The sequence below is a fragment of the Lampris incognitus genome, chromosome 1 (genome assembly GCF_029633865.1).
Source record: "Lampris incognitus isolate fLamInc1 chromosome 1, fLamInc1.hap2, whole genome shotgun sequence".
Lineage (NCBI taxonomy): Eukaryota > Metazoa > Chordata > Actinopteri > Lampriformes > Lampridae > Lampris > Lampris incognitus.
In genome coordinates this window covers 119,183,050-119,255,138 of record NC_079211.1, presented here as the reverse complement: position 1 = coordinate 119,255,138, position 72,089 = coordinate 119,183,050, and the positions used below count along the sequence as shown (strand labels likewise).

At 43.8% G+C, this 72,089-nt stretch overlaps 1 protein-coding gene across 1 annotated transcript; it reads left to right on the top strand.

The window, feature by feature from the left end:
* The first annotated feature begins 12,253 nt into the window (after positions 1-12,253).
* On the top strand, positions 12,254-53,386 carry LOC130111897 (melanopsin-A-like). Its single transcript, XM_056279199.1, has 9 exons — positions 12,254-12,414; positions 17,474-17,607; positions 33,730-33,933; positions 35,001-35,172; positions 42,579-42,740; positions 46,830-46,937; positions 47,209-47,386; positions 50,528-50,674; positions 53,018-53,386. The coding sequence occupies exons 1-9, from the start codon at positions 12,254-12,256 to the stop codon at positions 53,384-53,386; spliced, it is 1,635 nt and encodes a 544-aa protein (XP_056135174.1).
* The last annotated feature ends 18,703 nt before the right edge of the window (positions 53,387-72,089 follow it).

Sequence of the window (72,089 nt, the reverse complement as noted above, 5' to 3'; positions counted from 1 at the left end):
CACCAGCACACTAAATCGCCCCTCGAACCGTTTCCGATCCCGGCCAGACGTTTCGACCACGTGCATGTGGACCTGGTGGGCCCTCTACCTTCTTCACAGGGGTTTACGCACCTGCTCACAATGGTAGATCGGACCACCAGGTGGCCAGAGGCTGTCCCTCTGTCCTCCACAACATCCTCGGATGTTGCACGCGCTTTTCTGTCCTCCTGGGTCGCCCGTTTTGGCACTCCGTCAGATATCACCTCAGACAGGGGCCCCCAGTTCGTGTCAGAGCTCTGGTCGGCACTTGCGCGATCCTTTGGTGTGCAGGTACACCGCACTACCGCGTATCACCCTCAGGCTAACGGCTTGTGTGAACGTTTTCACTGGTCGCTCAAGGCAGCGCTGCGTGCTGCGCTCTCGGATGGTAACTGGGTGGATTGTTTACCTTGGGTTATGCTCGGGTTGCGTTCGGCTCCTAAGGAGAACCTCGACGCTTCGCCCGCTGAGCTGGTGCTCAGTCAGCTGCTCCGTGTCCCTGGGGAATTTTTGCCTGGGAGTTCCGCTCCTCGACCCCGTGCGGCCATTTATACTTTTTTGTCCAACAGCACTCGGGTTCCAGGCCCGGTTCACCACTGTTTTCCGCGGTAGTTCGTGCCTGCGGAGCTCATGTCGGCTCATTTTGTTTTTGTACGGCATGATGCTCACCGCTCGCCCCTCCAACCCCCATACGATGGCCCATTTCGGGTTCTTGAGACGGGTCCTAAGGGTTTTGTGCTGGATATGGGTGGGCGTAGGGAGCGTGTCACGCTTGATACGCTTAAACTGGCGCACAGGGTGGAAGGCGAAGTTGTGTTTCCGGCCCAGGTTCCCCGTTGGGGTCGTCCTCCTTCCAGGACGCCGGCTGTGTCTTCACGGGTTCAGCATTCTGCTTCTCAGCCGGCTTTGGACTGTGTTTCACCTACTGTTTCGGCTGCGGGACGGCGCAGCCGTTATGGCAGGCTGCTTAAGCCTCCAGTGAGACACTAATTTTCTTTCCAGGAGTCCCTTCTGGGTGTTCGGGGGGGGGGCTGTGTGGCAGACACTAGGGGCTATGCCTCTCACCCAGCAGGACTGTGAGCTGGGGGCGTGGTTTAGGTTCTCGGGCTCGCCGGCGCAGGGTTGTTCCTGCTGCAGTTGGTTTTTGGAGTTGAGGAATAAACATCAAACTCGCCTTCGTCTGCTGTGTTTTTCCTCATCCTGCCACATATCATATTATATTATAGTATGATACGTGAAACCATGCACTGAAACAGTGTTTGATTAGCTAATCATCAGGGGGCAACAGGGGGTATGCTAATTCATTCTGGTGACTGCTACATCGCCCAGACATCGTTTGCCTACTGGGCCAACATAATTGAATATTCACTGTTAGGTATTCTGAAACAGAACAGTACGTTCAATTTTATTTTTGAGATGAGATTTGGACGATGTTTGGGCGATAAAGCCTGGCGTATTCAAAACGGGCAGATTGTGTCTGTGTGTGTGTCTGACCACTCACACGCTACTGGACCTGTAGGCTAGCAAACAAACGTACTTCTCTTTGTGGCTTTTCAGATGACACACAAAGTTTGACGTTGTTGAAATCCCATCTGATAATTTCGCTGCGCATGTTTTACAAACAGCAGTCCTTTTCTTCCTAACAACTTCGAAGTTCTTATAGCCATAAATAATTATTTTTGGAATCGTTCCAGCAGCTGCACTTGCCATGATTGCAAACTCTCCGTTGCAAACTCTCTCTACTCTCATGTTGAGTAGAGCTGACGTTAGTTTTTGAGTAGCATGATGGTACCTCCAATTAGATTTGAGTATTTTTGTTTTCCCGCCCATCTAAACGTTTGATTGGCCCTACGCGATTTGTGTGCGCGCTGGAAATGAAGAATGATTACAAAATAAAATAAATAAAATACGAGAGAAGTGCATCCCGCATAAACATTGAGAAAACACTCAAACAATTCTCTCGAGTCATTCAGCTCAAGTCCAAGTCATAGGTGTCAAGTCTCAAGTCATGTCTCAAGTAATTTTCATTGTGGCAAGTCAAGTTGCAAGTCATCAAATTTGTGACTCGAGTCGCACTTGAGTCCAAGTCATGTGACTCGAGGCCACAACTCTGCCTCTTTCACTCAGTGTACAGCCTGCACATTGCACAGCGTAACAGAAGCCTGTTTTGTGCTAGCTAGCTGCTTTTAATGTAGGTTAAGAAAAAAATCATGGCGAAAAAAAGTGGTTTGCTTAATTTTGTCACAAAAAGATGACGTGAGGAGCAGGAGGAAGGGAATTCAGTTCAAGTTCATTCATCATTCTCAACCCAACTTCAACTTCAGTTTATTTGAAGTGCACATCACCCAAGGAATCTCTGCACACTTTACAAGGCAACAAAAAAGAACAACAGAAAACACACAATATCACATGTAAAAGTACACACACACGCACACACATCATCATCACAGGTGGTCACTCGAAGCAAGTATGACTATCCTCTGAAGCAGTGGTTCCCAACCTGGGGTCCGCGCCCCCCTTGGGGGAGCGCCTGAGAACCCGCGGGGGTGGGGGGGGGAGGCGAGGGCTTTGTCTGCTCTGGGGGGGCAAAGATCACAGGGGGTGCACGAGGCTTTTCTGCTCTGAGGTTGTCAAAGTGCACATGTTAAATAAAAGCATAATAACTCACTTACTGGATAATTTATACAGAAGTCTGTATTGTAGCGGACTATATGGGCATAATTCACCATAATCGGTTGACGTTTTGTGTTAGGTAGACAAGGAAAGTGTAACACTTTAAGAAAGTGTTTCCGGGTTGACAGGGCAGAGCTACGACTATGATTGTTGGAGCAGTGCCATGTTGCTCTTGTGGTGATTTTAACGGAAGAATAAATGACACGCATCCTTGTAGTCAGTGAAAGAAATAAACAACATGGCTGAGAAACGTAAAAGTGAGGATGACTCCGTATCAAGAAAGAAAGTAAGGCTTTATTTCGATAGCTACCTTAATGTTGGTTTTATGGAAGGACGGGACAAGTCTCGGCCAGAATGTGTCATGTGTGGTGAGAAACTAGCTAATGAAAGCATGAAGCCAAACAAAATGAAACGACACCAAGAGACAAAACATCAAGAGACTATTAGTGTAAGTCAAGAATTTTTTGGGAGGAAAAAGCAGTTGATGCTAGCAAGAAGATCCGCCGACATCAGAAAAGCATTTGAACGAGCAGGCAGTGATTTGCACAGAGCCACGGAGGCAACATTTGAATGTTCACTATCAATTGCCAAGGCTAAAAAGCCACACACTATTGGAGAGCAGCTTATCAAACCTGTCTGTCTGAAAATTGTAGAGGCTGTGTCCCACACGCGGTTGATAAAATGAAAACTGCCCCACTCTCTTGACAACACCGTCGAAGACAGAATTGATAAAATGTCAGAACTAGCTGCACGAGAAGCTTAGGAATGTTCCCTTTGCCATTCAGTTGGATGAAACGACAACAATGTCAGACGAGTCCGTGCTCATCGTTTATATTCAATGTTGACGGATGACATGAAACAAGACAATCTTATGTCTACCAATCTAACCTCAACAACAACAGGCCAGGATTTTTATATGGCTGTAGACTCCTATCTCTCATCCAACAATCTGCCCTACAAGAACCTTGTTGCATGCTAAACAGATGGGGCTGCAGCTATGATGGGCAAAAACAAGGGATTTAACAGCTGCTTGAAGGAAAAGCCCCAGGATGCATAATTTTCCACTGCATGCTACATCAGCAAGCGTTGGCCAGTAAACAACTTTCAGAAGACCTTAGTGACACCCTAGCAACTGTTGTTAAAGTTGTAAACTTCATTAAGGTTCGTCCTATTAACAAGAGACTGTTTTCCCAGCTTTGTGAGGATGAAGCGCATCAAACACTGCTGTTACACACAGTGGTGCACTGGTTGTCGCATGGACAAGTGCTTGTGCGTTTTGTACATCTGCAGGAAAAAAATAATGGCATTTTTGCAAGTTCACAGTCGATCACTGTGCGAACAGCTGACGGATGCGTTTTGGATCAAAACAGCATAGCAGACACTTTCACGCTCTACAATGAAACAAACAAACGGATGCAGTCATCATGCAGTGCAAAGAAGCTCTCGACGCTTTTGTGTGCAAACTGGAGTACAAAGTTGGTAAAATGACAAAAGGGAAGCTAGAGTAATTTCCACTGCTAATGAAACAGTCTGGTGGCACTGTGCGCTCGACTTTACGCACTGAGTTTACGCGGCATATGAACTTGCTTCGGGAGGAAATTAAGTCCCGTTTTGCCAGTGTTGATGAGCTCTTATCAAAGGAATCGTGGGTGATGGACCCCTACACTTCCAGCCTCGAGGACATGGGATACCTCAACTGTGAAGATGAGCTTGCTGACCTTCAAGCCGACTCGGTGTCAAATAGATATTTCCTGGAGAACAGATACAAAAAGTTTTGGATCATCAAAGGATACGCTGTTGCACCCAGACTAGCCAAACACGCAGTTACAAGGGTTATTCTCCCATTCATTCAGCACTACATATGTGTTTGAGACAGCCTTCAGTGCCCTTCTAGCAATAAAAACAAAAGCCCGTAACAGACTCGATGTACACCAGGACTTGGCTGGCTATCACAAGCATCGCACCTGACATTCCATCCGTGGTCAAAGGTATGCAAGCCCAAGGTGGCCATTAGTTTCTGAATGAACAAGATGGCACAGACTCAGTAAAAAAAAAAAAAAAAAAAATTAAGAAGTTACCCACTGCCTGTCAAAAAACAAAACAAAACTGTTATTGGTTTATATATAATAATTAATTGATGATATGATAATTATAATTGATGTTATTTTTTGCAAATATTTGGAATTAATCACTTTTCTCTTGGTGTGTGTGTGTGCGGGCCAGGGGGGGATCAGCTTTTCTTAGAAACAAGTAGGGGGGGCTCCAAGGAAAAAAGGTTTGGAACCACTGCTCTGGACGACGCCTGTGCGCCACTGTTCAACGTGGAGAGGCTGGTGCACAGACGGCCACTACACTGTCCTTGACAGATCTGGGTCAGGATCCAATGGCATGGAGTCCAAGACGACTGGGGGCCCATTTCTGCTGCAGCCTTCATCTGCTTTCCCAGCCATTGTGATGCTTCCCTATAGTCAGCCATCATCCTCCACCTGTTCCAAGTTCTTGGTTGGATTTCTCTTTGTCAGGGACCTCCCCCTTGACCTTATCGATATGAGTGACCCTACCAGGAGCATAGCTCCAGACGGCATTGCTCTCGGGATCTCAGGACCATGAAAGCTTCTCCACCACGACCCAGACATGACCCAGACACCTACCTCTGCTCCAGTTTCTCTTGAAGTACGAAGTAGTAATGACATGTACGTGGTTGCTAATTCAACCCTTTCCCCATCAGCAGCTGTACTGTTGAAAGACTTTTCAACTATCAGTCGGATATAAACTAGTATGATGACATAGTCTTTGTCCCTGCTCTCATTTGAAAGAGAACTGACTGAATCGTTGGACTATAATGAAATAATTTCAGTATTCAACACAAAGCCCCCTTGTCGCCTGCTGTAATCATCAAAAGTAACCTAATTTACAATTTAAGACTGTCGCAGCCTGTTGCCTATTTCAATATTATTGTTTATTGGGTATAGTGTTTATTGGGTGTGCAATTGGATTTTATGCTGATGTTGCTTTATGAGTGTGTGGTTTGTGGCTGCTGTGCCAGGCTATGTTCAAGTGTCATCTTTAATGTTACTGAGCATGTTGGTGCTGGTGTACCTCTATCCATACACTTGATTAATGATGCTGTTGTGTCTGTCAGGTGTGTGTGTGTGTGTGTGTGTGTGTGTGTGTGTGTGTGTGTGTGTGTGTGTTGTGAGTGAATATATGGTTGCAATGCCAGGCTATGCATGCTGTTGTCAATGTTCATCTTGGTGCCTATAACATTACCTCTGATGATGTATAGGGCTTGTATGATTAATGGTACATTCAGTTGAGTATAATTGTAATGGCCTATTTAACATATGCGTTTCAGAACCTGGTCTTGGATGGGCACCTGATTTTCTCTGTGCCCATCCACACTGATTTCTGCCTACGCTACAGGTGTGCCCGTGTTTCTTTTACCTTTAGGAGACCTTTTCTGGTATAAACATGAACCTTGTTGGGACCAGTTGTCCTCATGGGGACCAAAGCCTGGTCCTAGTGAGGCAAAACATAATTTCTGACACGTGGTTGGGGTTCGGCTAAGGTATGAATTGGTTATGGTTAAGGTTTGGGTTTGGCTGTCCACAATGAATAGAAGTCAATGCAATGTCTTAATAAGGATAGCCACACAAACTTGTGGGTGGCTTGCTGGTGATAAACCTTTCACTTGCTCTTAAAATAGCTCTGTATTAATGCTACAGTAGCCTCGAGTATCCATCCATTGTGCTTATAAGTGGTGGTATTAAGGGTTGGTGTGTTTGTATTTGTGTTGATGGTGCAGGGATGGGGGAATATTCGTATAATGGTTGTGGTGGGCTGGTTGGGGTAAAAAAGTCCAGGGCCATTTTTTTAGTCCCAGTCAGTCCCTGCTCATAGATGGCCAAGGTGACTGGTTTTGTTTCCAGTTCGCAACCTGTCCTTCTTCTACTGTTTATTACAGCCATATGTAACATAGCCTATACTGCCAACTTCTGACAAAAATATCTTTTGCATAGCCTAGTTTATTCACTCCAAACCAGTTGATGGAATCACACGACATTTCAAAAGTTCACTTAAAATTCGCTTGACAACTAGATGGAAACATGGCTTGTGAGTCTCGCATCAGGTTACAGTCCCCAGACGAATGGACAGGTGGAGTGGGCCAACCAGGACCTGGGAGTTGTGCTTCATTGTGTCATTGCCTGGAACCCCTTCTCCGGAGTAATCAGCTTCCGTGGATTGAATATGCTCACAAGCTAGTGCCCAGTGCTGCCACGGGCGTGTCACCCTTTGAGTGCTCTCTGGGTTATCAACCACCTCCGTTTCCTGCGCAGGAGGATGAAATTGCCTTACCCTCCATCCCATCTTCATCACTGTTGCAAGGTGTGGAATAATGCCCACTTCACACTGCTCTGCTCCACCAACCACAACCAGTGCATTGCTGACCATCACCGGACTCCAGAACCAAGACTACCAGGTTACATAGGAGCTTATGAAATAGACTGTATCATCAATCCCTCCGTCGTTTAACTCAAGTTGCCTCCCTCCATGAGAATTCATCCCACCTCCCATGTCTCCCAGTTGAAACCAGTTTCTATCAGTCCATTGTGTCCTCTGGCTGTGACCCCCACCCACACAAATCATTGACGACCACCCAGCATACACTGTCCAGTGGCTGTTGAACATATGCCGCCGTGGGTACCAGTATCCCATTCACTGGGAGGGATACAGCCTGGTGGAATGCAGCTGAATACCCCGCCAGCTCATCATGTACCCCTCCCTCATCTGGGACTTCTATAGAGACCACCCTGACAAGCCTGGTGGTTCACCTGGAGGCTCTCATTGAGGGGTAGTACTGTCACAGCCCCAGCTGTTCCTCCAGTTATTTCCCTTGTGTCTCCATGTGTTTCTCTTTTCCCCTGTGTCTTCTGTTTTCCCGTCTGTCTCTACTTGTGTGTATGTGGTGTGGGCATGGCTTCCTTCCTTTGCACTCTCTAGCTCATTCACCTCACCTGCCCAGCCGGCACACCTGCTTTCCATCAACTCGACTCCACTATATGTACTCTGGTTCTACATCCACTCATCGCCAGATCGTTATTTTAACTACAGTGGTAGTCTCATTCTTGTCCGCTCTGCAGTCGCATATTCAGTTATTCCTCAAGTTGTTTGCATTACCTGTATTTACTGTGTTTCCTTGTGCTTCCAGCATCACTACTCTCCGGTCCCTCTGCCTGCCTGCCTTGTCTGCTCACTTACTAAACCCCTGAGCTTATCCTCAGCCAGCCATGCTCATTCCCTCGTCTGCCTGTCCTGCTTTGCTCAGCTTTGCCATCCACCATTGCCTCTCTACCTTCTGCCTTGCCTGCCAGCCTCATTCCTACAATAAACCCTTTTTAATATGACTTAATTCCATGGTCTGTGTTTGCGTTTGGGTCTGCCACTACTGATCACCATGCCTTGGAAGCACAGATGGAAAAACTGTATTGCAACTTGCCACACCACCATGCATTAAAACACCCCCTCCGCTCACAAGACCAAGTTCTTGACTTTGTATGGCAACTGCTTGTTTTTGCTCCGATTTTCAGCGACACAATGCACTGATGACCTAGTACACAATGCATGTATAGTATATGAGAACTAATTGCTGATGATTTGAACTTGTGAGGTGAGGTTGTATGTGTGATAGATTGCTTTCAAATGTGAGAAAGGGGACTATTCTGTGGTTGCTCACTGGTATATCTCACATAGTGTATTGATTTGTTGTTTTTGATATGTTGCATGCTATGATTTGTACAATGATCATATGTACATATGCATGTGAGAGTGATAGTATTGAAATGGAAATCTGTTATCCATTTTGATTATTAAGACGTCACTGATTTTTTTGTCAGTTGTATGACATTTGTGTTTACAGGATTGCAAAAACCTACTTTACTTTTGCGTTTTGTGTGAAAGTGATAATGTGTTTTAGGCAAATGAGTTAATGGTGTGGGGTTTTCACATACTGTTTTGAGAAAGTAGGCAATTGAGGGCTCAGTTTAAGCAATTGAGAAAGTGTCATTCTCCTCCATATGTGTTGATCAGTTGGCTGGGGGAATAGAACAGAGTCTGTAGACAGAGAAGAGCACCTGAGTGTGATGAGTTACTGTCAGAATAATAAATGTTGGAGTGTCACATCGCTTAAAAGTCCCATGAAATGAAAAATGCATTTTCATTCTTATTGCTTTAATCTGCACTTAATTTGCACCTATTTAAAGCTATGTCTTAGAAATTCACGAAAAAAAATATTTTACTGTTTATAACAATGTTATATCAAGCCTACACTTGTGGGTGTGCACTATAGAAATGACCAAAGAATGGGCATGAGATTGAGAAAAGATAAGTGATATTCTACCACCAAATTGAATCTAGTCAATAGAATATCAATGTCCACATTCATCTAAAAATGATAAGCCATTATTGGCTGTTAGTCAAATCAAACTCCCTCCCCTCACTAAATCCCACCAAACCATTACTTATAATTCAGATACAGATCAAATCAAAAAAGTTTACATTGCAATTGGGAATGGAAAAGGTCTCCTAAAGGTAAGAGCACAATTGGGGTGAAACAACTAAACACTCAGCATGATTTGTTGTATATGTTGGGTTACAATCAGTAGTTTGCCAGAATGCATCTTTTTGGATTTTTCCCCTCTATTTTCTCCCCAATTGTATCCAGCCAACTACTCCACTCTTCTGAGCTGTCCCAGTCACTGCTCCACCCCCACTGCAGATCCGGGGAGGGCTGCAGACTGCCATATGCCTCCTCCGATACATGTGGAGTCGCCAGTCGCTTCTTTTCACCTGACAGTGAAGATTTTTGCCAGGGGGACGTAGCACTTGAGAGGATCATGCTATTCCCCCCAGTTCCCCCTCCCCACCGAACAGGCGCCCCGAACGACCAAAGAAGGCGCTAGTGCAGCGACCAGGACACATACCCACATCCAGCTTCCCACCTGCAGACACGGCCAGTTGTGTCTGTAGGGACGCCCGACCAAGCCAGAAGTAACGCAGGGATTCGAACCGGCGATCCCCGTGTTGGTAGGCAACGGAATAGGCTGCTATGCTACCTGGACCAGAATGCATCTTTTTAGTGTTGTTATATGTCTGTTGCCACAGACATATAACATCATGCCATGTGTTTACACACTTAAAAACCATTCTTTGTGCATTGCTATATGGGAGATAATCTGAAATAACAAAGGTCAGCATTGCTATATGGGAGATAACCTGAAATAATAATGGAAACATCACAATTTCTTTCTGTCCCAGCCAGCAGATTTACAAGTTGCTTTCATGTTGTACTGAAATGCAAACATAAACCTATGTCTGTAATACAGTCATCAAGGCCAGTAGTACTCCCTGATGTAATCCCTGAAAACATGTGCTTATGTTATGTGTAGCATGTGGTGCCTGCATACATATTCAGAAAATACAGATGAATACACATACTGTGCGCACACACACACACACACACACACACACATATATATATATGCATGCGCGCGGGTGCGTGTGTGCAGTGTCATAGAGTCTCATATCAAGTAGAGTACATACCCAATCCCATGCGTGCACAGTGTACAGATTAAGGCTATCCTTTGCTTTAGGGGCTTAGTTGACATTTCTTTCTGAGCTCTGCATTCCTCTGGTCCCTTCCTTTCCCTTCATCTCTTGATCCTTTTATCAACATGAACGTCCAGCGCCATATACAGCAGTAAAGTGAAGATGTATCACTCTGGGATCACAACCTTGTGAGCCGCTGTGTGTCATAAGAACATCATTCAGAACAGTAACTTTTCCAAATCCAGCAGTTCTTTTTCTCTCCACTGCCCCAGTGGATTCTAGTTAGGAAATTTGCATCATGCTTTATTGGAGCCCAAGAATCAAACGTTTGTTTTCTCTTCAAACTTACATTGCACATCGTTGAAGTTCATAAAAGTCAAGCTTTTGATACAAATTGTTTTAGTTATTATACAACAAAAAAGGCTTTTTTTGACCTGATCAGAATTTTGTCATCAGGTCCTGCTGTGTCTTTGCTGGTTTGTGTGTTTTTGTGTGTGCATTTATACGTAAATGCAGGATGTCCATGCATGCACGTGCATGTTATTCTAGCGTGCGTGCAGCAGGTTGCACAGCCGGGGTAATTGGTCAATGCCTGCTTTGGATGAGCTGCTTACTGGGGGAAATCAATAGACATGGAAACTGTGGTGCACACATGCATTGTGTGCATGCCTCATATGATACATTCCACCAAAAATGGCTGTTGGTGCTGGCAGTGTTAGAGAACATCATGTCTCTTATGTAACAATCTGGTTGTTAAAGGGTTAGAGCTAAGAGCTGGCCCACATTGTATATGGGGTAGATGTGGGTGGGAGAGAGACAAGATGTGAAGAATGTGTTCGGGGAGAAGGAGGAAGACTGAAGAAGAGGAGAGAAACAAATAGACTGAAAGAGCATTTGAGGGAAAGAGATTGAAAAAGACAGCATGAGTGAGGAAAAAGTAGAAGACAAGGGGAGGGGGAGAGACAGAGAGCTGCATAGAACAAAACGGAAATAAGGGATAGACACATTGAGCGATGCTGTGAGAGAGATGGGGAGGGTAGGAGTGACTAGATGGAAAGATATTAAAGGACGGGCCGCCGATACCGAGCTTGGAACAGCTGGTGTGACTGGTGAAGAGGCTGCAGGCTAATACTGACCTAATGGACAGTGACAATCTATTGTGAATCTACAATGGACTTCCTCTATCCTGGGATCTAACACTGTGGAGACTGTAAACTGACAAAGTTGGAGACGGCCTGAGCAACATTATTCTTTGGACCGGAGAGAAATTAACAGATCAACAGCAATATCTCTGCTGCTTGTAATGCATTGGAGATAAATCACTACTTGTCTGCTGTGGATGATATTATTTACTTTATGATAGCATCTGCAGGCAACCACTGTCTGACAGGATATACCGGGGCCAGCTTTTTGTTCAAGAATTTTTACTCAAGAACATAAAATAAGTAATTGGACTCTTAAATGGCCCAAATGTTTTTAACTGGACTATTGTAACTTAGTGTGAGTGTGCTGACTTTATATTTTAAAAAAACCTTAAGAAGTCCTTGCAACTCAGGGAAGACTGACTACCTAAATCTTTCATTCATCCCTCTTGAATTTTCCAGCCATTGGTAAAGAAGATGCTTGCGAACCACTGCATCTGAAGTCCAACAAACTTGCTTTTAGAGACCCAGCTTGTATCTCATGTCCATCCTTTCAAATCGGCAACTATTCTTGGGTTTGTTCGTGGTTTGAGATCGTCAGAAAAACTGATTTTTGTTTGTTGTCTGACGGACCAACCCATCGAATCTCGACGCATGCTGATCTTAGTTTAACAAGCATTAAAGAAGACATGTATCTCCACTGCATCGAGCTCAGAAGGGTACAGAGGATAACGAGATGGAGACCTCACCAGTGCAAAGAGGAGTTGATCACCAACCCATAACTCTCCCTGCAGTTCTGATGAGGTGTTTAAACTATGTGGTCCACTGAGAGCATGGAGCACGAGAAGACAAACAAAACCATTTTTACCAGGGTCGATGTGCCTGACCACGCTCACTACATTGTCGCCTTCTTTGTCTTGGTCATCGGGACACTGGGCATCTCTGGAAATGCCTTGGTTATGTTTGCTTTCTTCAGGTAGGTCTGTCTTAACAATTTCATCAAATCTGATTTTTACTTTCATTTACTGTTAACCTGTGTTTGTGTACGTGTGTGCACATATTTTGGTGTGCGTGTGTGTGTGTGTGCGTGTGTGTGTGTGTGTGTGTGTGTGTGTGTGTGTGCGTGTGTGCGCTAGCTTTCTTTTACAAGGATTTAATCAGACAGGTTTCATCAAGTTGACTTTGCTCTTGTGACCTCAACATCTCTTCAACCATTAATCATAGATTAAAACAGATTTAAAATCTCCCACAATGTTAGACTTTAAAAAGAGAAGGGGACAGATGTGTTTCAGGTAAAAGTAGGTGTGAACAAATTTTTAGTGCACAACTTTTTTAAATTTTTTGTGGGTTGCTCATTTGGCTCTACTTAACGGTAACTTTACAAGGATGTGACAGGTACATATGAGGGACAGTTGGGATAGAGGATAGTGAAGTGGCAGACAGAATAGAACTTTATTTGTCATTGTACAAGTACAACAGAATTTGAAAGTGCAGTTCTTATCAGTGCAAAGATCAATATAAAAAGAATTAAAAACATAAAAAACACACATAAATTTCTACATTCTACTGGACACCAACATATTGCACAAAAAGTCAGAAATCAAGACTTAGTAGCATTTAGTGCGGTTATGGCTCAGGGATAGAAGCTGTTCTTTAGCCTGTTTGTCCAAGCTCTTATTGTCCTGTAACGTCTGCCTGAGGGCAGCAGTTCAAACAGATGGTGTCCTGGGTGGGATGGGTCCTTGAGGATGCCATGGGCTTTTTTGAGACAGCGGGAACTGTATAGGTCTTCCAGGGAGGGGAGTGGGAAACAAAAGGAAACAAGGGGAGAGAGAGATGGGTACGACATGCAACAAAGGTCCCCTGGCGGGAATCAAACCAGAGATGTAGCGGTTATGTGGCATGCACCATAACCGTTCAGCTACCAGGACACCGATGGTTCTGTTTTTGTCCACACTGAGCTCAATCACTCAAATTTTTGAATTTTTATTTTTCTGAATTGGGATTTTCTTTTTTCCGATATAATAAAAGCAGTGACAATGTAAGGTCCTTAGTCTGTGTCTAAATCAAAGCAGTGAATTGCCCTCTGTTAAAGCACGCACAGTGGAGGGCTGGACTCCAAGCCTCTGCTTAGATCATTAGATCACTTTTACTCTGCAGAGGAGGGGGGGGGCTTATCAGAAAGCAAGCCTTCACAAGAAAAACATATTTGATTGCACTGCAAACAAGATGATTTTAAGACTATGGTGAAAAATAATTTGATTAAAATTTGTCATGTTATTTGTTAGATACTAAATCAGTATTCAGATGTATCAGACAGGTTCAATCTCTTTTAGTGAAGTTGGAAGGCTAAGTGCCTGAAAACTGAAAGACCTCAGTCACATTTCTGAGTTTAAGAATGATTTGTAGATTTTTTGTCATTCAAAACCCATACTCAGACATTTGTGAGATACAACCTGAGACCTGAAATTCCCCGGCCTTTCGCAGGATGTAGATGGCTATAGCCATGGTGCACAAGCAGGTTTTGCAGCAATAGGGAAATTTTGTGAAGTTAAAACCCAAAGTGTGCCTAAATCCTACTGCTGAAAAGAAATGATTTTAGAACAAAGAAGATTAAGGTCAAGTCTTTCGTTTTTTTGTTTTTTTCTTATGCCAGATGTGCATTTTGGGCAGGATTATGGCTAAAATCAGACCTTCAAAACCCTGCACAGATTTACAATAAGATGTCTGTGGGGCACAGGTCCAAAGTTACTGGATTCAATAAAATTAAAAGTAAGGGCACTGCATGACCTGTTAACTTAACACGAGTGCATAAATACAGCCTTGCTAGGGCTTAACAGGCTGGCAAAGTTATTGCTTTAGTTTTGAAAATCTGTAATATTTGTTTCCCGTTTTAGTTTTCGTAAATGATTTATTGGGATAGCTCAGCAATGCTCTTAAATTTATATACCTTCATTTGTGTCTTGCCATTAGTTGCATCTGTGTAGAAAGTACAGCATCACTGTGTTATGGTTCATCTACTACTTATCCACTGACACACTCACACAGACTGTTGTATGAGGGTAACAACTTTTCCCAATGCCAAAATGCAGCAGCAACAAATTGAGAAAACCCCACGGTGGACTAAATCGAAGATAGAGGTCATCACAGTTCATTAGTCAACCATTCCTTTTCTAATCTCATTCGTCATTGTAAAAAAGCGCATTGAGTGGTCGGAAGACTAGAAAAGCGCTATATAAAATGCAGTCCATTTACCATTCTTGATCTCCCCTTTCTGTCATACTTTATGGTAGGCATGCAGCAGAGAATGTAGGTTGTGTGTCAGTGTGTTTGTGTAATGTAGGTGAACCAAAATATGACCTTGTATTCACGCTGTTGATATCAATTATATTTCAGAAATATGTGAGGGCGGGAAAATATGTTAAATGTAAAATATGTCAGAGCTCCCATATACACTGGTATCTAATCTCAGCACATGGAGTGATGTAAAATATGTAAAATATATTTGCACGCTCCCATTCCACATTTGCTCAGGTTGGTGTGTGTGTGTGTGAGAGAGAGAGAGAGAGAGAGAGAGAGAGAGAGAGAGAGAGAGAGAGAGAGAGAGAGAGAGAGCGAGCATCACAAGAAGTGATTGATTGTTAGGAGCTTTCATATTCCATTTCTCTATCACAATACAGATTAGAGTGTGTGGGATAAAGTGACACAATTTTGTAATGGGTTCCATGAAAATTCTCTCGCACTCTTACTCTCTCTGTGACACACACACACACACACACACACACACACACACACACACACTTGATACATTCAAAAGCTAAATGGCACCCAACAACCAATATATTGTAATGTACTCTATTGTTGTGGGCTCTAGGAATTAAGTCAACATTTGGGTCAGAAACATCTTAATAGCACACACACACACACACACACACACCAGACAGATTTTTGGCAATGCCATTCATGACAAAGTACACTTATACATTGACAGGTGTCAAGGTAGCACCTAAGACACCAGAGAAGTATACAAAGAGCTGAGTATCATCCCCAGTAATGCGCTTGAACATCAAGTTCTCTATCACAAGTCATACTTGAATTTCAGTATTAATGATTTAAGTGAGGTGGCATGGTAGCACAGTGGTTAACGCGGTTGCCTCACAGCAAGAAGGTCCTGGGTTCGAGCCCCGGGGTAGTCCAACCTTGGGGGTCATCCTGGGTCGTCCTCTGTGTGGAGTTTGCATATTTTCCACATGTCTGCGTGGGTTTCCTCCAGGTGCTCCAGTTTCCTCCCACAGTCCAAAGACATGTAGGTCAGGTGAATCGGCCATACTAAATTGTCCCTAGGTGCGAATGTGTGTGTGTGTGTGTGTGTGTGTGTGTGTGTGTGTGTGTGTGTGTGTGTGTGTGTGTGTGTGTGTGTGTGTGTGTGTGTGTGTGTGTGTGTGGGCCCTGTGATGGACTGGCGACCTGTCCAGGTTGTTTCCCTGCCTGCTGCCCAGTGACTGCTGGGATAGGCTCCAGCATCCCCGTGACCCTGAGTAGGATAAGCGGTTTGGATAATGGATGGATGATTTAAGTGCACATTTTCATTAAGAAATGTGTTTCCAAATTTCAACTGTCAAATTCTGATAAGTTAAAGGCATCAAAATGTCTTAGAAGGTTGTAAAGGGATTCCACCAATTTATTGTTCAAAAGCACAACAGCTGAAAAAATACTATCCATCAGTCCATCAATTATTCAAGCTGGTTATCCTAATTAGGGTCACGGGATGCTAGAGCCTATCCCAGCAGTCATTGGGCGGCGGGCGGCGAGACACCCTGGACAGGCCGTCAGTCCATCACAGTTCTAAACATCACATTTCTAAACTAGAATTCCCTTCTAATCCTGTTATCCCTCTCTTTAATGTTGTATTGTGTAAACACAACATCAATTGTATGTTGGCTGTCTTGGGAGAGAGACCCTTTCTCTGTTGCTCTCCCTGAGGTTTCTTCCTATTTTTTTCTCCCTGTTGAAGGGTTTTTTAAGGAGTTGTTCGTTATCTGATGCAAGGGTCTAAGGACAGAATGTTGTGTTGCTGTAAAGCCCCTTGAGGCAAATTTTAATTTGTGATATTGGGCTATACAAATAAAATTGACTTGACTTAAACTAACAAAGTAAAATACTTCCTTTTGTGCAAAATACAAGCTAAATTAAAGCTGTGATACAAAGAAAAGTTTTGAGCAAATGAAAATTGACGTTAAAAAATAATTCCTTTTTTTTTTACAATCTGGATGTTATTTTTGTGGTTTTTGCCATTGTGCATATTGATTATGATAACATTTTACTCATCGGCTTCATTGTCATCATTTTGGATATGGGCCCACCACTGGACATGCACTTTACAACAGTGTCTGACTGGGCAATTGAGCAAGGGCCTTAAACCTGTCCTTTCAACAACAACAAAAACAAACAATAACTGTTTACACAATTTCCCATTACCTGTGACTTCTGAATTGTGCTGGCCGGGTAGTTTTTCGATGGCCACCACTACCTGCAGTAAGTAGGATGGTCATTCCTGCAAGTTGATCCAGGTAAGTAGCTCAGCAATGCAATGGACCATGGTGATAATATTTTACATTTCAGGTGATACATTTTAACTTTCATTGTTAACTTTTTCATTCCTAAGTACATGGTTTAGATACGTGTATAAATTGGATTTGTTGAAATATGTCTGATGCTCGTGTTCTGTTGCCGAGTCCAGTGGTGGTCCCGTATTCAAGATCTCTATGATGAGGCCAATGAATAAAATGATAACGTAACTGATAACTGAACTTGGATGAGAGGCGAAACGTCTTCACAGATATATACCAAGTCCAGTTGCACTTGATTCAACTCCTTTGGATAACCATAAATGAGAACATTCACAGACAACGTAACTGATATGCATGATGTCAAAAACTATGAAAATAGGACCCAGGTAGTAAAAAAAATGAAATTATCCTTTAAATCAATGTATGTGTGGAAATCATGGACTCTCCTTTTTCCCGTATGTTTAGTAACAAGAAGCTTCGTAACCTGCCTAACTACTTCATAATGAACCTGGCAGTCAGTGACTTCCTGATGGCCTTCACCCAGTCGCCCATCTTCTTTGTCAACTGCCTCTACAAAGGATGGGTGTTTGGAGAGATGGGTAATGTTTTTCTCTCGTGTGTTCTGCACATACAGTGCTGCTTGAAACTATGTGAACCCCTTGAGCAGTTTAGATGTTTCTGTTGTTTTACCATGATTTTCTTATTTTATCATCACCAGTTTTTATGTATGAAATGTCAGATATATGTTTATTAATGTCATGTACTTGTTTAGTGGGACTTGTTTAAGTAGCCCAAAAACTACATGAAACATGGAATTAGTGTATGTGCAAAAGTAAGTGAACCCCCAGCTGCATTGGTTAAGTCAAGCAGGTAACAGACTGGTGAAACACATTTGGGTGCTTAATTAATCATTTAAGCAGACCAATGAAATGAGACATCCTTGGGAATGGGTTTGGCCTGCACTAATTAAAAGAGAGAGGAAACCAACCAAACCACTGTGGTCCCATACAATCAACAATGCTGAGAGCAAAGGAGATATCCGAGGACATGAAGAAGAGGGTAGTGATAGCCCATCAGTCTGGGGAGGGATATAAGACCATCTCCAAAAGATTCCAGCTCCATCCATCCACTGTAAGACAAATAATTTACAAATGGAGGGCCTTCAACATGACAGCAACTCTGCCTAGAAGTGGACGCCCATCAAAACTATCACCCAGAAGCACCAGAAAAATATTAAATCAGGTAAAGGCCAACCCACACATCACCTTTAGAGAGTTGTAGACCTCTCTGGTAGCATCTGGGACAAATGTGCATGCGTCTACAATCAGACGAAAATTGAATAGCCATGACATTCATGGGAGGGTTGCTAGAAGGAAGCCTCTGCTCTCAAAAAAGAACAAAGCTGCTCGTTTCAACTTTGCCAGAGAGCACTTGGACAAACCAGAGGCCATCTGGAAGTCCATTCTCTGGATAGACGAGTCCAAAATAGAATTATTTGGTCACAATCAAAACCAACATGTTTGGAGAAAAGCCAACACTGCATATGAAGAAAAGAACCTCCTCCCAACAGTGAACCATGGTGGTGGAAATGTGAAGGTCTGGGGCTGCTTTTCTGCTTCTGGACCTGGACGACTCCATATTATCCAAGGAACCATGGATTCTCTGGCATATCAACAAATTTTTGACCAAAATCTCCTGCCATCAGTCAGGGGGTTGATGCTGGGACGAAAATGGATTATGCAACAAGACAATGACCCAAAGCACTCCAGCAAAACTGCAAAGGAATGGCTTCAGAGAAAGAGGATTCGTACTCTGGATAGGCCCAGTCAAAGTCCGGACCTTAATCCAATTGGAATGTTGTGTCGAGACCTGAAGAAGTTGGTACATACCAGATGTCCCTCCAACCTCTCTCAACTGGCTGAGTTCTGCAAGGAGGAGTGGGCAAAAATCCCCATAAGCAGATGCGAGAGACTGGTTAGTGGTTACAGAAGACGTTTGGTTGAAGTAATGGCTGCAAAAGGAGGAGCCACAAGCCACTAATACAAGGGTTCACATACTTTTGCACATGTTAAATTTTCAGTTTTTGTGAAATAAACCACCTTTGTTGAATTAAATAATGAAAATATATCTCTTTTCGTGTGTGTGTCCATTATTTGGAAGGTGTGCTTTACAAATTGGGATTTGGATGTATGTGTAATAAGCTTATCTTAATGTTTTTTTTACAAAAACAGTGACCATGTCTGGAGGGTTCACAAACTTTCAAGCAGCACTGTATATCTCCTTGCATTTTTTATCTCTCTTCTCTTCATTGTGGCTATTTATTTATTCAAACATATTTTTGCACCTGGACAGGAACTCACTCATTCATTCACATCTTCATGGCTAGGCTGTCTCTATGAGGAAGAGAGATGGACTGAACTTTTAAGCTACAACATAAACATGAACAGCTCAGTCTTCAGCCAGTTCCCCTCAGATGGATCATACAGTTTTTCTCCTGCTATGAGTTTCTTTCAGTTCCTCAGTTAAATATGCCTTCACATAACTCGTGCCTACAGAACACATTTCGAACATGGCCGTGTGTCTACCGGAGGTATTTTTCAAAGAAAAATCACTACTGCTGGAGGTGAGCGAGCGCTCAGATAGTGCAGTGTGCTGAGTGTTGGGAGATGTTCGGACAGTCGTTGCTATGGAATGCAAACAAACGAAGCATTTTTTCTAGCTTTATCTTTCGTCCTGCGTTATCTTTGTGATAACACACATTAAATGTCAAATAAATTAGCTTTTTTTCTCTTAAGAGCACTATCATTTTTTATTTGCTATTTCATTTTATGTTTGATTTTGAGTCAGATTTAAAATTATGGTAAAATATTAACTTTTAATAGTTATTAACACGGAATTGGGCTCTTTGACATGCATTGACACACTCAGCTCAACTTGAGACCCTTCGATATTACCTATTCTACTCGCTAGTGTACCTGTAAGTACACTGGAGGGGGCGTGCCAAGATGGCTGAGTGAGCGCACGCTTTCTCCTGAGATCTGCAAACTTAAGTTTCAAAAACAGTAAAAACTTGAATATTTTACTTGCCAAATACCTGATTCTTTTCCCTGAATACCATAAACCGCAAATTTAAAAGAGAAGCGAAAAAATGCTGAACCTACACGACAGAAAAAGAGATTTCGAAGAGGCTAAGTTTAAGCTAACACTAAACAAAGCTAACTCGGCTAGTGCTGGCAATGTGCTAATCGACAACTGTCATGACTATGCTGCCACCCTGACCCTCCCTGTAGAAGGAGACGACATGGACGAATTTCCACCACTGCCTGTTACTCCTAGTAAGCCCCCAGCTTCGAAGAAGGTGATGTATGCACACAGCAGTTCCGAGCAAGCCAACTCAAATGACATAATTGCCTCCTTGTCTGCGCTGATAAACCCAAGGTCTGACAGCATCGAGAGCATGGTCAGAGCTAATTCTCTGAAAATTGAGGGGCTAAAAAAGACAGTTGATTTTGCATGTGCAGAAATTAAGAACATGAAAGGAAAAGTGTTTGCTTGAGAAAAGAGTTGCAAAGGAGGAGGAGCGAGTGGACACATGTCAACAGAGGATCTCTGAGTTAGAAAGGTACTCCAGGAGATGGAACCCGAGGCTGTATGGAGTTGAAGAGTTGGAGAAAGAAGATGTACGACAGAAGGCTATCAGGATTTGTCAAGCTGTCATGCCAGCACAAAAAAAAAAAACAGGCTTGCTGATACCATCCATACCGTGCATCACCTTGGTCCCAAACGGCAAAATGACACCAAGGCCAGGGGCATCATCCTTCACTTTACCTCACGAATCTGCAGAGATGCTCTATAGCAGCGTTTCTCAAACCTCTCCTGGAGGACCACTTGTCCTGCATGTTTTAGATCTCTCCCTGCTCCAACACAGCTGATTCAAATGATCAACTCGTTATGAGCTCCCGAAGCTGCCTAATAACAAAACTGATCATTTAAATCAGATGTGTTGGAGCAGGGAGAGATCTAAAACATGCAGGACAAGTGGTCCTCCAGGAGAGGTTTGAGAAACGCTGCTCTATAGAAAGCTGCAAAGACATCCCCCTTCTTGCGGGACAACAACCTACGATTCGCGGAGGACCTTTCAAAAGAGGACAGGGAACGCAGGAACAAGCTGTGGCCAGAGAAGGCTCGAAAGGAAGGTAAAGCAGCCTACTTTGTCGGAGATCGGGCATTCATTAACGGCTCCAAAGTCTCCCTCCCTTCCTGATGACTTTTCTGCTCATGGATAAACACCAACGGTATAAGTTGATTGGTTTCGTTTTTCATGTGTTTAAATTACTTTATAACATATTTTTGGTATTAGCTTTTTCTCTGTTATACAAAATATATATTATAAACAAGATTCATTAGAGGCATTTTATATTGCTCTTTCACGTGTTTATTCAGAAAAGTCAAACCGAAACTACAAGCAGACACTAGAGGACAGTATAGCGCATTAGCGACACCCATTGTCAAATTACTGTATTACAACACTTCCACTAAATTTTACAATGGCATTAAGGCACTTCACACTAAATTATATTACTAAGAGCCATGCTCTCCTTAAAAAATAACGTCAAGATAATAAATCTTTAAACTGAAAAAAACTTGCAAGATTCCTGTTCTTACTCCTTTCACCTTGCTTACAGCTTTCATATAATTTTCAACAGAAAAAACAGCGCCTATTACAGTAGACAAAATTACATAGGGAAAAGCCCAATCTCTCTCTTAAGATATTCAAACTTCTGTTTAGTCAGTGGCTTGGTCAAGATATCTGCCTTCATGTCATTTGTTGGGCAATATTGCAGTTCTGTTTGCCCATTCGGCACACATTCACGGATGTAGTGGTAGCAAATGTCTGTGTGTTTAGTCCTTGAGTGATCCACTGGATTCTTCCTGGATTTCACTACTCTAAATAACACATTTGAAATTAACTGTGCGAAGTATTTTCTAAAAAATAAAAAAAAATAAAAAACCCCTAGAAAAAACCCACTTCACTCTGGAATTTTATTCTCCACAACATTTTCTCTTGTTTTGGTGGCCCCAGCTTTGTTTTTTTATCACTTTAGTTTTTATTGAAGTTTTTAGGACAATACAAACATGGCATCCGTATTCAGAAGTAAACATTGAATTATCTACATTTACTTGCACACAAGCCCAACAGGGCAACTCAAAACAAACGAACAAAAAAAACACACAAAAAAAAGAACTACATGAGCTTCCTGTGGGTTTAACTTTCCAGTCTTAAGTGTTGTCATGAATTATGTTGTCGCGTGTTTGCTCCTTAAACCATGTCCATTTCTTCCACTGGTCTTCCATCCGAGGTACTGTAAGTCTCAATCGATGAGTCAGTTTTTCCATTGTATGAATGTCTTCCACTATTTCCATCCATTGTCCTTGTGTGGGGGCGTCCACCTGGCACCATTTTCTTGTGATTGCCTTCTTAGCCGCAATCAGCAGTATCTTAACCAAACATCTATCACTTGACCCTATATCGTCGTTTTTAAAATTACAGAAACAGAGGGTCATATAGCTCTTAGGGAAGTCATATCCAAGTACCTTTTGTATTACATCATGAACCATCTCCCAAAACATCGCTAGCTTATTACATTTCCAAAATATATGCGAGTGGTCTACATCCTCTTCCACATTTCCTCCAGCATGACAGTTTGGTGCTGGAGTATCTATTTTTGATTTTTGGTGTAATAAAAAAACGTATCAGATTTTTCCAGGAGAATTCCCTCCATATCTGCGAACTAGTGGAGGATTGATGAACTTTCCACATATTCTGCCAGTCCTCCTCTGTAATTTCTGTGCCAAATTCTAATTCCCATTTTTCTTTTATATATGTAGTTGAGTGTTTATTAGTTGTGAGAGCTTGATATAGTGCAGATATAGTCCTAGATTTTCTCCCTTTATATGCGTTGATTATAATTTGAATCACACTGTTCACCTCCATGGAGGGTCCTCTCCTGATACGTTTGTTGTAATAATTCCTTAATTGTAAATATCTAAAGAAGTCTTGATTCTCCAAATCAAACTTGTCTTTCATACCCTGAAAACTCTCCATCTCCCCTTTTTCCTCTAGAGTGCACCATGCTGTGATTCCCCAGTTAACCCACAGTTTAAAAACTGTGTCATGCCTCGCTGGAGTAAAGTCTCTATCATATGCTACCCATCTCAATAACTGTATCTCATCTTGTAATTTGTTGATTTTAATCAATTTAAGCCATAACTGCAGTGTAAATAATGTGACTGAATCCATGTGGGTTTTTGTTTTCTTGTATACTTCTTTATCCCCTAAAATATTCTGGATAGGGTACCCACCATATTCCCTTTCCATGACTTTCCACTTGGCCATGTAATCTTGCCTACACCAGTCAACAGCATATCTCAGCTGGGCAGCTTTGAAATATTCTTTTAGATTTGGTAAACCCATACCTCCCTTTTCCTTTGAGAGTTGGAGAGTTTCATACCTTACTCTGGGCTTCTTCCCTCCCCAAATAAATCTAGATATTGTCCTATCCCACCTATCAAATTGAGCTTGAGTCACCTCTACAGGCAACGATTGGAATAGATAAAGAAGCCTTGGTAGAATATTCATTCTGTCTCAATTCTTGAGCTGAAGTCAAGTGGCAGAGTGGACCATCTATCAATATCCTTTTGCATCACATCGTTGATCTTGCCGTAATTTGCTTTATGTAATTTAGACAATTCCTTGGTAATGTAAATTCCCAAATATTTGATTTTGTTTAGATTCCAATTAAAGTCAAAATTTCCCTTGAATTCTGTGGTTGGAGTATAATTGAGAACTAGCACCTGTGTTTTTGAGATGTTAATTTTATATCCAGATAAATGACCATATAGTTCTAGTAGCTTCATTAGTTGAGGGAGTGATGTATGTGGTTGCTCAAGATAGGCTATGACATCATCAGCAAATAGCCCCACCTTGTGGACAGTGCCATTCACTGTCACTCATTAATTCCTTCATTTTGGCGAATGGCCTCCGCTAAAGGCTCAATGAATAACGCGAACAGTGTCGGAGACAAACAGCATCCTTGTCTTGTCGACCTCTGCAAAATGAACTTGTTCGTTAAACTCCCGTTTATTTTAATCCGAGCATTAGGTTGTTGATATAATGTTTTAATACACTGTATTGACTTATTGCTGAACCCTAGTCGTTCCAATACTGCATACAACAAATTCCAAGACACCCGATCGAATGCTTTTTCTGCATCTAAACTTACTAATAGTGTAGCTTGTTTTCTCTTACTCGCTTGATCAACAATATGCAATGTCCTTCTGATATTATCATGCGTTTGTCTTTCTCTCATGAATCCTGTTTGATCTTCATCTATCAAATCACCTATGAATGAGTTTAACCTTTTGGAGATAATTGTCGTATATATTTTATAATCTACATTTAATAATGAAATAGGTCTGTAGTTCCCACAATATTCTTTATCCTTTTCCGGTTTTGGAATGACTGTGATTATTGCCTCTGACCATGATGGTGGTATCTTATTATTGTGAAGTGTCCAATTGAAGGATCTCAGAAGTATCGGTGCCAGCTCTTCCCTAAACACTTTGTACCATTCTGCAGGGTATCCATCGTTGCCCGGGCTTCTATTGTTTTTCAAAGAATTTATTGCATCTATCACCTCTTCCATCTTGATGTCAGCTGTTAATTTGTCATTTTGGAGCCGTCCAATTGAGGGTAAATCTAATGAATTCAAAAAGGTATTAATTTCCGCTTCGGATGCAGGTGTGGGTTGTGAATATAACTCTTTATAATATCCCAAAAATATGTCCTCTATGCTTTCTGGTATATTCATTAACTCATTTGAATGGGGGTCTCTGATCTTATGTATATGGCCCACTGCTTGCTGTTTTCGAATACGTTTTGCCAACAGTTTAGTTGCGCGCGGGCCTGTTTCATAATATCTTTGTTTGAGAAACAAGCTTTTTTTCTCAACTTCATCTAACAGTTCTTTATTAATGTCTGACTTAGCCGATTTGATTTGCTCCAACACCACGGGGTTTCCCGCAGTCTGGTATTCCCTCTCCATTTCTCTTAACCTGTCCGTATTCTTTCTGGATATAATTGATCTTGCCTTTTTGATCAATGCTGAATGCGCTATTAACTTTCCCCTGATGACCGCCTTCATGGCATCCCAAAATATTGTTGGGTCTACTTCCCCATTGCTGTTTTCTTCTAGATATGTCCGAATATCCGCCTTTAACATAATCTTACTCTGCTCACTATTCAGTAGACCCACATTAAACCTCCAAACCGTATTTCGCTTCTACAATTCAAATTAATTTCTAAATATACTGGATTGTGATCTGAGATATCCGCCCCTCCAATCCCACACTCCTTTACTCTGTAAATATCGTCTTTGCTCATAAGGAAATAGTCTATCCTTGAATGAACTTTATGTACAGCTGAGTAATGTGTATAGTCTTTTTCCTGAGGGTGTAATTGTCTCCACACATCATCCATCCCCATCTCTTCCAGTGATATATTTACAAATCGAGTGACCTGTGTTTTAGTCCTTTTGATACTGGTCGTATCCATTTTGTGATTCAAAACGACATTCAAATCTCCCCCACAAATTAAGACCCCCTCTGACTCGTTTGCTATCTCATCAAACAAAGATTTAAAAAATATTTTATCACTTTCAGGAGGGGCGTATATATTTACCAATGTCACTGGTTTGTTCTCTAACCTCCCCTTCACTATAATATATCTCCCCTCCTTGTCTCCAATCTCCCTGTCATAATCGAATTGAGTTTTGTTTGATATTAAAATTGCAACACCTCTCCTGCGCCCTTTCTTGTAGGAGCTATAATATGAATGTCTGTACCCATATTTCTTAAGTTTCCCATGCTCTATCTGTGTTAAATGGGTCTCTTGGAGGAATATGATTTGTACATCCTCCTTTTTTAGCTTAATCATAACCTTTTCCCTCTTCTTTAACATATTTAGACCATTAACATTCAGCGACATTATTTTAGTTGTGTGAACCATCTAGACATCTTGATACTCTTTTTCCATATATTCCCACAGAGCTCCAGACAAAAAAACTACAAATATAAAACACATTAATCAACAACAAAAATAACTTCCAACTAAAGGGGCCTAACCACCCCGAGTCCCCGTTGGTAGGTGAAGGGGAAATCCTTTTCAGAAAGGGCCCCACTCTAGACTTGACATTTTGCCCATCACATGGGATAAGCCTACAGCCTTGTCTAGGCATGTCCAACGTTTGGCAACCATATAGCCTACCTCTCTCCGTGGCATGTGATGAAAAAACCTTTTGTAATGGAGCTCAACTCAGTCAGAACGATACCAATCCTACTTTCTCCGATAGGCCTGGAGCTTCTCTTTCGCTCGTTGTGCAGCTTCACGTCTTCCTTTCGCGCCGTGGACTCGTTGCCACCCTGCTCGCGTCCCAGTCGCCTCCACCTGCTCTGTGGCCGTGGTTGCCGTGTCATCGTCTGGTATCTCGATGTCGCAGCCTCTCGTCTTCATGTCCATCGCAGCTTCCCTGGCATTGTCGTATATCTTCGTTCCGTTGTTCCAGTGGATCCTTATTTTGGCGAGGGGTGTCTGGAAACGAATTCCTTTACCCTTGAGCACTTTCTTAATGCCCAAATATGATTTTCTTTTCCGGACCACTTCAGCTGCATAATCGTGATCAAAGTAAATACGTTTGTCCCCTATCTCTATCTTATTCTTTTTCCATGCTTTCTTGAGAATCATTTCTTTTATATCAAACTTGTGGAGTTAGAAAACAACGAGACAGGAGACGTGAGAGTAGACGTAGTCCAGGTAGTTTACTAGCTCCAACTTTACATGTCATATATTCGACAACGACACTGAACTCTCTGGACCGGAAGCGGAAGTGCATTCTCTCTTAGGTGAATGTCTCTAGTTATATAGATGTGGGTCACCACACAGGCCCCCCCAGAATTCACCTACACAAAACAATGCAAAACAGCAAAAGCGCAACTCATGAACATAAAAATAGACTCTACAACAGAACAGTCAATGACATAGTGCAAAGTCACGGGGAAAACAAGTGACGAGTCGGGGGGTGGACCCTGCGGCCATAACGGCTGCGCTTCACAGGAGGGGAAACAGATGGGGCCGAAACCCGGGCCATAGGCGGGGCCGAAGCAGGAACAGAGGCAGGTGCCGGGGCCGACCTAGGAGGGCGTCCCCGCCGCGGGGGTAGGGCCAATTGCATTGGCTCCCCAATGTCCAAGTGAGCAGGCTTGAGACGGTCTATAGCGACCCGCTCCGGCCTGCCCCCCATGTCCACCACAAAGTTCTTATCCCCCGCCTCCAGGACGCGGAAGGGCCCGTCGTATGGGGGCTGCAGCGGGGACCGATGGCTGTCGTGCCTAATGAAGACGTACCTCGCCGATGGCAGATCCTTGGGGACGTAGGACCGGGGGAGGCAGTGTTGAGACATCGGAACGGGAGCGAAGGCACCGGCAGCGCTCCGGGACGCACTGAGGTGAGAGGCGGCCGACCAGGGAGTCGTAGCATCCGGAAGAAACTCCCCCGGAACTCGCAGGGGCTGGCCATACACCAGCTCAGCGGAGGAGGTCTGGAGGTCTTCCTTCGGGGCCGAACGCAGGCCGAGCATGACCCATGGGAGCCGGTCCATCCAGTCGCAGCCAGTGAGGCTTGCCCGCAGAGCGGCTTTCATGTCCCGATGGAACCGCTCACAAAGTCCGTTGCTCTGCGGGTTGTACGCCGTAGTGCGGTGGATCTTCATCCCCAGGTGCTCAGCGACCGCCGTCCAGAGCTCCGAGGTAAACTGGGAGCCCCGGTCGCTCGTGATGTCACCCGGTGTGCCGAAACGGGCCACCCAGCAGCCGATGAACGCCCGTGCTACCTCTGCTGCCGTCGTGGAGGACAAGGGAATAGCCTCTGGCCACCTGGTGGCCCTGTCCACAATAGTGAGGAGGAACGTATAACCACGGGAGGGGGGCAGGGGACCCACCAGGTCAACATTGACGTGGTCAAACCGCCTCTCTGGAACCACAAACGGCGCCAAAGGGGCCTTGGTATGGCGGTGCACCTTGGCGCGTTGGCACGCCACACAAGAGCCGGCCCAGGCTCTAACATCCTTACGGAGCCCAGGCCAAACAAACTTGACGCTCACCAATTTGGTCGAGGCCTTCACTCCCGGGTGGGAAAGGCCGTGGACGGTGTCGAAAACTCGGCGCCGCCAGGAAGTAGGCACCAGGGGGCGCGGTTGACCGGTGGAGATGTCACAGAGGAGGGTGGTGTTGGCCGCGTCGAACGTCACGTCCTCCAGCCGTAGCGCCGTAGGGGTCGACCGGTAGTCTTGAACGGTCGCGTCCTTGGCTTGGTCCGCTGCCATAGCGGCGTAGTCGAGTCCCAAGTGAACGGCGTTAACAACCGCCCGTGAAAGGCAGTCGGCGACGGAGTTATCCTTGCCCGACACGTGTTGTATGTCCGTGGTAAACTCGGAAACCGCCGCGAGATGACGCTGCTGACGCCCAGACCACGGTTCTGAGGTTTTGGCCATACAGAACGTCAGCGGTTTGTGGTCCACGAAAGCGGTGAACTGTCGGCCCTCCAATAGGAACCTAAAGTGTCTGGTTGCGAGGAAGAGACCCAGTAGTTCCCTATCAAAGGTGCTGTATTTGCGCTCGCTCTCACGGAGTTGTTTACTGAAGAACGCCAACGGCTGCCAGCCCCCCCCCCACCCACTGCTCACACACGGCCCCCACGGCGTAGTCGGAGGCATCCGTTGTAAGGGCTATGGGGGCGGCAGGCGACGGGTGAGCTAGCAGCGCAGCGTTGGCCAGCGCGGTCTTGGCGGCCACAAAAGCCTCGTCCATCCCCGAAGACCAGTCCAGCTCGTCCTTAGACTTCTTACCCCGCAGGGCCTCATACAGGGGACGCATGATGTGGGCGGCACGGGGCAGGAAACGGTTATAAAAGTTCACCATGCCCAGGAATTCCTGCAGCGACTGTACAGTGCGGGGGCGGGGGAACATGGTGACAGCCTCAACCCTGGCAGGGAGGGGAACGGCCCCCTGTGGAGTGATGTGGTGCCCGAGGAAGGTGATGGACGACTCCCCGAACTGACACTTAGCTGGGTTGATGATGAGGCCGTGTTCGCTGAGCCTGTCAAACAGCTGTCTGAGGTGCGTCATGTGTTCCTCCGCCGACGCGCTGGCCACGAGGATGTCGTCTAAGTACACAAACAAAAATGGCATGTCACGGAGCACAGAATCCATAAGGCGCTGAAACGTCTGCGCCGCCCCTTTAAGGCCGAAAGGCATACGTAAGAACTCAAAGAGCCCAAAGGGTGTGATGACAGCCGTTTTTGGGACATCCAGTGGGTGGACCGGCACTTGGTGATACCCCCGCACTAAGTCGATTTTGGAATAGATGGCAGCGCCCGCCAGGTGGGTAGAGAAATCTTGTATGTGCGGTATGGGGTACCGGTCGGGGGTCGTGGCATTGTTTAGGCGACGGTAGTCCCCGCACGGGCGCCAACCCCCGTTGGCCTTAGTAACCATGTGAAGAGGGGAAGCCCACGGGCTGTCAGAACGGCGGACAATGCCGAGGCGCTCCATAGTCGAAAACGCCTCCCTGGCTATTGCGAGCTTGGCCGAGTCGAGGCGTCGGGCCCGGGCGTAAACTGGGGGCCCCACTGTGGTGATATGATGTTCCACGCCGTGCTTGGCCACCGCCGAGGAGAAGGTGGGTGTGGTCAGCTCGGGGAAATTTGCGAGCAGGCGTTGGTATGGATCCCCGGTGGAGAGTGTGTTAGCGAGGCACAGCGCTCCAGCGCCCCCAAGCGTGCAGGGGTATGACGCAAAAGAGACGGCATCAATCACGCGACAGTTTTTAACATCCACCAGCAGGTTGAAAGCACAGAGGAAATCCGCACCTAGGAGCGGGGTGGATACAGCAGCCATCACAAAGTCCCAGCCGAAACGTCGGCCGCCAAAACACACGTCCACATGTCTGATACCGTACGTCCGAATGGACGTGCCGTTGGCGGCGTCCATCTGGGGGCCGTGACTGTCGGTCATCGTGTCCACAGCTTGTGCTGGTAGTATGCTGCGTTGAGCGCCAGAGTCAACCAGCAGCCGCCGGCCCGACAAGGAGTCTCTGATGAACAACAGCTTGCAGTCACGGCCGGCGCCCATAGCCGTTAACAAGCGCCGGCCTTGGCGTTTCCCTGAACCCTGTAACTGCAGGGTTTGCGACACCGTTTTGCTTTTGCCCCAAACCTGGCATGGTAATAACAGAGCCCGTCGTCAGGTTGGCGGCGGGCTGTCACCGCAGCCGCGGTGTCCATATAGTCGTACACAGGTGGTGGTGGGGCGGTCTGGTGGGGTAGCAGGACATGCACAAACTGTTGCCGGTTGGCCAGGAAAACCCTGTCTGCTTCAGCAGCCAGAGAACGGTAGTCCTTGGAGGCGGCGAGAGGAGAACTGGCCAGTGCTGTGCGTACAGGTGCGGGGAGCTGCCTCAGAAAAATGTGTGTGAAAAGAAAGGCCGGATCAGCCGATCCCAGCACAGACAGCATTTTTTCCATTAAATCAGACGGTTTGCCGTCGCCGAGGCCATTCGGGGACAGTAAACGGTCTGCCTTCTCCAGCTCCGACAGTTCAAATAGTTTCAGGAGGAATGTCTTTATAGCATCGTACTTGCCAGCAGCTGGCGGAGCTTCCAACAGTGTCATTGCTCGCGCCGTTGTCGATGCGTCTAACGCCGCCACTACGTGGAAGTACTGCGTTGCATCCTGCGTTATCCCTCTCAGCTGGAACTGGGCTTCCACATGTTGAAACCACGGCCGTGGATTATGCTGCCAAAAGTCGGGTAGCTTCACAGTAGCGGTGTAAATGCTAGCGTTAGCAATAGCCATGTTGTTAGCACCGGCGTCGTCGTGTTGTCAAACATACTCGTATTAGTTGTTCGATCACGTCGGGGTCACCAATGTGGAGTTAGAAAACAACGAGACAGGAGACGTGAGAGTAGACGTAGTCCAGGTAGTTTACTAGCTCCAACTTTACATGTCATATATTCGACAACGACACTGAACTCTCTGGACCGGAAGCGGAAGTGCATTCTCTCTTAGGTGAATGTCTCTAGTTATATAGATGTGGGTCACCACAAACTGTTGAAAGTTCACCACTATTGACCTGGGGGGAGCTGTCGGAGGGGGTTTCTGAGCGAGGGCTCTGTGAGCTCTTTGTATCTGGAGATTGGTCCCTTCTTCTAAGTCAAGTTGAGTATTCAAGAGTTGTTCCACGTACTGGGTAATGGAGCCTCCCTCCGTTTCCTCTGGCACACCAAAGATTCGAATATTGTTCCTCCTTGACCTCCCTTCCAGGTCCATTATTTTTTCTTGCATCTGGCGCGTTTGGATCGACATGTCCATCAGTAGTTCTGTCGAGTCCGCCTGCCATTCCTCTAGCTCGGCTATGCGCTTCTGGGATTCACTCATGTGCGCTTTCTGCGCCTGTATTTCGCCGTTGCTCTCTTCAAACTTCTGTGTCATCTCTTCTCGGAAGCAAGCAATCTCTTCCTTCACTTCCCTTTTCACCTCATCTTTGAGTCTGGCAAAGTCACCTCGTAGCTCTTGTTTGAATTCTTGTATCTCTTTAGCGATAGCTGCTAATCCGGCACGCAATGTCTCAGCTGTGTCCGCCGCCATTGTAGCTTCTTCTACCTCTGGTTTGCTATTACCTTGCTCCGACTGTTTCTTCGCTCCCTGTGTATCTGGTGCGTTACCCTTTTGGATTGTACGGCTACCTTTATTCGAATTACCTCCTCTTCTCATTTCTCCTTTTTTTGCGTCGAGTTTAGTGTTTTAGAGGATTTATTTTAGCCAACTTGCGAGAGGCAGAAAGTTGTGCTGCTATTCAAGTCGCCATCTTACCGGAAGTCCGCCCCAGCTTTGTTTTAAGTTGTAATTATAATATAGACAGAATTAACTGAATTTCATAAGCAAGTCCTTCTAGCTTGTCTCTGATATATAAGCACAATTTTTCACCACATACTTATATTATTTGGAACAATAGAGAAATCTTATTTAACAACAAATCACTCTTCTTAGAAAAATGGGTTCAAAACCAGATTCTGCTAGTGGGTCAACTGTCAGTAGAGAGGGGCTTTTACTCTCTCACAAAGAATTTTTATCTACATAAAATTTCCTAGTAACCCCCAATGAATTTGCAATAGTTTTTGATGCCATTCCAACTGGCACCCTAATGCTTTTCAGAAATGTAGCTAATCCTGCACCCAGATACCTTTCTCTCCCTGATCCAGCTGACTGACCAGTAGGTAAGATTTGCTTTTCATTGCATCCCCAAAATAATAATAGAACCATACGTGGCCTATTTCAAAGAGATGTTGTCTCTATCCCATATGTCATGGCATATTGGCACCGGTTTGTAAATGACATAAACTGGAAGACGGTCTGGATGCTTCCACATAAGTACCTAATCACAAATAATATTAAGTGATGAACATCCAGAAATAGTGTTACACCTGTTTTGGCACTGTTCTCACACCAAGAAATTCTGGCAAGACCTTTGTAGATTTGTCATTGATCATCTTTTCAAAGACTTTGTTTTATTATGGGAGAATGTAGTATTTGGTTTCTTTAAACACCCAAAAAAAGGTAACAAATATTTTTTCATAATAAATCTGTTAATAATATTTGCAAAATTTTTATTCACAAAAGCAAATTCAGAAACAAAAAACCTTTTTTGTTGTTTTCTTGAAAGAAATTGAATAAATGTAAAACTTATTTCTTATTTTATGAACAAAAAGGCTGTCAAAACTTTTAATTTATGTATGTCTTTTAATATCTTTACATAATGGAATGGAATGTACCCCTGGCTCCTTTGTTATGTATGGTCATTCTGTATACTGTCCTCTGTATACTAAATCTGTTGTTTGTTTAAAAAAAAAAGTACACTGGCGGAAAATGTTTGTGTCGCACAGGAAGTGATATGTTTTATCTAACATCCTGTTACCCTTAGTAGACACCAGAGGCCTGGCTGATGCTAATTTGTCTGGTAAATTAAAATTTCACCTTCTTTTATTAATGTAATTTATAAAGAACACAAATTATTGAGAGCCATCACAAGGGCGACTTCAGTTGCAAATTGTGACCAGGATGCCACTATTGTGGCAAGTTATGACATGGACTTGTAACAAGGTAGATCTGGCTTCTGTTTCCTCTCCAGTCCCGCCCCTCCTTCATTCTCATTGGTTGGTGGAACTGCAGTGACAATAATGAGCTGTGTGCTTCAATGTAAGCTGAAATTGCTCCAATTTTGGAAAGAGGAGCTGGGCTCTAAAAGCCGTCAGGTCCCTCCGTTGGGTCGAGAGAGCCCAAAACATGACCTTTCCATAGAATACAATTACAAAAATACAAGAAGCACCTTTTGATGGTTCTCTGATAGACACAAGGCCTGAGTCTACTGAAAGCCTATTCACCTAGTCCTTCCTTGCTGGAACTCAATAGCAGTAGTGCTTCACTTAACACAAACTACTTGTTAAAATGCAGATCACAAAATGTAATTGTTCAGTGAAGCATAATAACCATTTTTATGTTTGCAAGTACAAACATATCTGCTTGTGTTTGTGTGTATGTACCACCCTGCAGGCTGTAAGATGTATGCGTTCTGTGGAGCTCTGTTTGGCATAACCTCCATGATTAACCTGCTGGCCATCTCTATCGACCGCTACTTGGTGATCACCAAGCCTCTGCAGGCTTTACGTTGGAACTCCAAACGAAGAACAATGGTTGCCATCATCTTGGTCTGGCTCTATTCCCTGGCCTGGAGCCTTGCCCCTCTCATTGGCTGGAGTGAGTTCATGAAGCAAGATTTAACTTCCATTTTAGTTAGGAGTGGTCTGCCTGCAGGCAGACCATCAGTGAGGCATCTCCTCACTGATGGACCATTACACTAGGTAAGGAAGTCACGTGATACTTCCTCTCAAATACGTTTAGTGAGGAGGTGCTTCCTGGAGGAGCTTACACACAGCCTGCAGGCAAACCCTCTTGTTTCAGGTAAACATTAACTAAAGACCACATTTCATGCATTGTGGGGATTTCTGTCAGTAGATAAGATCAGGATAAATATAGCCAGAAAAAGTTATTTTAGATAAATACAAATTTGAATCAAATTTGTTATAGTTTTCAAGGGACTATATATAGAAATGCATCCAAACGTTAAATCTAATTGAAGGAATATAGTCAGTATTATCCCTTTTCAATTGGGTGATTAAGGAAACGGTTGAAAAGTGTGTTAATAACTATTTGAGAATGAATGGTCCATATAAGCAAAGAGTCTTGAAAGTGGGCGGTGGATCACAGACATAAACAAGAAAAAGTCAGATTTTACAGGTTTAGGCCTATCCCAGGCTTATGGCAACATGCATTTCAGTGGTCACAGGAGAAACCACCACGAATAGGCCACTATATTCACCCCCAGTTTAAATGTACAATCTGTAATGGGATGCAACACAACAGCTTGGATGTGGAGGACTACGACAACATGAGCACTCTACTGACAGCAAGTGACATGACGCATCCTGCTGTCGAGTCAAAACTGTAGATTTGTTTTGGAAGTGGAGACAACTGAAAACCTCAAAGGGAAGTGAAAGTAATTCAGCATTGACTGATTTTCTCATTCGTATTCAATTAAGTGTACAATGTTTATGAAGTCTGATTGAAACAAGTGGGGCGGACAGCCGCTGTGTATCAATTGTGAATTGCACCTTTAAGAGAAGCAGAAATTGTTATAGGCCCATGTAGTATTGGTAACCTTTTACAGCTCTGTGTAACAACTCAGTTCCAGTCAAATGACATATAATTTTCTTTGGTACCTCATTATCTGCATCTTTTTAAAACTTTGCTGTTCTCTGTCCTAGGCTCCTATATCCCTGAGGGTCTGATGACATCCTGTACCTGGGATTATGTCACTTACACATTGGCCAATAGGAGCTACACGTTAATGCTGTGCTGTTTTGTATTCTTTATCCCATTGGGAATCATCTTCTACTGCTATTTCTTCATGTTCCTAGCTATACGGAAAGCAAGCAGGTACTCTTCATGAGCGTGTGTGTGTGTGTGTGTGTGTGTGTGTGTGTGTGTGTGTGTGTGTGTGTGTGTGTGTGTGTGTGTGTGTGTGTGTGTGTGTGTGCGTGCGTGCGTGCGTGCGTGCGTGCGTGCGTGCGTGCGTGCGTGCGTGCGTGCGTGCGTGCGTGCGTGTTCATATGTGCGCGCGCGCGTGTGTGTGTGTGTGTGTGTGCAGGGACAACATTGATCCACTTCATCTAATTAATCCTTTCCCACAACAAAGCAATGCCTGCCAATATGCGGAAACATAATTCACTATAGATCCCCCTCACATTCTTTCAGAAGTACAGAGGCTGTCCTGCTCTGAACCATGGTTTGCAGCTGATTTCATTACATTTCATTACAAGGTTTACTGTAAAGACTAAAATTAAGTTCTTCTTTTTCAATTAAATTCCTGCAAAAAAATGGCAGTTTCTTTGCTTTTGAGTGGTGATAAATATTGCATTTTCTTTAAATGGATTTCCTTGGCCCAGCTTTGTGATTTACTTGTCACCCAAATTAATTCACAGCCTTTCGTTATTTGAGCAACATGTGTCTGTAATGCATACAGACTCATCTGTCAATGTATGAATGGAGGTTCACAAAATGAGATTGAGAAAATGTCAAATATAATACAGATTATATATGTAATTTAAAGAAATCAGAGGAAATGTATAACATATGAAATATTTTGTAGTGTATAAATTATCAAAGGAAGTATCCCCTACTGAGTGCTCCATGAAAATAAGTTCTTTCAGGAAATGCAGGTTCTGTGTATCTGCCTCTGGGCAGGGGTGTTTCTTAAAGCACAGGCTATTGTTTTTATCACAACATGTTGTCAACCTCACCAAAAGATGCATGCATGCACAACAGCCTGCGCAGAAAACATGTAACACGTACACACACACACATTTGCAAATACATGCTACTGTGGGAGTGCAGGAATGAGGAGACGAAGAGATCGAGTCGAGTCAATTCCATTTACTCGCCACACAAAACGACACCGATACAGCACAATCTCTCGTGGCAACCAGCTAACCGCTAGGCTGTTGCAAACATGGCTCCACCCCGGAAACTCTAAGCAGTGCCTACATCAGCACTCTGAATGTCTGCCTTAAAGGAGCAGCAGCCCCTGGTGAATCTACCCTCATTTGTGTATCACCACACAGGCCCCCCCAGAATTTACCATCATGAAAAAATGCAACACAAAAGTACTCAGCAAAACACAAAACAGCCAACAGGCGAACAATCCTCAGTGAAACAGTCAACGTCTCGGGGGGCGGACCAGGCGGCCAAAACGGCTGTGCTGAATGGGTATGGGGGCAGGGGCAGGGGCAGGGGACAGAGCCGGAGCCTGGGCAGGGGCCGAGGCTGGGCCAAGGGGCCTGAGAAGAGAGGCGTCCACGCCGCGAGGGCAGGGCCAATTCGACCGGCCCACCCAGGTCCAAATGGGCAGGCTTGAGATGGTCCACCGAGACCCGCTCCGGCTTGCCCCCCATGTCCACCACAAAGTTCTTAGGCCCTGTTTCCAGGATGCGGAAGAGCCCATCGTAGGGGGGCTGCAGGGGGGTATGGTGGCTGTCGTGGCAGATGAAGATGTACCTGGCCGACAGCAGATCCTTGGAGACGTAGGACTGAGGGAGGCAGTGAGGGAGGCAGGGGGCCCACCAGGTCCACATTCACATGGTCAAAACGCCTCTCGGGCACCAGGAATGGCGCCAAGGGGGCTTTGTTATTACAGTGTACTTTGGAACGCTGGCACGCCACATGCAGGAGTCAGCCCAGGCCTTTACGTCCTTCCTGAGGCCGGGTCAGACGAACTTGGCCCCCACCAGCTTAGTGGACGCCTTCACACCCGGGTGGGAAAGGCCATGGATAACGTCAAAAACACGACACCGCCAGCCGGTGGGCACCATGGGGCGGGGCTGGCCCGTGGAAATGTTGCAGAGGAGCGTGGTGTTGGGGCTGTCAAATACCACATCCTCCAACCGCAGCGCCTTAGTGGCCGTCCGATAGGCCTGGATGTCCGCATCAGCGGCTTGGTCTGCCGCCATGGTAGCATAATCGAGTCCCAAGTGAACGGACCCTGCCACCGCCCGGGAGAGGCAGTCAGCGACCAAGTTGTCCTTGCCAGCCACGTGCCGGATGTCCGTGGTAAAGTCCGGGATGGCAGAGAGCTGACGCTGTTGGCGCCCAGACCACAGCTCGGAGGTCTTGGCCATGGCAAAAGTCAGTGGCTTGTGGTCGACGAAGGCAGTGAAACGGTGGCCTTCCAACAGGAACCTGAAGTGTTGGGAGACGAGGAAGAGACCCAGGAGCTCCCAGTCGAAGGTGCTGTACTTCTGCTCATTGTCCTTAAGCTGTTTCCTAAAGAAGGCAAGGGGCTGCCAGGCGCCGCCCACCCACTGCTCACACCTTGGCGTCATCGAAAGCTTCGTCCATCCCCAGGGACCAGTCTACCTCGCCCTTGGCTTCCTTGCCCCGCATGGCCTCATACAAGGGCCACATGCGGTGAGCTGCTTGGGGAATGAACCTGTTATAAAAGTTCACCATGCCCAAGAACTCCTGCAGGGACTTCACAGTGTGGGGGCATGGAAAACTGGCAACGGCATCCACTCTGGCAGGAAGCGGGACGGCTCCTTGCGGGGAGATGTGGTGGCCGAGGAAGTTGATGGACGACAGGCCAAACTGGCACTTGGCTGGGTTGACTATGAGTCCATGCGCACTGAGCCGTTCGAACAACTGCCGGAGCTGCGTCAGATGCTCCTTCGCGGATGCGCTGGCCATGAGAATGCCATCCAAGTAAACAAACAAGAACGGCGTATCCCGTAGCACAGAGTCCATCAGCCCCTGAAACGTCTGCGCTGCTCCCTTGAGACTGAAGGGCATCCGCAGGAACTCTAATAGTCCAAATGGCGTGATGACCGCTGTCTTGGGCACGTCCCGAGGATGGACCAGTACCCGATGGTAGCCCCACACCAAATCTACTTTGGAAAAGATGGTGGCCCCCGTCAGGTGGGCGGAGAAGTCCCATATGTGTGGGACGGGGTACCGGTCAGAGGTTGTGGCGGTGTTAAGGCGACGAAAATCGCCGCAGGGGCGTCAACCGCCGTCAGCCTTAGAAACCATGTGCAGGGGGGAGGCCCACGGGCTGTCCAAGCGGCGCACAATGCCGAGGCGTTACATGGTGGCAAACTCCTCCCTGGCGATCACGAGCTTAGCAGAGTCGAGGCGCTGAGCACGTGCGTAGACCAGGGGGCTATCGGTGGCAATATGGTGCTCCACGCCGTGCTTGGCCACCGCTGACGAGAACGTAGGTGCTACAGCTTCCAGTAGCCCCATAGCTCGGGCCGTCGTCCGGGCATCCAAAGCCGCCACCACATGGAAATACCTCATAACATCCCACGTTATTCTTCCCAGCTCGAACTAGGCTTCAATGTGCTGAAACCATGGCTGGGGACTGTGCTGCCAAAAGTCGGGCAACTTCACTGTTGCTGCCGAGATGCTAGCACTAACATGAGCCATACCGTTAGCATCACTCGGAGCCGGAGCGGTGTCGTCATCGCTTTGGGTCAACATGTTCGTTGTCAACGTGCGGGGTCACCAATGTGGGAGTGCAGGAATGAGGAGACGGAGAGATCGAGTCGAGTCAATTCCATTTACTCGCCACACAAAATGACACCGATACAGCACAATCTCTCGCGGCAACCAGCTAACTGCTAGGCTGCTGCAAACATGGCTCCACCCCAGAAACTCTAAGCAGTGCTTACGTCAGCACTCTGAATGTCTGCCTTAAAGGAGCAGCAGCCCCTGATGAATCTACCCTCATTTGTGTATCACCACACAACCTACATATGTTTAAAAGGAACAAAGTTTTATGTGCGCACACACACACACACACACACACGTATATATATATATATACACTACCGTTCAAAAGTTTGGGATCACCCAAACAATTTTGTGTTTTCCATGAAAAGTCACACTTATTCACCACCATATGTTGTGAAATGAATAGAAAATAGAGTCAAGACATTGACAAGGTTAGAAATAATGATTTGTATTTGAAATAAGATTTTTTTTACATCAAACTTTGCTTTCGTCAAAGAATCCTCCATTTGCAGCAATTACAGCATTGCAGACCTTTGGCATTCTAGCTGTTAATTTGTTGAGGTAATCTGGAGAAATTGCACCCCACGCTTCCAGAAGCAGCTCCCACAAGTTGGATTGGTTGGATGGGCACTTCTTGCGTACCATACGGTCAAGCTGCTCCCACAACAGCTCAATGGGGTTCAGATCTGGTGACTGCGCTGGCCACTCCATTACCGATAGAATACCAGCTGCCTGCTTCTGCTCTAAATAGTTCTTGCACAATTTGGAGGTGTGTTTAGGGTCATTGTCCTGTTGTAGGATGAAATTGGCTCCAATCAAGCGCTGTCCACTGGGTATGGCATGGCGTTGCAAAATGGAGTGATAGCCTTCCTTATTCAGAATCCCTTTTACCCTGTACAAATCTCCCACCTTACCAGCACCAAAGCAACACCAGACCATCACATTACCTCCACCATGCTTAACAGATGGCGTCAGGCATTCTTCCAGCATCTTTTCATTTGTTCTGCGTCTCACAAACGTTCTTCTTTGTGATCCAAACACCTCAAACTTGGATTCATCCGTCCACAACACTTTTTTCCAGTCTTCCTCTGTCCAATGTCTGTGTTCTTTTGCCCATCTTAATCTTTTTCTTTTATTGGTCAGTCTCAGATATGGCTTTTTCTTTGCCACTCTGCCCTGAAGCCCAGAATCCCGCAGCCGCCTCTTCACTGTAGATGTTGACACTGGTGTTTTGCGGGTACTATTTAATGAAGATGCCAGTTGGGGACCTGTGAGGCGTCTGTTTCTCAAACTAGAGACTCTAATGTACTTATCTTCTTGCTCAGTTGTGCAACGCGGCCTCCCACTTCTTTTTCTACTCTGGTTAGAGCCTGTTTGTGCTGTCCTCTAAAGGGAGTAGTACACACTGGTGTAGGAAATCTTCAATTTCTTAGCAATTTCTCGCATGGAATAGCCTTCATTTCTAAGAACAAGAATAGACTGTCGAGTTTCAGATGAAAGTTCTCTTTTTCTGGCCATTTTGAGCGTTTAATTGACCCCACAAATGTGATGCTCCAGAAACTCAATCTGCTCAAAGGAAGGTCAGTTTTGTAGCTTCTGTAACGAGCTAAACTGTTTTCAGATGTGTGAACATGATTGCACAAGGGTTTTCTAATCATCAATTAGCCTTCTGAGCCAATGAGCAAACACATTGTACCATTAGAACACTGGAGTGATAGTTGCTTGAAATGGGCCTCTATACACCTATGTAGATATTGCACCAAAAACCAGACATTTGCAGCTAGAATAGTCATTTACCACATTAGCAATGTATAGAGTGTATTTCTTTAAAGTTAAGACTAGTTTAAAGTTATCTTCATTGAAAAGTACAGTGCTTTTCCTTCAAAAATATGGACATTTCAATGTGATCCCAAACTTTTGAACGGTAGTGTATATATATATCTACACGGATACAGGAAAAGGGATTTTAATGCACAGCAGTACAGGCCCGTTTCATGCGTCTCGCACTCATCAGCTGCTAATGTTTTTTTCACAAAGAATCATACCGTTACATTGCCCAGCGTCACGCCCCTAATGTCGGTTGGACAGCGACCAATCAGAAACATTCAAATTATAACAGCCAATGGGTTAGGTACTTATGATGCACAGCAACCAATGGAGGGGTAGAAAACGTTACAACCAATGGGACTGGGGTTTGTCTTTAAAAGCATTTAGGGGCCAGGGCACTGTTGAAATGGCATGCATTAAAAATATAACAAGGTAACGTGAATTATACATTGAGGTGGTGTTGGGGCACAGTTTGGAGGACAGGTAGTTTTTTAAAAAAAAACATATTTAAAATAGCATATTTAAAAAAAATATGAGTGCTTTACCCCAGACCACCAATTGAGAAAAATATTCAACAGAAACACTGTCAAAATGAGCTACAGCCGCATGCCAAATGTTCAACAGGTTATTTCATCCCACAACACAAGGATCATGGCCAAGGCACAGACCCACTCATCACAACCAAACACCTCCAACTGCAAATGCCGTGTTAAGACATTTTGTCCTCTAGAAGGAAAATGCTAGATAGAGGGAGTCATCGACCAGGCATCAGTGACAAGAAAAGATAACCATAATGTAGACACTTTTGTGGGATTAACAGACGGTCCTTTTAAAATGAGGTTCAACGCCCATATGAGTAGCTTCAGAAATGAGCACGCGGAAAATGCAACGGGCTTTAGCCGCCACATTTGGTCATTGGTAAACAAGAATATCAGTTATTCCGTCTCTTGGAAAAGCCTTGCAAAGAGTGGTGCATATTCAGTTAGGGGCAAAAGATGTAACCTGTGCTTGGCAGAAAAATATTTTATTATTTGCAGACCTGATATATCCACCTTGAAAAATAGAAACGAATTGGCCACCAGTTGTAGACACCGGAAAAATATCTCCTTTGTAACTATAAGTAAAACGTCTTTATTATCCCCCGCCCCCCATTAGATGATACACATATGACATTTATTAGGTTTTTTACATATGCTTTTTTTTTAAAAATATGCTATTTTTAAATATGCTATTTTAAATATTGATTGTTTTTAAAATATGCTATTCTAAATATGGGTTTTTTAAATATGTTTTTTTAACTACCCGTCCTCCCAACTGTGCCCCAACACCACCCCAATTTATAATTCACATGTTACCTTGTTATATTTTTAATGCACGCCATTTCAACAGTGCCCTGGCCCTAAATGCTTTTCAAGACAAACCCCAGTCCCATTGGTTGTAATGTTTTCTACCCCTCCATTGGTTGCTGTGCATCATAAGTACCTACCCCATTGGCTGTTATAATCTGAATGTTTCCCCATCTGATTGGTCACTGTCCAACCGACATTAAGGGCGTGACGCTGGGCAATGTAATGGTATGATTCGTTGTGGAAAAAAACATTAGCAGCTGATAAGTGCGAGGCACATGAAACGGGCCTGTACTGCTGTGCATTAAAATCTTTTTTCCTATATCTGTGTTGATATATTCCGCTCCTCATTAGTTGAGCGCTCAACACCATTGACAGTTTCGGAAAACAATGCTCTCTCTCTCTCTCTCTCTCTCTCTCTCTCTCTCTCTCTCTCTCTCTCTCTCTCTCTCTCTCTCTCTCTGTGTGTGTGTGTGTGTGTGTGTGTGTGTGTGTGTGTGTGTGTGTGTGTGTGTGTGTGTGTGTGTGTGTGTGGTGCTACATCATAGGACTAGCATGAATTCAGTTCTCCCTAAAAATTTCAGTTTACCTCTGCTACCCTTACAGGGATGTGGAACGGCTGGGGACCCAGTTGAGGAAATCTACACTAATCAAACAGAAGTCCATCAGGAGTGAGTGGAAGTTGGCCAAGATTGCCTTTGTTGTCATCGTAGTGTATGTCCTTTCCTGGTCACCGTACGCCTGCGTCACACTCATTTCCTGGGCAGGGTAATTGAGATTTATATTGCTAAACAATATATAGCATAAGGAACCTTTTTTCACTCTTGAACATGGTTTTGTGTGTGTCCAATTTTCAGTTTTCACTGTATAAGTTCATACATCATCGTGTGTACATCATAATATATATATATATATATATATATATATATGTATGTGGAACGTTCAGACCATGTTGGACAACCACACCAGACCTGAAAAAATAACTGCATTGATTGCTAAGGAGCTAGAGAAATACGGCATTGACATTGCTGCTCTCCAAGAAACAAGGATTGAAGGCCAAGGACAAACACAAGAGAGCAACTACACCTTCTGGATTGGAAAGGCTGATGGAAAGAGAGATGCTGGAGTGGCCTTTGCCATTACCGACAGAATTGCGTCCAGATTGCCTACTCTACCATTAGGAATGTCTGAGAGGAGTCTCCGAGTCCCTGTGGGAGAACGCTTCTTATCACTCATCAACGTGTATGCTCCAACCAGGGCGTATCCAGATGAAGACAAGGAATCTTTCTACCAGAAATTGGCTGAAGTAGCAGACAGTGTACCAAGTGCAGACAAGCTTCTCATTTTAGGAGACTTCAATGCAAGGATAGACAAGGACCACTTAACCTATGAGGGTGTCGTTGGAAAGTTTGGCAAGGGCATAAGAATACCAGTGGCGACCTTATGTTGAATTTCTGTGCTGAGCGCGACCTGTGTATCACAAACACCTTCTCTCAGCCCAAAAATGACTACTTCACCTGGATGCATCCAAGATCAAAGCATTTCCATTTGTTAGACTACGCTGTGACTCACAGGGCGATCTTGACAGAAGTACTCTCAACAAAAGTGATGTGTGGAGCGGAATGCTCAACTGATCACTACCTGGTCCGAACACAGTTGTGAATGAAACTAAAGATGAAGTCATGAAAAACACCCTGTGAAGCACCGAAGAAACTGGATACCAACAAGCTAGCAAGCACAGAACATCAAATGAGACTAGCTGCAGCAATCACTTCTGCTCTTCAAGATGAACAAAGGGTTGCAGCAGGCACAAGTAACATTGAAGAATGCTGGACACAAATGCAAGAGACGATCTATAATTCAGCAAAAGAGGTGCTTGGTCATCCAAAAAGAAAATCCCCTGACCGGTTCCAGGATCAAGATGAAGCAATCCAAGAACTGCTACAGGGAAAGCAAATGCTTCACAATGCCCACCTGAAAGAGAACTCTTAGAGGAGTCAATCAGCCTTCAAGGCAATCAAAGCCAAAGTTCAGAAGGAGATTAGGGCGATGGACAACTAGTGGAGCAAGAAAGCAGAAGAGCTGCAGGCCTTAGCAGATCGAAATGATACGGACTCTTCTCTGCGCTGAGAGCCATCTACGGCCCAAGAAGCAATACAAACGCACCAGTAAAAATGGCAGATGGAAGTAAGCTGTGTACTAACCTGAAAGAGATCACAGAAAGATGGAAAGAGCACTTCTGCACCCTCTTGAATCAAGAAGGATCAGCAGATCCAAATGCATGCCAGTGGCTTACAAGAAGACTGATAACAGAAGACCTCTGTGAGCCGATCACAATGGCTGAAGTAGAGAAAGCACTTAAAGACACCAGAAGTGGGAAGGCACCAGGACAAGCTGGCATCCCATCAGACATCCTGAAACATGGCGGCTCAATACTTAAGTCAGAGCTACTAAAGCTCTATAATGCCTGCTGGTAGAACCTATGCCTTCCTGAAGACTTCAAAAATGCTTTGATTGTGACCATCTACAAGAAGAAGAGGGAACAAAGTGATTGTGGAAACCACCATGGGATCTCACTTCTGTCGACTGCTGTAAAGGTCCTGGCTAAGATCATGCTGAATGGGATAAAGATCATTTCAGAAGAAGTGTTGCCTGAAAGCCAATGTGGTTTCAGATCTGATACAGCCGCCACAGATATGATCTTCACCCTGAGACAATGCCAAGAGAAAGCGACCGAACAGCACCAGCCACTTTACATTGTTTTTATGAACTTTTCAAAAGCGTTTGACACTGTTGGTAGAGAGAGACGCTGTGGAAAGTGCTAGAGACTTATGGCTGTCCCGAGAAACTGATCAGCATCATCAGACTTTTCCACGATGATATGACAGGGAAAGTCTCAACTGGAGGAGACATCAGAGATGCTTTCAACATCAAGCATGGAGTGAAGCAGGGATGTGTGCTTGCATCAACCCTATTCACGTTATATCTCGCTGCAGTCCTAGAAACAATGTCAGCCAACTTGGTAGGTGACTTGTACATCACGACCTGAACAGATGGAAACCTCTACAATCTTGCGATACTCAAGGCATCTACCAAAACAAGAGAACTTTGTGTTTGAGAGCTTCTCTGTGCAGATGATTCAGTCTGGTTTCCAATGAGCCTGGAGAAATGCAGGAAATAGTAGACCGCTTCTCTTCAGCGGCTACCCTCTTTGGACTGAAGGTCAGCATCTCTAAAACAGAGCTTCTGTACCAGCCTCCCCCTCAGAAAAGCCCCGAAGAAGGTCAGCCCAGTATTTTGGTTAATGGAGCAACTCTGAAGACCACTGAGTGCTTTACCTATCTAGGCAGTGATGTGACAGATACAAACTAATCTGACTTAGAAGTGGACAGAAGAATCCAAGTGGCCACAAAAGCCTTTGGTGCCCCCCACAAATGACTTTGGTCCCAACAGGACATCATGCTGGCAACAAAGATCAAGGTCTATAACACAGCTGTTCCCCCGTCTCTACTATACTCCACTGATTACATGGCCCTGTATCGCAAGCACACCAAGAAGCTCACCAGCATACAGCTTCGTTATCTGCGAAAGCTGCTGCGAATCAGATGGGAAGACAAGGTGCCCAACATGGAAGTATTAAGACATGCTGGTACTGTCAATGTTGAAGCCCTAATAGCCTCCTAGCTCAGATGGGCCAGCCACATGAGAAGAATGCCAGACAACCGCCTACCAAAAGAGGTTTTCTATGGGGAGCTGTACCAGGAATCAGGGGGCCAGAAGCTACGCTTTGTGCTCAAGCACGACATGAAGATCTGCGGCATAGATGACTCCAGTTGGGAGACAGTGGCCCTGGACAGACAGAGATTCCACTCCATAGTAAGGCATTTGGGAACAGCTGTTGAACAAAAGAGACAAGAAGCCTATGATAAGGCCCATCATGCAAGACATAACAGACCAACTCAAACAACATTCGTCTGTGACAAATGTAGATGATATTGTCGCTCTGATGCCGGCCTGATGGCCCACAGGCATGCTTGCCGAGCTTAAACTGCATCACAGTCATCATCGTTTCGATGGACTGCCGAAGAAGATATATATATATATGTATAGGTCTATATTCTCCTTTAGTTTAGTGTGTACTGTGGCTTTCAACATTTGCCTATAATTTCAATCCTCCCACTATTTATATGAGTAACCTTACCAATTTGAAGAAATCTCCCAGAAGTGGCATAGAACTATATAACTATACTATTTTATTTCACATAAAATATGACCAAAAACATTAAGTAAACAAAACAAATGGTAAAACTGCCCATGTGTCCTAGTAATCCAAACTGTCACATTTCCTAAACCACATTCTCTCTCCTCGTCCTGGAAAAAAGAATTAGATGTGATTATATAAACTCTAAATTACATCTCTATCCTAACCATCTACAAAGGGGAAGGGACACACACACACACACACATACACACACAATTTCATACTCATGCACACTCATACAGGACAGCTGGCACATTTTGGTTAATCTTGTACCCATCATGCATCTTTATTATTTGACAAACTATTTCACCATACATCGACATATAAAAAGCGCTTTCTACTCTCATGCTCCAGATGCTCCAAGAAACTAAAGATCCCAAATAGGCATAGTTATGTCCACTGAACAATAAATGAGACAAGAAGAGTGAGACAGAAAGACAGATGGGTACACATAAAGAGAGGCACAGATGACATACCGTCAGGGAGTATACGCAACAATCTGTACATTTGCATATAAAGACATTACAAGCCATTTTCAGCTTCCCACTGACATGTTTTGTTTGATTCTGATAAGACCCTTGTTTGATCTTATGTAGGTATGCCAACATCCTTTCACCGTACTCCAAGGCTGTCCCTGCTGTCATTGCGAAGGCATCTGCTATCTACAATCCTTTCATCTACGCCATCATACACAACAAGTACAGGTGAACGAGTGGGCATTTTGAAGGTCCAAATCCAAGGTCCAGGTCCAAGAGTATTCATCGCCTTTATAAAAGCTCATTAGAATCTGAATTCGATCTTTTCTCATGAGGACTGGGTTAGACAGGAGTGAAAAGAAGGGGAGGGAAGTGATGGAAAGGAATATTGTGAAGGAAAAGGGGGAGTGGAGCGTGAACAATTTGTACTTTTTCCACTTTTAATTACTGGAATTCAGAAAGAAATGTGCCTGTCTCTCCACTCTTCTGTACTCTTCAGGGCAACACTGGCAGAGAAGGTTCCCTGTCTGTGGTTTCTGTCTCCCACCTCTCGAAAGGAGTGCATCTCTTCCTCCTCCATCAGTGAGTCCTCTTTTCGGGACTCCGTCATCAGCAGACAGTCCACAGTATCCAGGACTCACTTTGTAACAACCTGCCAGATCTCCTCAGCTGATAAGGTAAATGTGCAGAATATTACAGTACCGTCCAACTGCCATTCAACATTCATCTGCTGAAAGGTCATGTAGTGCAGCCTAAAACATTGGTTTCTCAATAGGGTCCTTGGCTTTCTAAACCAGCATCACACTGATCAGTCCCCCCCCGTCTGGTTAAAGATGAGCAAATTAGTGGAATTAGCTGGTGTGGTGTTGGCTGAAAAGAAAACCTATATACACATGGCCCTCCATGGCACGTGGTTGAGTACTACTGGTCTAAAATGTTGCTTATAGTCTAAATGCACTATTTTTTACTGAAGAAAAGACATCAGACTGATAGATTACCTCATTAACAAGCAGAGTATCAACTCTGCATAGTCTCCAGTTTCTAAAACAAACTTATTGATTCAAAATGATCTGTCTATTCAAAATAAAATTCAAAATGTGAATTCATACCGGGGTTACGTTTCGTCTTTTAGACAGGTCACTCTCAACTATTTCATCATTCCCCTTGTGTACAGTTGGAAATGTTTTTTGAAAATTTTTCAAATTTTACATTTTGACAAAACTTTCAATCTGTAATTAGTTGAAGTAAAAGTGAAATGACTGCAAATCTGACATGATATCACACATTTTATAATGCATTTAAAACTGTTCTGTTCAAACATAGCACAAGTGTGGTGCTTCAGCAAACACTGTAAAACAATATATGGCAACCCATTCTGAGCACTAACACTGTCTTTTTGATGGATGTTGTAACCCATAGCAAAATATTTTAGCACAGAAAATGTAACATAATGTAATGAGGGTTGAATGCTTTACCACTAAAAGAGTATGTTTGACATACTGTTCAAAGAAATTGTCATTTAAATGACATTGCCCTGCACAATATCAGACAATGTATTTGTGAAACAATAATCTGAGTGAATGAAGGACTTTGAGCAGTTTACAACAGCAAACATTGATGGGATTACTGGGCCTGAAAATATTGCTGAACTGTGGAGAAAACACCATAGAAACATTTTTAATTGCATAAAGAATGATGGATTTAATGTTGGTGATGTCTCTAACAATGATGATGTGGTTATTAGACCTGATGAAGTGTGTTATGCCATTGAGAAATTGTCAGTAAACAAAGCATGTGGCCTTGACCAAATAACAGCAGAACATCTGAAGTATGCTAGGCACAGAATCTCAGTATTACTGGCTATGTGTTTTTCTGGATTGTTAATGCATGGCATCCTACCTGACTCTTATGTTGTCTGTCTTACTAGTGCCAGTAATCAAAGACAAAACTGGTAAAATAACCAGCATAGAAAATTATAGGCCAATTGCTCTGGCTAGCATACTTTACAAAGTATTGGAACAAATTCTCTTGGATAGGCTTCAAAAATATATATCAACTTCTGACAATCAATTTGCCTTTAAAAATAAATACAGCACAGATTTGTGCATATATGCACTGAAGGAAGTTGTTAGTAAATATAGAAGACGTAACACTACAGTATTTATGTTTTTTTTTTAATGCATCGAAAGCTTTTGACCGAGTTAATCATGGTAAATTATTTGTTAAATTACAAGAGCGAGGGATCCCCTCTTATTTGATAAGGATCTTGCATTTTTGGTATTCATATCAAACCATGCAAGTCAGATGGGGTAAGAGTATATCTGCACCCTTCCCAGTGACCAATGGGGTCCGACAAGGTGGAATACTGTCGCCTGTTCTCGTCAATGTGTATATGGATGATCTCTCCAAAAAAGTTAAAAGAGTGTAAGACTGGCTGTATGGTGGTAGATAGTCTTATTAACCATCTGATGTACGCTGATGACTAAGTCATACTGTCCCCTTATAGTGCTGGCTTACTGGAACTGCTCAGAGTCTGCTCAAGCTATGGTGTGCAGCATGACATTAAATTTAAATCTAAAAAGAGTGTTGTCATGATTACTAAAACCAAGGAGGATAAGAAGCAAAATGTTCCCTCATTCTTCTTGGCAGACCAAGCAGTAAATGTGGTGGACAAAATAAGATATCTGGTCACATCATCAGGAACGATCTATGTGACGACAATGATGTGCAGCGCCAGTGTTGCAAACTGTACACACAAGCCAATATGCTGGCTCGCAAATTTCATATGTGTATAGATGAGATTAAAACTGCTCTTTTTAGGGCCTACTTTGCCCTACTCTATACAGCCCACTTTTGGTGCAATTATAGCCAAGCAATGAAAAAGCTGCAGGTAGCATATAGTGATGCATTTAGAATCTTGCTCAAGCTTCCAAGATGGACAAGTGCAGGTCATATGTTTGTGACTAGTAATGTTCCCACTTTTCATGCTGTGTTGAGGAATTTTATGTACAAATTTATGTGTCGATTAATTGATTCTAAGAATGTAATTATAATGCTGTTAACGGAGCCTACACAAAGTGACACCAGGTACTCCTCTTGTTTCTGGAAACATTGGAACAAATGTCTGTATAGCTTTTAATCATTGTGGACTTGTGAGCTGCTGTTTTTAGCTATATTTTTGTGTTCTTGTCTTGTGTTGTATTTCTTTGTTGTTGTCTTTAACATTGACCTACCTTTGTGTCTCAATAAAATAAGATTTGTTTACATATGAGACTGAGACTAATGTCAAAGAAACTCCAAATAATAGCCAAACTAATTCAATAGCTTAACTTCCTGTGTTGCCCAGTGTATTATGGGCGGATTTTAGTTTGTTTTGCCACCATGTTGCTTCGAGTAAAAATATTTAATATGCTGTGAGGTTTTTATTTAAGCTCATATAATATTGTCTCTCAGCGACACACCAGACATGAGAGTGAATGGTGCTGAATCTGTCAACTGCCCTTGCAGACATCTGTTAAGAGTCCAATGTGCTTGAAGAACACAGTTTAGTCGCTTCAGTTTCCTGAGAGGTTTTCTGATTTTGTTTTGCTCTTGGGGGGATGTTTTCTGATATTTCCTGAACTGAACTCACCGCAGGCAAGTTTAGCTCTGATTAATTTTGTGCTGAGGTGAGAAAATCTCAGTTCACATCGGTTCACATCACTTGTCCTAATTTGTATCAGGTTATTTCAGTTCAGCTGGGCTCAGTTCAGACCCTCTATTTCTTGTTGCTAAGCTTTCCTCTCCTCTCACCTCTTGCCTTCTCATCTATACCTCAGGTGTTGGGAGATGTGAAGATGGACTCAGTAGTGAGGAAGTCAGGTGACTCCTTCAGAAGTCCGTCATCCAATAGCCAGTCTAGCAGAGACAAGCTCTGTAAGAAACAGATGGATCAGAACTCAGCCAAGACGTATGCAGCAGACAAGGTAAGAAAAAGCACAATCAGCTGTGAAATTCACACAGTAAGTGTTTTTTTTCCTATTATCATTAAAGCTGTGTGTTTTGTTTTGTTTTGTTTTTTTTGTTTTTTTTGTGAATTTGAATTATATGGCATAGTGGGGCAGCTTAGCATAGAAATTGTGCATTTTGTGATAAAAGCATCAAACTTGGTACATATGTAGCTAAATATATTTAGAAGAAATTTGGATATGGAGCCACTGAAAATTAACCCTGTAGTGGCCATGGCAGGCATGGACGCTATTAGATTGCTTTTAGCGGGGCTGTGGCCTCCCTAAATTTCATATCAGCCATTATGACAAGACAGAGGAGAATGTTGCCTTTCCAGAGATACCAATATTATTGTTCTAGTCCAAATAAAATCAGAGATATGCCATTTTACATATCAGATGTCACCAATGCATGTTGAAAAAACTAAGTTCCCAGTCAATTTTGAGACATTATTCATCTATACACTATGTATAGACATCTATACCTAAACACTCCTCTTTTGTTGGTCAAGGTTTAGAACCAGTGATTGCAGGAAACAATACACAATTCAGTACTTCAACAGTGTTTATTGTTTTTTTTATTTGCAAAAGTAACTGCTTATCAACTGGCTCTCGATCTCAAACATCTCAATCTCACTTGAAAAGTTAACTGTGTTAACACTGCCCTTCACAGGCAACACAGGGCAGTGCATTCAAGCGCTGCTTTTTTGCACTTGCAGCACTTCACACAGCCATTCTTGCACCTGCATGATACCAGTTCATGGCAGGTGTGGGAGGCCTCGGGTAGTTCTGTCCAATATGGCTTCAACATTCCTGATCCAGCCCCAGTTGTCTGGTGAAGGCAACTCTGGTGCAGGTAACAGCATCTGGCCCCACACATATCCTCCCTGATAGACTGACCTCCTCACACGTTGTTCCAAGGCTGCCTTTGTTGGTGGTATCAGCTGAACGTTGTTCTTCTTTGCAAACATCTTCTTTCGTGCTTTATTGATATCCATGCACATGTTCATCCTGTCACACAGGAGTCTGACAAATCTTTCTATGCTCCTCATGACCTCTTCTGGTATGTCACCTGGTGCAGAGGACAGCATCAGGAGAGCATCTGTCAGGTCTGGCAAAACGATCCATACTGCCCAAGCAGTTTTCTTACAGTTTCCGGCAAAACTGGATACAGTGTCACACCCAGTGAGAGCATGAAACATTGGTAACATTTATCAGGTGAATAATGTTTTGAAATGTGAATAATGTCTCAAAAGTGACGGGGAACTTAGTTTTTTCAACATGCACTGGTGACATCCGATATGTAAAATGGCATAGCTCTGGTTCTATTTGGACTAGAACAATAATATTGGTATCTCTGGAAAGGTAACATTCTTCTCTGTCTTGTCATAATGACTGATATGAAATTTAGGGAGGCCACAGCCCCACTAAAAGCGATCTAATGATGTCTATGCCTGCCATGGCCACTACGGGGTTAATTTTCAGTGGCTCCATATCCAAATTTCTTCTAAATTTATTAAGCTACATATGTACCAAGTTTGGTGCTTTTATCGCAAAATGCACAATCCTTATGAATATTGGAGCTAAGCTGCCCCACTAGCATGGGTTAGCTGAGCATTGTGTCTCTTTTCTAACAATGCTCTGACCGACATTTCCAGTGCAACCACAGCATCCTACTCCTGGTTTGAAAAGACATTGGTTTTCTCAAGAACTCATAAATACTTGTTTTTCGGCGAAGAAGAGCGTTCAGATCCAGGGATTTGGGCAGGTAGTCTTTCAGCAGACATATCTCAAATATATCTGGACAACTGATGGCATCACCACCACAAAAACGGTGTACTGTAGATAAGCAGTCAGTATGTATTGTTTGAATGAGGGGAAAAAAATGCTGGTATCTTTTTAAGGAACATCTAGTGCATGAATAGGCCAAGTAGATGAGGCAGAGAAGAAAGGATCCTTCCTTATATGTCAGGAGGTGCAGAACACAATCCAACTACTAGAATAACTGTTTTTGTTAGGAACATGACATTTAGATATACTAGAAATTGGCAAAAGTATACAACAATGCAAATATGATAGAGGTTTAAAATGCAGTTTTGAATATAAAAACCTATTGCACCATGCTATACTTCTTATAATTTAATATAATAACTTATCATCTGCTTATTCTGTGTCCATGTCTGTTGTGTGTGTGTCTGTGTGTGTGTGTGTGTGTGTGTGCGTGCGTGCGTGCGTGCGTGCGTGCGTGTGTGTGTGTGTGTGTGTGTGCGTGTGCGTGCGTGTGTGCTTGTGTGTGTGTGTGCGTGTGTGTGTGTGTGTCAGCATCCATCTGCTATGAGCGAGTCAGCAAGTGGTTGTGGGCATGAGGCGGTCTCCAGGTCTCTCACCATGGTCACTGTTCCCCTATTGGCCCTTACTGGAAGGCGGAGCCAGAGCCTGACCGATGGGATCTCACAGGACATAGAAAAGAAAGGTAATACCAGCAGTTGGCTGATCAACCACAAGAGCGACTGCGTTGAGTCATCAAGTGTTGAAAATAACACTTTTGAACAGAAACCTCCACAGAACGTTCCACGCATCATTGTTATTAGTCCTACATCAGAGAGCAGCCTGATCAATCAGGAGAGCATCCTCTCAGAGGGAAAATGTGAGGGTACGAATGAAGAAGAAAAGGGCAACATCTCTTTGTAGACAGTACTGCTTTGGATTTGCTAACTCTGAAATGGTTCAACCATTTTTATCCATTTATCCCATGTATCTCTTTTGCAGAGAGGAGAGAGATACTTTTTTATGCCAATCTACTCCACACTCCACACTGCTGTTCTGGCTTGTATTGGCTATGAATACAATATAATGTATCACTGAAGAAACCCCCCCTGATCTAATTGAAGATTTACCACCATCTCCGCTTGAAATCTGCGTTTGCCCATTGCAACTACATCCTGATACATGTTTCTTTTTCCTTTTCACTCGCTTTCACTGATGAAATGTAACGTTCTAAAGACATTCGGCAATCCTTCTCGGACAGGAAAACGATTAACCATAAACCAGCTGTTGTGTGTAAGCTCATCCCGAGCATCCATTTTGCTGTTTTGGTAAATACACTTCATAAGGGGCTATGGTTACTGATTTAGGATGTGGTTCCAGAATAACTTTTATACAGTTTGACTGTTTCTCAAACTATTGCTGGGAACCCCAAAAAGGTTCATAATCTTATTGTTTGGGGGTCCATGAATGGCATGAGTGCTGCAACAATGGGTTTTTATGAGCCTGGGGCCCAGAACAAGAGACTAAATTTCTTGTCTGGGTTGTTTAGATTTCATTTCAGAGATTTCCCTGGTTCTTGGCTGAGCACCTACTATGTGGACACTTGCCTGTCAGATAAAAGCCAGATTTCAGCCAAGTAACTGCAAAAAACGAGATCCACAGCTCAACATGAGACATGCTTATGGAGCTAATATGGCTGCAACAAAATCTGCAAAGCTAAACATGTAGGAATGTCGGGTTTCTGAGCAAAGGAAGTTCTTTATGTCATCACAGGGACTTAGATGTTACAAGTGGTTGTGGGGTAACTGGTTTTAAGTTCTACAATGGACAGCTATGCTTTTGCACAAAGTAACATGGTCATTAATAAAGAGTGATCCAATGGCGTAGTTAGTAAGACCTTATCTCGATGGCGGTATTTAGATTCATCAACCCTGCTGGAGTACGCTGGAACAAATAAGGCCTTCTCTACCTGCACCACAGGCACTGCACTCTGGCTTATGCTGTACTTCGACAGGATCAGCCAAAATCCTTGCAAAAACGTTTCTCTCTTTGAACATCACCGTGTCCAAATAATGTGGTTATGACAGATGAAAAGAGAAGAGAGCATCAAATATAGCAAGGCTTGTGCTGCTACTGAGTCCTATATTTTGTCACAGTGAACGTTTCAGTCGTTCCAGCTTTCTAAGTCTTTGTGAACTGATATGACACTGAGCTTAAGTAAGACCTGTACGGAGATAAGAACTTTACATAGCAAAGGTGTAATTTTTGTATGAGAGTATGGAAAAACCTTTTTTAGGGCACAGGAGACAATGGTCTAAGGGGGGAAAAGGTGGGACAGGGTCCATGCTGGTATTAATGGTTACTGGATCAGCAAAAGGGACAGAAAATCAAACAAGGGGGCATCTGGGTGGTGTAGCGGTCTATTCCATTGCCTACCAACACGAGGATCATCGGTTCAAATCCCCGTGTTACCTCTGGCTTTGTCAGATGTCCCTACAGACACAATTGGCCATGTCTGCGGGTGGGAAGCCAGATGTGGGTATGTGTCCTGGTTGCTGCACTAGCGCCTCCTATGGTTGGTCGGGGCGACTGTTCGGGGGGGAGGGGAACTGGGGGGAATAGTGTGATCCTCCCATGCGCTACGTTCCCCTGGTGAAACTCCTCACTGTCGGGAGAAAAGAAGTGGCTGGCGACTCCACTTGTATCAGAGGAGGCATGGGGTAGTCTGCAGCCCTCCCCGGATAGGCAGAGGGGGTGGAGCAGCGACCGGGACAGCTCGGAAGAGTGGGGTAGTTGGCCGGGTACAATTGGGGAGTAAAAGAGGGGAAAAAAGCCAAAAAAGAAAATCAAACAAGGGGCAGGTTTTCGTGAACACTCTTCAGTAGGCACAGCTAGAAGGTAACACTGAATGTAAAAAATCGAGATGCAATAAATTAAATAATTAAGGGATCTAGTGAGAATAAAGAAACTTGTATAGAAACCATGTTTCTATGTTTGTACAAGATGCTAAAAGAAGTGATATTTGTTGTTCATTAGGACGTGTCAACTGATCGAACTTTTAGAAAGACAACTTTTCATGCGGCTCCATGAGCAGGCGGCACGCTACAGAATCTTGTTATATATCTTATGCATTGGAAGGAAAACATGCTTCAAAGCAAATGCTTCTCTGTTCCTTGAAACCATTCCTAATCTTATAAAAGTCATAAATATACTATTCATATTACTGACAACTCTATAAATGCAAGTGATTAAAGTGGATGAAGGTGTAACTGACCTGATCACAGGGTGAAGGCTTCACTGAAGAAGAAAAAAAGAGTATGTTGTTTGAAGTCATGTGGTCCTGTCATCACCCATTTGGTTCTCTCACCGTAGGTTTTTCTAAGAGCGACAGCAGTCATGTTACTCACACCCTCTTTGCTCCCTCATCGCTGTGTACAGTTCACAGGGTTCTGCTGCAAAGTTTTGGATTCTACCGTCGGTCCGCCAGCGGAAATGGACAGATGTTTGAAAGTCAGTATGGTTAATGATTAATCTGAACATTAGATTATTAAATTAAGTTCACTGATAATTTAAAGATGTATTTCTGGATTGGGAATCTAGATGGGAGTGCTAATGAGAAACAATGAGAGGTTGCATAACCCTGCACGCATGTCTCTCTTCTGCCTAGTCTCACATGTTCTCGTGTATCCATATAGAGTAGAAAGTGAAAAAAAAATACTGTCATGAAATCATGAAATAATATATTTTCATGTTTATTTACTGTTCTTTCTCTGTCTATTTTCCTAATTTGACTGCTTGATTCAGGTTTATGACCTGTATGATCTGATGGCTGTATCATATGAGATAGCAGCGCACAACATTTTAATCCTCTGTACCCACTGGCTTTACTGTATACCACTGCACAAATGATGAAGTTGTCAAATAACATAGAAAATGTCTTCAAATGGGGAAATCATGTAAAGAGCCTGTGTTATTTTCTCTGTTCACCCCCATGCTGCTAAAGTGGATTGGGTTTAATATTCAAGCATGGAGTTATTTTATCGGTTTACTTGGAGCAGATCCCACCATCATTTTATGTTATAATCCAAAAGCGGGGCTCCGTATTAGTTTTTGACTTTAAGTCCCAAAAACCTCAGTTGCCCTTGCAGGTTCAACAGGAATAACAACACAGCCCTGAAATTAAAGTGAAAGACCAATTTTTTGTTTTATGTATCTTTCGGCCTATCACTGGAAGAGCTATTCAAAGAAAAGCTGAGAGGCTAATCAAGGTCAACGTTTGTATTGTGCTTTTTTGCATTCGTATTTGTATCTTCATATAACTGTTCAGACCATCTATACCCAGTGTGTAAGGGCATAGGCCTGTTATTTAAGTATCTTGACAGAAATAACAAAATAAGGGTAAGAAAAAATCATGATACGTATCTTGATGATAAAAGATGGCAATACAACTTAAGTTCAGCATGCTGTGAAATTGCTCTTTACTGTTGCTAAGTACGAATTGTGTCCACATCTAAAAGATACATCCAAATAAATATTAAAATATAATTGTTATTGAATGATTGATTTATGATCAGACAACGATGATTTAGTTTTATTAATAAAGTGTATAGTTTCATTATTATTATTATTATTATTACTATTATCGTTATTACTATGGTGTAGTTTTCTCAACTATGTGGTGAAAAAGCAAACTGAAAAAAGACATTTGATCTGGACAAACTCCCGCCCGACATCACAAGTACAGGATACGCTTTCATAGAGTTGTGTAGTTCTCCTTGAGTCTTAGCCTCTATCATTTAGCAATATATGAACAACAGCGACAAATCAAAGCAAGCAAGACAAACAAATTCAAAGAGAAACAGTCACAGCAGATACACAGCACATTTGGCGAACATCTGCCATTGTTGAACGCTGTGGATATTGTCCTATGGATCGACAATTTTCCGGGGGGTTTCATTTTCATTCTGATTACAAAGGCGTTTTCATGGCCTAAAACTGGGATATTTAATTCCTTAAAATGGACTTCTAGACGGTCACACATGCGCGAACGTAATGCCGAACATTCGCCTCCCGTTCACGTGCACTGTATGCGAGCGAAGGGCGAACAAAACGTTCTCTTCCAGGGAGAATGAAATTGGCGTCTTCGCTTTGCACGGAGTTCAACTTTGGTGAACTTTACTGGCGAAGCCGCCGCAGCCTCAACCAATAGCAAAGAAGTGCATGTGGTAGACTCATTTGGCGTCACACCCTGCACTGCCCACATTTTTTTAATTCAATACCAGAACTACAAAATATATATAACAGTAATAGGAATAACAAATATACAGCGCCAGGGGTTACAAACAACATTTGACACAATTATAAAAATGAAGGGGTGCAGTAAAAACATCAAAAATAATAAATGTATATATAATTAAAATGAATATGTTAATATCACAAACAGAATTGGAGACAAGGGACAACCTTGTCTCCGATTCTGTTTGTGATATTCATGGACAGGATCTCAAGGCGCAGCCAAGGTGAGGAGTGTGTCCATTTTGGGAACCTCAGAATTGCATCTCTGCTCTTCGCAGATGATGTGGTTTTGTTGGCTTCATCGGAACGCGACCTCCAGCGCGCACTGGGGCGGTTTGCAGCCGAGTGTGAAATGGCTGGGATGAGAGTCAGCACCTCGAAGTCTGAGGCCATGGTTGTCTACCGGAAAATGATGGATTGCGCCCTCCGGGTTGGGGATGAGTTGTTGCCTCAAGTGAAGGAGTTCAAGTACCTCGGGGTCTTGTTCACGAGTGAGGGTAGGGTGGAGCGGGAGATTGACAGGCGGATTGGCGCAGCATCAGCAGTAATGCGGACGTTGCACTGGACCGTTGCGGTGAGCTGAGCCAGGAGGCAAAGCTCTCAACTTACCAGTCAGTCTTCGTTCCAACCCTCGTTCATGGCCATGAGCTTTGGGTAGTGACTGAAAGGGTGAGATCACGGCTACAAGTGGCTGAAATGAGTTTCCTCGGTAGGGTGTCTGGGCTCAGCCTTAGAGATAGGGTGAGTATTGTATTTAGAAATAACGTCAGGACACAGCGCTGTCGCTCGACACAACCTCTACGTTGGATTCTTTATTTAGACTAACACAGCATCACAGGCAGACCGATCAAACAACCCAGAGCCCGCAGGCATCGCCAATCGATCCCAGCACAATAGAACAGCACCAAATCAAATGCAGCACTGCCGATGTGTGCAGACAACAGTGAGGAGCTCGGACATCCGGAGGGAGCTCGGAGTAGAGCCGCTGCTCCTTCGCGTCGAAAGGAGCCAGTTGAGGTGGTTCAGGCATTTGATTAGGATGCCTCCTGGGCGCCTTCCTTTGGAGGTTTACCACGCACGGCCAATTGGGAGGAGACTCGGGGGTAGACCCAGAACTCGCTGTAGGGACTACATGTCCAATCTGGCTTGGGAACGCCTTGGGATCCCCCAGGAGGAGCTGGAAGGGCGTTGCTGAGGAGAGGGACGTCTGGAGTGCCCTACTTAGCTTGCTGCCACCGCGATCCGACCCCGGAGAAGCGGCTGATGATGAGTGAATGAATGAATGAATATGTTAAATTTTGAGCATAAATTTAAGGTTTTCACAGCTTTTTTTATTGCATGAACTAGGCAGTGTTCTAATGTAGGACTCTGCTTCCTTTTTAAAGGTACAAAAAGAGGGTTTAATTTTTAACATCTTACACTGCCTACGTTCAGCACGACAAATGTAGCGTAGGCAGGCAATGATTCGCGCATGTGTGACTTAGCCGGCAAAAGTTGCATGGTGGCGTAAACGATGCCATGGGCTATGGCAGGGGTTCTCAAACTTATTACTCAAATGTCCGTATCTGATTATTATTCAAGGTTAGAGGTATACGGAACGATTGGCGATAACAAACCATTTAATCAACTCATAACTTTTGTTATAACTTTTATGATGTCCTGTGAGACCCACCCTACTCTTCCTCTGATTGGCTCTAACGAAAACTCGCGTACCGGTAGGCTACTCATTACTGTCATTTACGTTGTGCTAGTTTCTCCTCTCCTCCGCTCTCAGCGTTTCAACGAGGGCGGGGCTGAGACCCCCCCCCCACACACACACACACGGGGCGGAGCGGAGGAGAGAGTGAACCAGGTGAAGTGAAGATGGCGTTACACTCGTTACGTTACCGTAAGTGCGATAAAAGCAATAACATATTCGCACCTCCCCCAAAACAAATTCTGCGGTGTAATTAAAATGCGTGAACTCGGCAGCAACAACACACAATATATAAAACGTTACTCTTCATAACATATTGTATTCATAACACGGGGTATGGGGGTCCGGATTGACTTGCCGTTCGGCCCGGATGCAGACCGAGGTCCGGACTTTCAGAAGCCCTGAGTGATGGCGTTAAGAAACCAGGAGTTATTGTCTAAACGACTGAACAGGAGAGGGATCGTGTTAGATCACGGCTGGTATTTGGTTACAGGCACGACACAATTTCACAAAGTAAGGAAAAGAAAGCGGGAAACATTGTTTAAAATATGGTTTTGATATTTGCAATTTCTTCCACCAAAACGTGTAGTGCCACCACAAAAGGCTTGTTACTCTGACTGCAGCCAAGTAGCAACGTTACATTCTAATCTCTGGACACAAATGTCGCTAACTTTAAGACCAGTTAACACTTGTAAATCATCAGGTTATGCTACAAATAACATAGTAAACATACATGATAAAACATTAGTAAACACTGCACGCTACAGCGGATATACAAGTCTACAAACCTACACCAACGACTGCCTCTCCAATGACCCAGCTGTTAAGCTACTAAATTATCAGGGGGTTTTTATGTGAAAAAAGAACGAAACCAAGATAAATCATGTCAACTTTTTCCACCTTTAATGTGAAATTGCAACCTTTAGACATAAAGTGAAAAACAATCAAAACATTTTAGGGGGAAGCATGGAAAAATACAAAACTTACAATAACCTGGTTGTACAAGTGCGCACCCTTTTATAATTGGGGATGTGGCTGTGTTCAGAATTAACCAATCACATTCAAACCCCTGTTTAATAGCTGTTAGATACACCTGCCATCAATTAAGGCTGTGATTAACCCAAAATAAAGCTCAGCTGTTCCTGTAGAATTTTCCCGACATCTTGGGTGCATCCAGCTGCAAATGCCATGGTACACACAGCGCTTACAAAGCATGAACGGTATCTCATTGTTGATTTCCAATGCATTATATGTACCATGAAACACAGTGAAGACAATCATTAAAAGGTGGAGAAAATATGTCACAATAACATTACCAAGAACAGGACGTCCCTCCAAAATTGGCGAGAAGACGAGGAGAAAACTGATCAGGGAGGCTGCCAAGAGACCTATGGCGACATTAAAAGAGATGCCGGAATTTCTGGTAAGTCCTGGTTGTTCCCTAGATGTGACAACAATCTCCTGTATTCTTCATATGATGGGGTAGGGTGGCAAGACGGAAGCCTTTCCACACGAAAAAAACAAAAAACATCCAAGGCCAGCTAAATTTTGCAAAAGATACATCCAGTCACCATAAACCTTGTGAAACATCATCGTATGGTCTGATGAGACCCAAGGTTGAACTTTCTTGACCAGAATTCTGAAAGGTATGTTTGGTGCAAATGCAACCCAGCCCATTACCAAAAGAACACCATACCCACGGTGAAACGTGGTGGCAGCATCATGCTTCGGTGCTGCCTTTCTTCAGCCGGAACTGGGGCTTTCGTCAAGGTGGAGGGATTCATGGATGGCTCTAAATGCTAGTTGATTTGACGCAAAACCTTCGGGTGTCTGCAAGAAAGCTGAAGGATGAGGAGGAATTTCACCTTCAGCACAACAACAACCCAAAGCATACATCCATCTCAACAAAGGCATGGCTACACCAAAAGATAAACATTTAGGAATGGCCCAGCCAGAGCCCAGATCTGAATCCAATAGAAAATCTGCGGGGTGACCTAAAAGGACAGTGTACATGAGATGCCCTCGCAATTTGATGGATCTAGAACCTTTTTTTTTGCAAGCAAAAAGGGGGAAATATTACAGTCAATATGTGCAAAGCTTATAGACTCTTACCCCAAAAGACATTCTAAAAAATGCTGGGTTGTGTTCTCAAACCAAATGCTGGGTTGAGGCTTTTTGACCATATTTTGGGTCATTTTAACTCATTCTGGGTTGTTTTCCCAGCTGCTGGGTTACAGAAAATAACCCAGAGTTAGTGGTCGAAGACAGTGTCCCTCCGCTCCTCCACCGAATGTGACGTAATCTACCCAGCGACCGGGTCACTTTCACTCAGTTGTTTCATTTAACTGAACAACTTAAAAAAAAAAGTAATTCTTCCGACCGTAGTGACCAGTAGTTCTCAAAATGCATCGGAAAGCGGAGTGAAATAAACTAACTGGTTTCGGCGGATCAGCTGAGTGGCCATAATGGCAGCAGCAGCAGGGCAGTTGCATTGTTTGTCGGTGCAGCGCTGTGATAGGACCGAAACCAAGCGGAGGAGCTTGACAGACAGACAGAACATGTCGCTTTTCGTTTTTAAATACAACATTTGGGCCCGAATTCCCTGTCCTCCCCCCACTATAGCCATCCACACATTAGGAAAACGACAGTGTATTATATAAAGACTTTTTAAAGAAGAGAACAAGAGAATCAGAACACAAATGCAAGACGTATAAAGACAAACTGACAAAAATTATGAGAAACACCGGAAGGGATTACTACAGCAAATTACTAGAGGACAATGAAAACAACATAAAAAATACATGGATTGTATTGAATGATATTATTAAAAATAAAAAGGGGGAAATTGGATACCCAAATAGCTTCCTAACCAAAAATAATAAAACTATCAACGATATGCCCTTAATTGTTAATGAATTTCATGATTTTTTGTTGGTGTTGGTCCTGGTTTGGCTGGGGAGATTGCAAGCACTGGCTGTAGAAATGACGTGGCAAGTAAAGATGTACAGCTAAAAGAATCTTTGTTTTTAAAGGGAACAGATGAAAAAGAAATGACTGACATTGTCAAAAGATTTAAGAGTAAGAAGTCAACAGACTGCAATGGTATTGATATGTCACTAGTTAAAGATATTATTGAGTGTGTGGTGAAACCTCTTGCATATATACTATATGCAATCAATCTCTGGAAAAGTGGTGTTTTTCCATGTAAAATGAAAACGGCTAAAGTCATACCCATATACAAGGCTGGAGATAGGATGACTTTATCACAAAACATAATGTACTGTGTGACCAACAATATGGATTTAGAACCAATAGGACTACATCATCTGCACTCACTGATTTTGTGGAAGAGATACCAACTGCTATAGAAAAGAAAGAATATGCTGTAGGAGTATTCTTGGATCTAAAAAAAAGCATTTGATATGGTTGACCATGAATTATTATTAATAAAACTACAAAAATATGGAATCAGAGGAGTAGCTCTTTCTTGGCTATCCAGTTACCTAAATAATAGGAACCAATAAGTGCAAATTAATAATTATAAATCACAATTATTGATGGTTAAGTGTGGAGTTCATCAAGGCTCAATGTTGGGGCCATTTTGTACATTAATAATATATGTGAGGTTTCAAAAGCACGAAAAATGATTTTATTTGCAGATGACACAAACCTAATTTGCAGTGGGGACAACTTAGAACAACTTTTGGATACAGTGGGAAACGAATTGAAGAAACTAAAGAGTTGGTTTGATTCAAATAAACTAACACTAAACCTAAGCAAAACGAAATTCATAATATTTGGGAATCGGTCAACAAACTCAAACAAGAAGCTCATAATAAATGATGTAGAAATCGAAAAAGTATCAGAAATAAATTTCTTGGAGTAATAATAGACAATAAATTATGTTGGAAACCACATATAAAGTATACTGCTCAAAAAAATAAAGGGAACACCTAAAAACACAATATAGACCTCGATGAATGAAATATTTCAGCTGAAAATCTTTATTTATTAGACAGAGGAATGTGTTTAGAGCAAAATAACCTAAGAATGATCATTGGAAATCAAAATCATTAGCCCATTAAGGTCTGGATTCAGAATCATACTCAAAATCAAAGTGGAAAATGAGAACATAGGCTAATCCAACTTCTGTGGAAATTCTTCAAGACGATTCAAAATGAGGCTCAGTAGTGTGTGTGGCCTCCACGTGCCTGTATGCACTCCCTACAACGTCTGGGCATGCTCCTGATGAGACGACGGATGGTCTCCTGAGGGATCTCCTCCCAGACCTGGACCAGGGCATCGGTCAACTCCTGGACAGTCTGTGGTGCGACATCGCGTTGGCGGATGGTACGAGACATGATGTCCCAGAGGTGCTCGATTGAATTCAGGTCTGGGGAACGTGCAGGCAGCTCCATAGCATCAATGCCCTCGACATACAGGAACTGCTGACACACTCTGGCCACATGAGGACGAGCATTGTCATGCATGAGCAGGAACCCAGGGCCCACTGCACCAGCATATGGTCTGACAAGGGGTCTGAGGATCTCATCCCGGTACCTAATGGCAGTCATGGTACCTCTGGCTAGCATGTAGAGGTCTGTGCGCCCCTCCAAGGATATGCCTCCCCAGACCATCACAGACCCACCGCCAAACCGGTCATGCTGGAGGATGTTGCAGGCAGCAGAACGTTCTCCACAGCGTCTCCAGACTCTCTCACGTCTGTCACATGTGTTCAGTGTGAACCTGCTCTCATCTGTGAAGAGCACAGGGCGCCAATGGCGAATCTGCCAACCAAGATGTTCTCTGGCAAAGGTCAATCGGGCTGCACGGTGTTGGGCTGTGAGCACAGGCCCCAATTGTGGACGTCAGGCCCTCATACCATCCTCATGCATTCTGTTTCTCACTGTTTGAGCAGAAACCTGCACATTAGTGGCCCGTTGAAGGTCGTTTTGTAGGGCTCCGGCAGTGCTCCTCCTGTTCCTCCTTGCACAAAGGACCAGATAGCGGTCCTGCTGCGGGGTTGTTGTCCTCCTGCGGCCCCCTCCACGTCTCCTGGTGTACTGGCCTGTCTCCTGGTACCTTCTCCATTCTCTGGACACTGTGCTGGGAGACACATCAAATCTTCTTGCCACAGCACGCATTGATGTGCCATCCTGGATGAGCTGCACTACCTGAGCAACTTCTGTAGGTTGCAGATACCACCTCACGCCACCTCTAGTGGTGAGGGCACTAGCAAAATGAAAAACCAAAGATCGGCCAGAAAAGATGAGGACAGGCAAATGGTCTGTGGCCACCCCCTGCAAATCCATTCCTTTTATAGGGGTTGTCTTGCAAATTGTCTAATTTCCACCTGGTGGAAATTAGACAATTTACCAACAGGTGAAATTGATTCACAAATCAGTGTTGCTTCCTAACTGGACAGGTTGATATCTCAAAAGTGTGATCGACTTGGCGCTACATTGCATTGCTTATGTGTTCCCTTTATTTTTTGAGCAGTGTATATTAAAGCAAAAATATCAAGGTCAATTCCAAAGGAATTGAATCAAGTGCAACTGGACTTGGTATATATCCTCCAGTTGCACTTGATTCAATTCCTTTGGATAACCATGACCTGGATGAATGAGAACATTCACAGACATCAAAGTAAATTGCAATCTACTCATATATTTTCGTAATGTGTGTGTGTGTGTGTGTGTGTGTGTGTGTGTGTGTGTGTGTGTGTGTGTGTGTGTGTGTGTGTGTGTGTGTGTGTGTGTGTGTGTGTGTGTGTGTCTGTTAGTGTAGATAGCGGGACAGAAAACTAAAGCACTTATGATCCTAATTCTTTTTGGAGATGGTAGGTATTGTCTCAGAGAGTAAGGGAAAAATCCCAGAAAATTAAAATTATGCATAATTATCCATAAATATGCTACTACTACTACATTCGGCTGCTCCCGTTAGGGGTCGCCACAGCGCATCATCCGTTTCCATTTCTTCCTGTCTTCTGCGTCTCCTCTGTCACACCAGCCACATGCATGTCTTCCCTCACCACATCCATAAACCTCCTCTTTGGCCTTCCTCTTCTCCTCTTCCCTGGCAGCTCCATATTCAGTATCCTTCTCCCAATATACTCAGCATCTCTCCTCCACACATGTCCAAGCCATCTCAATCTTGCCTCTCTTGCTTTGTCTCCAAACCGTCCAACCTGAGCGGTCCCTCTAATATAATCATTCCTAATCCTTTCCCTCTTCGTTACTCCCAGTAAAAATCTTAGCATCTTCAACTCTGCCACCTCCAGCCCCGCCTCCTGTCTTTTCGTCAGTGCCACTTTCTCCAAACCATATAACATAGTTGGTCTCACAACCATCTTGTAAACTTTCCCTTTAACTCTTGCTGATACCCTTCTGTAGCAAATCACTCCTGACACACTTCTCCACCCACTCCAACCTGCCTGCACTCTCTTTTTCACCTCTCTACTGCACTCCCCGTTACTTTGGACAGTTGACCCCAAGTATTTAAACTCAAATGCCTTTGTCACCTCCACTCCTTGCATCCTCACCATTCCACTGTCCTCCCTCTCATTCACGCATAGGTATTCCGTCTTGCTCCTACTGACTTTCATTCCTCTTCTCTCCAGTGCATACCTCCACCTCCCCCAGGTTCCCCTCAACCTGCACCCTACTCTTGCTACAGATCACAATGTCATCCGCGAACATCATCGTCCATGGAGACGCCTGCCTGATCTGGTCCGTCAACCTGTCCATCACCATTGCAAACAAGAAAGGGCTCAGAGCCGATCCTTGATGTAATCCCACCTCCACCTTGAACCCATCTGTCATTCCAACTGCACACCTCACCATTGTCACACTTCTCTCATACATATCCTGCACCACTCCTACATACTTCTCTGCAACTCCTGACTTCCTCATACAATACCACACCTCCTCTCTTGGCACCCTGTCGCATGCTTTCTCTAAATCTACAAAGACACAATGCAACTCTTTCTGGCCTTCTCTATACTTCTTAATCAACATTCTCAAAGCAAACATTGCATCTGTGGTGCTCTTTCGTGACATGAAACCATACTGCTGCTCGCTAATCGTCACCTCTCCTCTTAACCTAGCTTCTGTTACTCTTTCCCAAATCTTCATGCTGTGGCTGATCAACTTTATACCTCTGTAGTTGCTACAGTTCTGCACATCGGCCTTGTTCTTGAAAATCGGTACCAGTATGCTTCTCCTCCACTCCTCAGGCATCCTCTCACTTTCCAGGATTGTGTTAAACAATCTAATTAAAAACCCTACTGCCATCTCTCCTAAACATCTCCATGCCTCCACAGGTATGCCATCAGGACCAACTGCCTTTCCACTCTTCATCCTCTTCATAGCTGCCCTCACTTCCTCCTTGCTAATCCACTGACCTTCCTGATTCACTATCCCTACATCATCCAACCTTCTCTCGCTCTTATTTTCTTCATTCATCAGCCCCTCAAAGTACTCCTTCCACCTTCTCAGCCCACTCTCCTCACTTGTCAGCACATTTCCATCTCTATCCTTGATCGCGCTAACTTGCTGCACATCCTTCGCAGCTCGGTCCTTCTGTCTAGCCAATTGGTACAAGTCCTTTTCTCCTTCCTTAGTGTCTAACCTGTCCTACAACTCACCATATGCCTGATGACACACCAAGTACCTTCCTAGCTGTCTCCCTCACTATTTCTGCAGTGATTGCCCAGCCATCTGGCAACTCTTCACTACCACCCAGTGCCTGTCTTAACTCCTCAGGTAGCTAGCTAGCTGACACTGTGTGAAATACCATATTCCTAAACCAACGAATAAATGGATTATCTGAGCAGAAATTGACTGTCTGGCTGGCAGTATTGTTTAATCATGGAGGTTAGGACACCTTACACAGCCAAACAAGAAAAGGTCAGCAGTATTCTAAGCTTGTTATCAGCTATAATGTTAACTATTACTTGCTAGCATGTCCACTTGGGGTGAGTGAGTGAGCTGACCTGCTATGTTTCGCTATTGTGAAAAAAAATGTTAGTTTGTAATGCTAGCTAGCCATAGATCGTTCTATTGTTCAGTATGACAACTGATGTTTGGGTTTAGCTAAGTGTAAGATGAAAGATAACGGCGTTTATAGTAGGGAGAGTTTGTATACGCACAACATTAAATTACAAACCTCAATCTTTACAATGGTGGTCTGTCACAACCTTGCAGTGGTCTTCTCAGGCAAAAAGACCATTTGTTGAAAAAACAATGCTTTTAAATGCAGTAGCGGACACTGCATTTCAGACCTAGGCCTTCGGTGAGACGTCACCTCCTCATAATTACCAAAAGACAGCCGTCATATCGCCATGCTACAATGTTTTAGTCGCAAAAGTGGTTATCACAGTCATCACCATTAAGTTGTTTGACACGTTTCACTTTCACAACAGCGACATTGTGTGGCAACATGGTGTAACGTACAGCCTTACTGGAAGTAATCCCGCTGGGCATATGCTATCAAGAAACAAAAACACATCCCAGCCGGGCCGCTGGGCATAAAAACAATCAAACATTAAGCAAATCAACTATCTGTACAAAGAATACATTTGATTCACCAGTGTTGTCTACTTGAAGACAAAATCCAGTCTCCTTTCTTTCTGGATGAAACGGTCGATCACACAGTCACAGAGCAGTCCTTTGGCTTTTAAATCCATCAGAATGTCCTTTTCAATGGCAATGGAGGCCAGTGCTGTGAGTCATGTCTGTCCTGTTGTATTCCTGGAATACGTTTTTGTTCTTTTAAGTGCTGAATTTGTCCGTTCAACAGATGTCGTGGAAACCGGGACTGTCGCAACTAAACAAGTCAGTGCATAGAGTTGGTGCATTGTGTCATGCAGTTTCTTCTGTTGGAGGAACATGAACAGGTCTGCATGGCTCTTTCCTTGAAATCAACCACGGAATACATGACTGTGAGTTCTGTCTTCAGCCGGGGCAGGATGAACAGGGTCCCGTGACTCTGTCAGTCTGGAGCAGTGCTTGAATTGGGCTGGTACTCAATAGTACAAAGTACAGGGACTTCTGATTTTTACCCGTCTACGTACCGGTACTTCTTACTGCATACCGCCATCCCATGATGCATCTAGGTACGCATATTGTAGTGCCTGTGTGTTTTAATTGACTTCTACAGAGTGCGTCAGTAATCCCATTTTTAAACACAATCTATGTAGTTCCTGAGAAGAGCCTGTGAAATTCAAGCTAATTAGATTATATCATATAAAGACTTCTCTACCCAGAATGCAACGTATTACCGCGTGTATTGACGTGCATGGAGTGCTCCAAAGGCGCTTTGTCACTGAAAATGTAGCTAAATTTGCTAGCTAGCATAACGTTATTTCGAAAATGTTAGCCTGGCTTAATAGTGCGAAAAGACAGCGGTTGTCAGAAAATGCTGTGTTAGAAACTTTGTCTGACTGTGGGCCTTCTCTGGTCGATCTTCCTGCTCCAAGTTCAGAGGCTCCCACAGAGTCTTCTCTCCCGCTAACGCCGTCCAGCCCCTGATACTGCTGTTCTCAAGGCATTCTGGAGCCTTTTTTTTTTTTTACGAACGTGAGTATAAAACAATACATACTAATACTGAAAAAGTATATATAATGAATACCTACCAATCAGCTACAACATTAAAACCACCTGCTTAAACCATTTTTTCCATGATTAAAAATGCTTTAAACTGTATAAATGTCTAGAAACACTTAATATTTCATTATATGATGTGTACTTATATAAGCAGATAATCATAAGTTCTCAGAAGTTGCTTCTAAAGTTCTCACTGAAATGTTTAAAATATGTTGTATGTTAAAATTATGCTCCTTATTCACACATTTATACGGAACACTTAATTGTTGACCCATCTTGACCGTCACAGTATTGATTTGTGTGATTAGTTAAACAATATTTATATTTATGTACAGGGAGCAGAAATGGAAAAAGAAAACTGGTCTCCCTCTCTGGATGGAGAGGACTAGACGGATAAATTCAAGAGTGAGTATCGAAGTTGTGATATCTTTATTCCAAGACACTTGTATAATCAAATGGTTGTCTGTCTGTGTGTGTGTGTCTCTATCTCTCTCTCTCTCTCTCTCTCTCTCTCTCTCTCTCTCTCTCTCTCTCTCACACACACACTTCTGTTCTAATTGTTTGTGTCTAATTTCCAGATATGCTGCTTCAATCAGAGATGACAGAGCTGGGACAAGGGCAAACAAGCCAGTAGAAAGCAAGTAGCTACAATAAAACCGCACATAGTTGCCAACTCACTGTCCATTGTATCAGTTTAGACAAACCCTCTTTTCCTGTAAAAAAAATATGAACTAAATAAATTTTGAGGATAAGGTTTGAAGTTTTTTTTTTTACTCATTATTATTATTATTATTATTATTATTATTTACAGGTAAATGTGTCTGAAAATGATCAACTACTATGTGGTTTATCTAGTATAAGGTTTATCTAGGCAAACCAGGCAAAAACGCATGGTACCCACGAGAGCCACAAGCGCGTGTGCCAAGCAGTTGCTGATTCAGAGTACTGGCACATTTTTGATTCCCATTCAAGCACTGGTCTGGAGAAGAGAGCATTGGGAAATGGGACTTTGAATACGGGGAACTGCTATGGCTCGAGAAGGGAAAGCAAAGCAAGTTTCTGGTGGTCTTTAAATCTATTTGTGATCTGGGTCTGAATATTGTCAGGGATGTCACTGTGCAGTTTTCGGTATTTTAAACGAATGACCCCGTGCCCCTGGCCTCTCTGTCCTCCTGGCTCACCTACGTCACGTTCAGTCCCCTCATAAATCGCATCAAAACGGTCTCTCTGCTTTTCGATATTTTCACAGAACTCTTCCACTCTGGCCAGTCAGAACTGCTTATCTAATGCCTTGAACTGAAGAATCTCAAACGGTACATCTGCATAAGCAAAAATCTCACAAAAATTTGACAGCAAAAAGTTAAAGTCGAAGCTGTTCAGATGTGTGATATATCCATCTGCACTGCGTACAGCATCATCATCATATTCATCATGGTGCTCAATGATGTACTCAAAAAATTCCCTGAGTGCATCTTTAATCTCGACCACAGTCCTGACCAACCTGGAAGTGAAGTTCCACCTTGTCGGTGCTACTCGCAGTTCCGTGCATTTCGGAGACCTGGAGACGAATGCAGCCAGTCCAGAGAGGTGTGAGAAAAATAGCTTGCATTCCCAAATGTTTTGAGTTTGACTGTTGCCTGGAGGTGTCCTGTGCTATCAGGTTTTGGAAGCCTGTGTAGTTCCATGATCCCTTCTCTGACGAGAAAAGCAAGCACGCCCAGCAGTAAAGTTTTCCGCTTTGCTCGGATCAAGTGAGCCACGGGTACCTTTCGTATGTGCTTGCCTGGAAATGCCACACATACGTCTTCCTCGGTTGGGTCAGAGCTGCTAACTGTGGGGTTGGTCTTCCCATCTCCACAATCCTTTGCTTTTCCCCAAACGGATCGTCTTGAAAATGGTGTGACTAATAAATCTGCCAACACATCATTCACGAGTTCTCCTTGAGACATTATTCTCATTTACGGCTAGCTAGCTTAGCTAACTAAATCAAAAACACAAACGCTAGCTAACATTAGCCACCAACTACCGCGACGTGCTGCGGAATACAACCACAACGGTTTCAACCACAGACCTAGGTGCTGCTGCTGATTGGCTGAACAATCGGTCACGTAGGCTGTATGCAGCGAAAGCCCTATGACGCTGTGCAAGGATAAAAGAATACGCCCATCCGCTATTCATTAAAATCTGATTGGAGTAATCTATCAATCCAGTATTAACACCTAACTTATTTAGATAGCGGAGACCTTCACTTGAGATGCCGAAGGCGCTGGCAGGAGGAGTCTTCTCACACGGTTACAACAGAGGGGCAAAAGCTGGTTGGATGTTTTTTTTTGTTTTGGCCAAGAGACTGCAAGCAGAGCCTCCCGAGTTCGTATGTGTAGTCGAAATTGAAATGTAATGCGATATTAACAAATTGATTAGAAGATTGTATTATATTTATGAAAGGGTTTTCCTTTTTCTGTGGAGTCTTAGGCCTTCACTGAAGGCCTTGACGGTTCGCCACAGTTTAAATGTAGTGTGACCCAAAGGCTGGGTTGTTTCGTCCCAAAAACAACCCAGCAGCTGGGTAAAAACGACCGAGCTGCAGGGTGAGCTAAGAAACCACAGTGGCTTAATACATTTGCTATTACAAGGTGCTAGCTGTCAAAGCTAAACAAAGTTTAACAAAACAGTCATCACAAACACAGCATTATTTATTTGCATTTGATAATCACAGCATTCACAATCACTCAAAATCAGCACATGTAGAAACAGCTGTTCGCGCCATCTCATCCAGCACTCTCTCTCTGACTGTCCCTTACTTCCCTGTCGTTTTCCTAATGTGTGGATGGCTACAGTGGGGGGAGGACAGGGAATTCGGGCCCAAATGTTGTGTGTAAAAACGAAAAGCAAGCGGTGTGAAACCGACATGTTCTGTCTGTCTGTCAAGCTCCTCCGCTTGGTTTCGGTACTATCACAACGCTGCACCGACAAACAATGCAACTGCCCTGCTGCTGCTGCCATTATGGCCACTTAGTTGATCCGCCGAAAC

What these genes read in the sequence shown, in the direction of transcription:
- LOC130111897 (XM_056279199.1), top strand. Translation starts at nt 12,254, where the DNA reads ATGTGGTCCACTGAGAGCATGGAGCACGAGAAGACAAACAAAACCATT. An exon ending in ATCATACACAACAAGTACAG is followed by an intron (nt 46,938 to 47,208) that starts GTGAACGAGTGG and finishes TGTACTCTTCAG; the next exon opens with GGCAACACTGGCAGAGAAGG. An exon ending in AGATCTCCTCAGCTGATAAG is followed by an intron (nt 47,387 to 50,527) that starts GTAAATGTGCAG and finishes TCTATACCTCAG; the next exon opens with GTGTTGGGAGATGTGAAGAT.